Below are 72089 nucleotides of genomic sequence, written 5' to 3' on the forward strand. Positions count from 1 at the left end.
CAGGGTCCCCGCCCCCCCTACTCTTCACATGTGCAGACAACCGAAGGACCGAATTCCCTCTCTCGCATCTCCGCAATGATGTTAGAACGCCTGTAAGAGGTGGCGTAGCTTCCAAGTCAGTGTGAATGGTGGAGAGGCCAAGATCCCATAAAGAAAGGACATGCAGCAGTTAGCCTAACACCCACTGTTTGCAGCTTCTTCGAGGAGCTATAATTTGTTGTTTACAGGCTTTGATCAAAACACTAAAACAAAATGAGCAGAGCATCGGGTGGTCTCCAGGGCTGCCCTCTAGGTGGGAGGTTAAAGTGGAAATGAACCCTCTGGAACTGGAACCAGCTTCAATCTCATTTAATCCCCACTTACTAATATGCTCTCCCTCCCAGTCTAACTACCTGCTAGGAGGTAAAACAGAGAAGATCATATAATGTAGAGACTCCATTTATCTTCACAACCTGTTCGCATAGAGCAGGGGTAAGCAAGCCACTGCCTGCTGACCCAGGAACCCACCATCGGTTCTCCTATAGCCTACAAGCTGCTATGATGGACTTTACATTTTGTAATGACTGGGGAAAAAAGCTTAAAAAGGAATACTATTTTGTGACACGAAAACTGCATGAAATTCAAATTTCAGTCACCATAATTAAAGGGCTTTTTTCCCCTTTTTTTAACCATAACCCCACTCACCTGCCTACTACTGTGGCTGCTTCTGTGCTACGATGGCAGCATTTAATAGCTGCAAGAGACACTTTTGGTCTGCAAATCCTGAATCGTGTACTATCTGGCCCCCTTCGGGAAAAGTTTGAGGACTGCTGATATAAAGTGTCCAGGATACAATCAGAATGCACGAAGCATACCAGGACAAGAGACCAAGGGGCTAAGAATCAAGAAGGGGAAAAAAAAAAACACTCAATAGAAAAAGACTCATAAAACAGTCACTGTATTAAAGTTATTAATACAACTCCGAGACAGATTGTGGGGGATGCGTCCTAAGGTGACCCACAATCAGTCACATCCATGGGTAATCCTCTCCTCTAGAGCATGGGTGTAACTGTGACTTGCCCCCACCCACCAGAGTCCAGCACAGGTGAGGGGATGTCACTGCCATGCTCGCATTACGTATCCTATAAAAATCCATCTTAGCAGACAGGGGCAAGAGACCCTTTCTTGGTGATTCTAAAGAAGCAAGCTGCCAAGTTTTGAGAGGACTCCCAGGAGGTCAGGTGGCAAGGAATATGGGCACCTCAAGGAAGAGAGCAAACTCAGCTGACACCCAGTGAGAAAAGACAGCCTCCACCCTAGAACCACAAGGAATGAAACTGTCAACAACCACATGAGTTTGGAAAAGAATGCCAAGGTCCAGAAGGGAACACAGCCCAGCTGACCCTCTGATTTCAGGTTTGTGAGACCCTGAGGAGGGGACCCAGTCAAACTGTACCCAGAACACCTGACCTGTGGGAACCGTGACATAAGACGTGTGTATTATTTTAAACTATTACATTTGTGCTTGAGAAATAATATAAGAAAATGAATGTAAATATATCACATGTAAAAAAATTCTGGTGATTTGTTGTGAAGCAATAAAAAACTAATTTTCATTGTGTTGAAGAAAATAGATGACAGACTGTGGAACCACACAGAGAACTGGAAAAAAAAATTTTTTTAAATAAAGTGAAACATCAGAAATAAAAAATATTACTGAAACTAAGAACTTAATAGAATAGTTTAACGGCACATTTGAAAAAAAAAAAAAAACCTAGAGATAAAAATCAGTGAGTGAGAAGTCTGTCAAGAGAAGATATCCAAGCTGAAGCTCAGAGAGGGGGAAAATGCAGTATGTATCAAGAGTGCAAGAGCCACGCAGAACCCAGTGAAAGGTCCAGCATGTGTGTAATTGGAGTTACAGGTGCACAGGAGAGAGAGAATGCATCAGAAGCAAGAGACGAAGAAATATGGCCACAAGTTTTCCAAACCTGAAGAAAACATCAGGATACAGATTCGCCCTGAACCACATGCATGATGGCTACATATACCTCCCCAACCCGACAAAACGGGTGTAGACATATCGTGTAAAATGGCTAAAAGATAAAGACTAAAAGCAAAAGCCTTAAAGTTGCTAGAGGGAAAAAGATACATTATTTTCAAGGAATACCAATAAAACTATGAGCTGGCTTAATAGCAATAATGAGAAACAGAAATCAATGGAATGCCATCTTCAAAGTACTGAAAGGGAAGGGCTGCCAAATGAGAAGTCTGCACTCCAGGAAAATCTCCTTCACGAAGAAAACAAAATAAAAACAGCATCGGAAATGGAAAAAATGAGAGAATTCCTCATCAGCAGACTTGCACTAAAGAAATACGGAGTTCTTCAGATATAAGGAAAACCCACCCAGATGGAAACCAAAATGAAAAATAACCAAAATGAATTTTAAAATAACAGAAAGGATAAATGTATGGGCAAGTGTCAATATTATGCTTAATATTATCCAGTAAATTAATGTCATGTGGATCTCTAAGTATTTGTGGAATTAAAATACACAACAATATTTAAATAGGGATAAATCAAATTCAGGTTTCACAAAATATTTGCTTGGTCCTTGAAATGTAATCTCCAAAATAACCATTAAAATAATGTATAAGTGCCCAGTAAAAGGAAAAGGAATAATAAAAACACTTGGTTATTCCAAAATAAGAGAGAAAAGTTACATAAAAAATGGGAGAAGTAGGAAACAAATCCTAACATGGTATATTTAAACCCAAAGATATCAGTAATTTCATATATATAATGAAATGTAAAATTCATTAAATGTAAAATTAGAAATTATAAATTTCATTATATATAAAATATAAAATTCATTAAATATAAAATAATAATCCAACTAGTAAACGAAACTTGTCACACTGGAGAGGAAAACAAAATTTTGTTTATGACAGACAGACCTTAATTATCAGCATACAGAAAGATTAAATATGAAAGAATGGGGAAAATATCATGTAAACTTCATGTTTTAAAAATTGGACGCCAATTTTGTGGCCTGATATCTGGAGCCTGGAGAACGTGCCACACGAACTCTGGAAGAATGTGCGTTCTGCTCCTTCTGTGTGTAGTTTTCCATAAATGTCAGGTGTCAAGTTGACTGACAGGGCTGTAGTCTTCATCCTTAGAGAGTCTCTGTCTGGTTGTTCTAGAAATTACTAAAATTGAATTACTGAACTCTGCAACTCTACCTGCCGCACCATTTCTCCTTTCAATTCTGCCCTTTTTGCTTCATGGATTTTGGGGCTCTGTTCTTAGGTACATACACATTTATAATTTTATATCTTCCTAACACACTGACTCTTTTATCAGAAATATATATGTCTCTTGTAATATTCCTTGTCTGAAAGTCTATTTTGTCTGATATTAACGTAGCCGTTTCTGCTCTATGTCTGCATGACGTAGCTATTTACACGCTTTACTTTCAAAGTATCTGTGTCTCAGATTCTAAATGTACATCCCATAAACAGCCTACCAACTCTGTCTTGCTGGTTAAAATCCAATCTGACAATCTTTCCCCTTTTGCTCTGAGGATTCAATGCGTTCACTTTTAATGTAGTTAAGGCTGTGAACGGATTAACGCCTTTCCTTTCACTAGTTGTGTCCCAAATTTCATGTCCTTTCATTTCTCTGTTCCGCTTTTACTGCCTTTTCTGTGAAACAACTTTTTTATTGTACCCTATTGAATCTTCTGTTGATTTTAAAACTAGATGTTTTTTCGTGTTTGTCCTATGCATATTTAAATTATCACAATGTAGTTCGGGCTAACGCAGAGTTGATTTCAATGAAATACAGCAATATGGAAATAGGGCTCCATTTCCCCCTCTCACTTCTTTGCACTATTATTGTCGTATAACATCTTTTTTATAAATCCAGTTTATAATTCCATACGGTATTATAGCAATATAACTGTTTCTAAATAATGGTATTTTTTAAAAGAAATTACCATGGGAAGAAAATAAAAAGGCTGACAGAAGCCCACACTAACACTCCTCTACGATGACTTATATACGTTACGGAAGTAATGTTCCTGGTTCACTTCATTCTTACCCTCGGAAACGAGTTCTTGTCAATTGTCATTTCCTTTCAGCCTGAAGAACTTCTAGTATTTCTTGAACGGTAGGTCTGCTAGCAACAAACTCTCAGTCTTTATCTAGATACACTTTAATTTTTCTCTCATTTTTTAAGGATGTTGTTGCTAGATACAGATTATTCTGTTGTCGTTTTTTTCTCTTGGTGATTTGAATGCCATTTCACTATCCTCTGGTCTCAATTATGTTTCCTATTAAGAAGTCAGCTATTAATCATAGTTTTTTCTCTGTACATGGTGAGTCACTTTTCTTTGGTTTTTAAGATTTTTTTGTCTCTGTGTTGGCTTTCCACAGCTTGATGTCTTACATATACTTCTCTCTGCATTTACCCAACTCAGGAATTGTTGAGTTTCTTGAACCCATTAAATTTGATGTTTTTCATCAAATTTGGGAAGTTTTCAACCATTATTTATTTAAATACTTTTTTTTTTCCCGTTACACCTATGTTGCAGTGTTTACTTTGTCCCACGGGTCCGTGAGAGTCACTCTGTTTGCATTCTCGTTTCTGTTCTTCAGACCAGATGATTTTTTTATTTTTTATTTTTTAAGTAGTCTCCATACCCATTGTGGAGCCCTATGTGGGGCTCGATCTCATGACCCTGAGATCAAGACCTGAGCTGAAACCAAGAGTCAGATGCTTACTTGACTGAGCCACCCAGGTGCCCCAAGACTGGACAGTTTCTACTATCGATTTTCAGTCTCCCTGGTTGTTTCTTCAGCCTTCTCACTTCTGTTGATAGCATTTCAGTTATAGTTTTCACCTCTAGAATTCCCTTTTTTTCTATGGCCTCCATTTGAGGTTCCCCATTGAATGGCTATCATTCTATATATATAATTTTTTGAACATAGTTTCCTTTAATTCTTTGACTCTATTTATAAAATCTGCTCATCATGAGTCTGCTGTAAATGGGCCCATTCAGAACTAACTTTTATTGACGACTTTTTCCCCGAATTTGGGTCACACTTTTCAGTTTCTTTACACAACTTGTAATATTTGGTTGGTAACTGAATATATCATAGGAACTCTGGAAAATTTATGTTTTTAAATGTCAATTATTGTTCTTTTCCATTTTCTATTACTCTTTCCAACTTAAATGCAAAGACTGCTGTGTATGGATGCTGATGTCTGCTCATTTTCTCAATTGTGTTTCTCTTTGTGCCTGGCTTCCCAGGGGTTTCCCTGTGAATACATAGCTTAGCGGTTATCCGACGATTCGGGCAGGGATTGTACATAAACACCTAGAACCCATACGGTTCCACCCCGTGCTGATTAACCTGTGGGCAGCCTGTTGGATGCATTCAAAATTCCAGCCAGTTCTCAGGTCTCCCTTGTGCATTCATAGTTTCCCCGAAGCTAGAGATGTGGAACTGGTTTCAGCCTTTCTACAACTCTCTTATTTTCAGGATCTCTCAGTTAAATTTATGGCTTATTTGTTCCTCACTCAGAACCAAGACCGCAGTATCAGAGTAGCAGAGCTGTGGGTTTCTCCCCAGATGAGTCTGCATTAAGCCAGCGAAGCTGCTGGGTTTTCCTGCCAACCCCAAGCAGATAAAACTAAAGTTCCTCCCCTCTGCGCTGAGAGGGGGTGGCGGGTTGGGGGTGGGGGGATGATCATGGGACCATCCAAAAACCAAAAAACGCACGTACTCTTGCGATTTGTACCTGAAGCTCTAGCAGTATTTGGAACATTGTTTCTTAACGTGTTACCTGCCTTTGGTCAATTTCCAGTGCTCTGAAATCATTGCCTGTATCCTTCCATTTCCTTTTTTTTTTTTTTTCCCCGAACAGTGTTGGCCTCACTTGCCACCATTACTACAAGTTCTGTCTGCCTCACTTTCTCTCACTGCCTCCTAATCCATAACTAGTGACAGATTCCAGATTCATAACACTGAGAACCAGGGACGTGGGTGCAGGCATTTATTCTAACTTTGTTACAGGAGAAAGAAACATAACGTTCAGACAGGCAGCACGTACTGATGTGTGCCCTTAACTAGAGATTTTGTACTGAATATATCTGCTCAAGGAGATAGGAGTAGCTCTCAGAGTTTGCTCAGTTGCTGAGCTAAAATATGGACTCAAGAGTGGAAAACCTAACCGTGCCTGGTCCGGACAGCCTGTGAAGTCATGAGATATTACCAGTGAACGTCTCCCTGATTTCAATAGGGAGAATGAGAGCCCAATGAGTCAAAGGTCAAGTGGCATCACAAAGCCATCAGACGTAAAGACTATGTATGGTTATGGAAAGAGGTAACGTAGTAACAGGCCTTGCTCGCTTACAGAGCTCCCCGGCATACCTACCAGATCGTGGTGTTCCTAAGACTGAAATAGAGGGAAACTATGTAATAGTAATCTATATAACAGTACCAATATATCTATATAACATTTATAATATGCTATCTATATATAATAGTACCAATACATTTTAAAATTATCTAAGGCTGGGAATGTAACCCTGACCTGAGTTCTGTGAACCAGCTCCAGTCTGGAATTGGGGGAGAGACTACGGTTTTCCATTATAACGAAGTAACTCGGATTCTGTCAGGCCCCAAGAGGAGGGTCATAGGGAAGAATCCTCAGATTTTTGTAAAAAACCATACATTCTTTCCCTAGATAGGAATTCTTCTGAGAAATGCCTCGTGAATCACCTCGGAGTCCTGGAAGAGGCAGGTCACTCGCGCACATGCCCTCAGAGGCCTGCTGTGAACTGGTCTTACCTGCCCCGGCGAGCCAGTGGCTGCGCGCCTGCCGCCCTGGTCCCAGGTCCCTCATGTTTGCGCCGGACGACTGCGGCAGCCTCCCCACCTGTGCCAGACTTGCTCTTCTCCATTTTCTACTTCTCCACCAGACACTCTGAAATGCACATCTGACTGTGCTCCTCACCTCCGCAAAAGCTTTCCCGGCTCCACCTCGCCCTACAAGCTTGAAGCCCCGCAAGACCACACGCTCACATCCTCTAGCACCTTCTAAGTTCATCTCTCCCTCGGGCTCTCTGGGCAGGGTTTGGCTTGGTTTCAGTTCTTGGAATGAATTACTATCAACACTCTATCAAGTCCTTCCCTCATGTTTTTCTGTGTCTTAAATTCTCTTCCCTAACTTCACCTAGTTGACTCCCATTCATCTTAGAGACCCCAGGTCAAAATGATTGCCCGGGGAAATATTTAGACTCCCCAGACTAGCAAAACGTCACCCCCTTTATTACATGCTCTCGTGAAACCCTGTGTTCCACCTTACAGCATTTATTTTTGTTTGTAATAATCGACTGGGGAGATTATATGTGTGAAACCTGCCTGGTGTGGACACCGTACGCGACACAAAGATCCCTAATCAAGGTGCAGAGTGAGAGAGGAAGGCAGCCCACCGTCCACTTGACAAGTCATACACCCTTAGTATAGAGCTCCCTCTGCCATATGAAGGGATGCTCTTTTCCTAGCTGCAAAAATACAGTCTCCTCTCCGAGAGGTGTGCAAGTGGGCTGCGTGCACCCAGAAGAGGCTCCTTTTACTCATCTGCAGAAAGATACCCAATGGATTAGCAAGCGATCGCTCTGTATGTTCCCCTCCTTGATGAGCTCCATGAAAGCAAATACCACGAGCGTTCTTGGCACGTCTGTACGGCAATACTCAGCATAGTGCCTACAACATAAGTAGATGTGCGTTACTATTTGTTACTTCAATAAATTAAGGCATGGTCCTCAGACGTAGAACAACAGACATGTATTTTATTTTGCATGTGTCTTCTGGGTTCCTTAGATTTTTGACAAAACATATTTGCTTCTGTGATGCAAACCGCTCTTGTGAATCAGTGAACAAAGGTAGGGTTTTGCTCTAATTGCCCAAGATCCTAATCAGGCCCCTGGGACGGAGCCTGGAGCTCTTTCTCTGCTGCCCCTTGTGCCCTGGAAAGGTTCTCCAGGGGAAGTCCCTGAAGGCCTGCATCAGAGGGATTCAGGAATCAGTCTGTGAATAGGGTTTTAAGAGGCTTCGACTCTGCAGGAGGACCTGCTGAGGCCGGAGGGATCAGGGCTCCGGGCCTTACGTTGGTCCCCACAGCCTGAGCTTCCCCCAGACACTCAGGAAATGCTGCACTTCTAGGCCTGGGGTTCACGGTCTCCCTCCCAGGCTTCGTGAAGTTTCCCATTCTGAGTGCTTTTTTAAAAAAGTCCAGATCCATCTGTAAGTGAGAGAATTTCTCTCATGTCCTTTGCCAACTTTTCAAGAAGTGGTTGTTAGTAGAAAAAAAGCAGGAAAGGAGAATTGATTTTAAGTTTTCTAAGCTCCTTCCTTTATCCTGTTCCGGCTTTCTGACGATTTTCTTGAACATGAGAGTTTCGCACTTTCCCTGTGTCTCGCCTGATGGCTCCCCGAGCCCTGGTGACTTTAACGTGCCATTGAGCATTCTCATGTCCCTAAGTGAATAACGGGGGAATCTGTTTAAAGTCATAGAGGGAGGAGAGAAAATCAGACAGACTTCCTAATCCCAGAGTTGTCATCTACCACCGATGTCCCTAGAGCCTTGAGCGAATGAGGCTGAGGGTCAAGGAGTTTCCTATGGCTGTCACCTCCTTCCCCATAACCTGAACCTCGTGCCCGAACATCGCTGCAGCAGGGTTTAGAGTCCGTGCAAGTGTACGGATTTGGACGCACACTTGTGTTTCACACCTCTTCGCAATTACTGCCAACGTGAGTATGACGAGTTTACCCTTTGGAGCCTCACATTCTCCATATATAAAATGAGAATATTTTATTTCCTTGTAAGGTAATTACTAAACTTTAAACTATGTCGCCTGTCTTAATAGGCTGGCATATATTTTGGGGAGCCTGGGTGGCTCAGTGAGTTAAGAGTCCAACTCTTGATTTTGGCTCAGGTCATGACCTCAGGGTCGTGACAGCAAGTCTGGCACTGAGCTCCGCACTGGGCATGGAGTCTGCTTGAGATTATCTCACTCTCCCTCTGCCCCTCTGCCACCCTCCCCTTCTCTTTTTCTCTTGCACACGCACAGTCCCTCCCTAAAGAAAGAAACAGACTGGTATGTATTTTAAACAAATGTTAGTTTCTACATTTTGGTTTCTAATGACCTCAGACAACTTTCTATCAGCCTCTGAGTCTATACACGGCCTTGACTCCCTTTACTTTTAATGCTTAACCCTGGGTCAGGTTCTTTGCCCTGCTCTCATGTAGCAGTGTAACATGGGGGCATCCAGATCACACCTTCCAGAAAAATGCACTTGGCAGAATCTGTGTGTCTGTGTTTGTGAGAGGAAGAGACGGGGATGTGAACTGGGCTGGAGGTGGGGACTCTAGGGAGACGCTGTCCTTGCAGCAGGAGAGAGAGAGGGAGCACCAATCCCTCTGAGCCCCACCCCCCCCCCTCCAGGCATTAGTAGCTACATTAGGAACTAAAAGGAAACTGGCTAATACTGACCAAGTCCGTATTCTTTCACAGAGACATCGAAAACTCAGAACAAAATATAGCGATTTATTCTGATTTTTAATGTCTCCCTAAAGAAGGCTCACCCACTTCCTTGTGTCAGTGTTACACGTATCAGTAGCCCAGCTGGGACAGAAAGGTTCTCCTCCAGTATGAAGGGCTCTTAAGAGCAATGGACCCGGTACAGGGCAAGGAGAGCTGCGCCCCCAGGTTATCTTTGCACGAACTAAATGCGTGTTATCAGGCGTCCTTTATCCTTTTGGGATTAAGTTCCCCCTCTACTACTTCTGAGATGTATTATGACTTCGAAGACTAAAGGAAGCTGTAAAACTTAAAAGAAAACTCATATAAATTTCTACAATCTTTTTTAAGAGCTATCCACCAAAAGTCCAATTGAGGAATGGAAAACTAACCCAAGATTAATGGTCTATGTTGATGGTGATGGTTCGCCAATATTTAGCTCATCCATCCACGTTTTCCTCTTGTTCCTTCACATCTTTTTTCTCTGGAAGTCTCTCAACTTTGCCACTTACTGAGCCTGCAGACTCTATCCCTTCCTGTCTGCCTGGCTGCCACATTTCTGTCTTTTGCTTGAGTGCTTCACAAGCTCCATGTGTCTGAAATGCCCCTGACGGGAGAGCCCATGTCCTCCGCCTCTCTCCCCCTCCAGCTCGGAAATCCTTCAGTACCTTGCTCTGTTTCCACCTGTCCATGTTAGTACTGCTGGATGCATCCAGCACGGCTGTGGGGCTCCTCCATCAGACCGGAAGTACCTCCAGAGTTTTTCTTCACTTATCAGTTCCATTGACACTGTGATCAAAGGCTTGACATACGGCAGAAATTGAGCTAAATTCTGGGGATGCAGAAACGACTCAGTATGAACTGTCATCAAAAAAAGGTACAACCTAGTTGAAAAGTCAGATTATAAATCATTTCAATTGAATGTGACAAGTGTTATCATGTAAGAATGAGAGAGGCTGAGAGAACCAACATGGGAGAGATGCCTCGATGCAAAGATGGTGAGGAGAACGACCCCAAGGGACGCTTAAAAGAAACTGAGGCTCTCCTCCATCCCACTGCATAATATATATTTATCCTGGACACTGGAAAATTCAGGAGACAGCAAAAATTCACCCATAATTTTACCATGCAGAATCATGCACTACTAACATTTAGATGACTTCCCTTCAGCTTTTTACTATGCACATTGTCATGTAATTGAGGTAATTTTGTATATATCACATCCTGTTTTGTAACTTATTTTCCATTGAATTACATAATTTTCATATGCATCACTTAAAAGCTACACGAAAAGTTTAAAAAATATTGTATTAGTTTCTGTTTACAAATGTCACATATTCATTTATATACTTTCTTTTTTCAAGATTTTTATGTATTTATGTGAGGGACCGCACGTGTGCGCACACACGAGAGGGGGGAGAGGCAGAGGGACAGACTCCCCGCTGAGCAGGGAGCCCAACATGGGGCTCAATCCCAGGACCCTGAGATCATGACCTGAGCTGAAGGCAAACACTTAACTGACTGAACCACCCAAGTGCCCCCATTTATAAATTCTTAGTCTTTTTTGTATACAGACATGTTCACAAATACATGGATATAGATCTTTACTTTCTTTACAATATTGGGTTCATATGATCCTTACTGTTTTGTAGTATTTCTCCCATTTATTAATAGCAATGTTTTTTTTTTAAGATTTTATTTATTTATTTGACACAGATAGAGACAGCCAGCGAGAGAGGGAACACAAGCAGGGGGAGTGGGAGAGGAAGAAGCAGGCTCATAGCAGAAGAGCCTGATGTGGGGCTCGATCCCATAACTCCGGGATCACACCCTGAACCGAAGGCAGATGCTTAACCGCTGTGCCACCCAGGGGCCCCTTAATAATAGCAATGTTCTTGATGTATAATGTTAAGTTTTTTTTATTGTAAAATAGGGTATGCATTAAAGAGTTTCTAAAACAAACGTACATTTTAAGAAAAATAACAAAACAAACACCTGACTACCCTCTGCCCAGGCTAAGAAACAGAAGATCACTATAAATCTAGAAGCCTCGTAGGTGTTCCGTTCAAATGCTTCCATTTCTCACCAAATAGTCACGATCATGAATTTTAGGTTAAAGTACTTGCACATTTAAAAAAACCAGATTATCCCTAAATACTATATGACTAGCCCTACCTTCTTTTGCACATTAAGTAAATGGAATACACACACATCTGACTGGCTTCTATTACACAACGTTATGATTTTGAGGTTCATGCAAGTTCAAGTGTAAAAACGTAATGCGTGCCTTAGCGATCTTTAACAGGAGTCCGTAGACTTTTCCAGTAAAGGACCAGGTGGTAAACACATTAGTTTTGCGGGTCTTCCAGTCTGTTGGACTACCCAGCGTCACTGTCGCAGTGTGAACGCAATCCACACGTACACAAGTGGGTGGGACTGTGTCCCAGTAAAGCTTTATTTACAAAACAGACTGCCGGCCCGTGGTCCGTAGTTTGCCCACCGCCGCTCTATAATTAATTCATTCCATGCTCTATAATGTATTGTGAGTTTACTTCAATTTATCCTTTCTGCTTTTGAAGAACATTTGGTTCATTTCGGCGCTCCCTTCCCCCATTATAAACAAAGCTGTTTTAACTTTGTGTGTCTCTGTAGTTGTTCTGCATTAAATTCTAATGGTGGAATCACTGGCTCATAGGACCTGTGTTTTCAGCTTGAACAGGTAATGTCAAACTGTTTTCCAAAATGATCCTATCAATTTACTCTCCTCGGGAGCTTCCCCTGCTCTTTATCTGTGAGAGCTTTGATTTTTCGCAGTCTGATGGGTGTGAAATTGTGGTCTGTGGTCTTATTTCCCCCCGGCTACTAATGATGCTAAAATCTGTTCACATGCCATCTGTGCTTCCCTAATATGCAATTCCTACACATTTTTAAAATCTATCATTATATTAAGCTGATCTTTTTTTTCATGTTTAAAGCTCTAAATTTCCTAGATACTAGTGTTTTACCTGTTGTTTTTGTTGTAAATATCTTCACTTGTTCCAGCCTCTTTTTGGAATTTGTTTTGAAAACTGGAAGTTATTAGGTACCAGAATATTCTGTGTTTTTTTACTACCCCAAGCTTTATAAATATTCTCATATATTATCTTCTAAACATTCATAAAGTGTTTTGTTTCTTCTTAGGTTTTTAATACACTTGAAGCTACTGTCTTTATGGTACAATCTGATTTCCCTTTTTCCCCATACAGATAACCAGTTATTTCATCATTAATTGAGTACTCTGTGCTTCCCACCAGCCTACGATGCCAGCTCTGGTGTGAAGAGTCCCCATGTTTCAGAACTCTGTTTCCTCCCATTGGTGTGACTCTCTCTGGGCCAACACCACACCTTCTTAATTACTATACCCTAATAATAAGTACTGATGTCTGAAGGGCAAATCTTCTCTCCCTGTGTTTCCTCAGGAGTGTTCTGGCTTCTCTCAGATCTTTGTACTTTCATATAAATTTTAGTATCAGTTATCAATCTAGCAACCAACCAACCAAAAACAATCCATTGGAGATTCTGACTGAACTGTCTGGAATTCACAAATCATATATCTAGGAATTCATATTTTTTGATTAATTGGAATCTTCACAATCTCAGATCTTCCAACTTATAAGCTGGGTCTGTTGCTCCATTTCTTCAGTCTTTGGTGTCCTTCATTAAAGTTTTGTGATTTTCTTCAGAAAGATCTGTATTCCTAGGTACTTTATATTTTTAAGCTATTGTGCATGATAGTCCTTTTAAATTTATTTTGCTATCAGTTTGTTGAAGTACAGAAATTTGATAGATTTTTATACCTAAATTTTGTACCAGAAATCCAGCGAAACTCAATGTTAATAATCTATCAGCAGTTTAATTTGGATTTTCTACGTACACAATCACATCATCTATAGAGAATTTCTTCCTTCTCAATCCTTATATCTTTAATTTCTTTCTCCTGGCTTACTGGATTGGCCAGAATATTCAGTGCAATGTTGCAGAGAAGTGGATAAAGCCGTCACCCTTATCTTGTTCCTAATCTTAAAGAGAATCCTTCAGTATCTCACCACTAAGTATACGTTGGCTGCAGAATTGCTGTACACATGCTTTACCAGCTTAAAGAAAATCTTTTATTCTTAGTTTATTAAGGATTCTTATAAGTAGACACTGAATTTTAAAAATGCTTTTTTGGGGTAGCTATTGAAATAATCATATGACTTTTTCCCTTTTAACAGTTTATTGGAGGAAATAAATAATTGGATTGTTTTAATGTATAACAAATTTCACATCCTGAAATAAAACCAACTTGGTCGTGTACCCATTTTACACATTTTTGGATGAGGTTTGATGACATATGCTCAAGAATTTTACCTCTAGATCTGTGAGATTGACCTGTTAAATTTGTTGTCAAGATAATTCCAGCTTCGTCAAATGAGGTGAGAGAATTTCCTCTTTATTACCTAAAATAGAAATTTGTATCACATTGAAATCGACTTATCCTTGAATGTTTTATAGCACGTATTGGTAAATTTCTCTTGGCCTAGAGATTTATTTGTAGATTTTTCACTACTGTCTTTATGTCTTAAAATAGTTTTCAGGTTTTCTACTTTTTGATTCAATATTGATAAGTAATTTTTTTTCTAGAAATGTATCCATTTCGTACTTGAAAACCCTATTGAGGTAAAGTTGTTCATAATGTTACTTTTCATCTTTCTGATCGGAAGCTTCTCTAACTTGTCTGTCCCTGTCTGTCCCTTCATTAATTTGTAATCGAGTTTATGTCTTGTTTTTCTTGGTCAGATTTTCATGACTTTACCTAAGTTTGTAAACTTTACCTTTATGGATCTTCTATATTTTATCATTCACATCTGTTTCATTATTTTTTTTCCTTCTACTTTATGTTGTTTTTATAACTTCTTAGAATGGATTCTAATTTTCAGTTTTAGAAAACAGGCATTTCCGGTGATAAACTTCCTTCCAGTAATGATCTGAATGCATGGTACACGTCATGCAACATGATGCTTCTGTTACTGCTCAGTTCAAAGAGTTTCTAATTTCCATTATAAGCTCCTCTTTGAACCATAGGTTAGATTTTCAAACATTTCCCATTTTTCAAGTTTTTGGTGGTAGTTTCTAACTTAATCACACTGTGGCCTGAGAATGTGGGCAACATTTTAGGAAAATCTGGTTTTAGGAAATTTTTGAGACCAATTTCATGAGCCATACGTAGGGTCGGGTGTCCTTGAAAAGAATGCTTTACCTCAAACTTCCCAATAATGTTGCTCGCATTTTCAGTATCTTTACATCAGTTCTAGGACCGAGTCTACCATGTCTCTGGAAAAGGTGGTTGATTGAGGTTTTGAACCAGGTCTTTGTGATACGGAATCTTTGCTCTTGACGGTGTGCTCACCAGGGAACAGGGTGGTCTCTGGTGTGAAGGGATGGTGTTGACCTTCTCTTTTCCTTTCTGATTTGAGATCCTTGATGAAGACAGTCAACCACACAGAAGTGAGACACTTTGTTTTCCAAGGTTTTTCCAACTTCCATGAGCATCAACTCACACTCTTCACTGTGTTTCTGATCGTGTACGTCCTAACTCTGGCTGGCAATGTCATCATTGTGACTATTATCCATATTGACCACCACCTCCACACCCCCATGTACTTCTTTCTAAGTGTTCTTTCCACATCGGAGACTTTCTACTCCCTGGTCATTATCCCACGCATGCTTTCAGGCCTCGTAGGTCTGAGCCAATCCATCTCCCTGGTGGGCTGTGGGACTCAGCTCTTTTTCTTCCTTGGCTTTGCCATCACCAACTGCTTCCTGCTAGCGGTAATGGGGTTTGATCGCTACGTGGCCATCTGCAACCCACTTCGTTACTCAATCATCATGAACTGGAGGGTCTGTGCCATCCTGGCATCCTCGGTCTGTGCCTCAGGGTTCGTGCTCTCTCTGATTCAGGCTGTGGCCATTTTTGGACTGCCATTTTGCAACTCACTGATTGAGCATTTCTTCTGTGATGTTCGACCTGTGCTGGACCTGGCCTGTGCTGCTCCAATCATCAATGATATCCTGACCTTAATTATCACCCTGTTGGCCCTCACAGCCCCTTCCACCTTCCTCTTCATCTCCTACATCCTCATCATCTCCACCATCCTCAAGATCGCCTCGGCGGAGGGCCGGAAGAAGGCCTTCACCACCTGCGCCTCCCACCTCACGGTGGTCATTGTCCACTACGGCTGTGCCTCCATTGCCTACCTCAAGCCCAAGTCCGAGGACACCAGGGATCAGGATCTGTTAATCTCAGTGACCTACACAGTTATAACACCTTTACTGAACCCTGTGGTGTATAGTTTGAGAAACAAAGAAGTCCAGGATGCTCTGAGGAGACTGGTGGGTAGGAAATCCCTTCCCTGAGATGAAATCTTTACCCCATAAACAGTCATGCATGTTTTCCAGATGGAAGCCTACAGGTAAAGTTATAGAGCCAGGGTTTCAAGTGATTGGTGAAATCCCCTACGTCACCACCAGGGCCAGAGCAGAAATGAAGCGACTCTGGGGGCCAGCTTCTGATAATTGATTCTCACTTCCTCAACCTCTTTAACATAATAAAAACATAAGTCACCCTGCAGACTTGGAAACAGACACCTGGCCCTATTCCAGGAAATAATTACAGGGTCAGAGTGTGAGCTACTGTTCATCTCAAGCTTAAATTTAAAGTGACCAGTCCACTTTGCTCAAGTACAAACCACATTAAAGGCATACATGACCGAATCTTCTTTCAACACAAGTTGGATGTTTGAACAAGTGGTTACTAGAAACGATACTATGCCAAAAACTAATCGCCTTGTGTTTTAATAAGATAAGCAAAGCAGAAATAGAGATATCGGTTAGGAAATGGGTTTGGGATGAGCTAAAATTCTTCTAGAGAGAAGATTTTCTAGCAGCCCCCTGCAAGTTTCCTGTTACATGTGGGGCGACAAAGGAAAAAACTGGGGTGGAGGAGAAGGGGAGTTAAGTACAGAGGACTCCTAGCCACACGCGACAGCCGTGGAGCTCTGGCCACGTGACCAGAGCGCACAGACCCGGTCTGATCCTTTGCTTCTTCAAGTTGAATATAAGCCACACAAAGGAGTCCTTGTGGGGCTGAAAGCAATGGCTCTCCCACTGACAGGATGACCAGTGGGCTCTGAGGAAGAGCAGACAGACGGCTTGGGGAGCAGATTGCTAAAAAGAACCCTGTGAAATTGACAAAGAAAGAAATCAGAGGCGGATCCAAATGGGAGCTTCCGGTGAGAGGAGCGTAGGAGAAGGCAGAAGGACAGGGGGGCAGTGGGTGGGGCAAGAATTCGGGAAAGGTCCTTTGGATTGGGTCTTCTCCTGCCCTTCCTAAGCCAAGTCACAAATGCAAGGAAAGAGGTCGGTGAAAATATGAAAAAAGGCCAAAAAAATTCCTTTCTGAAGAATGCGGTAATATTCCTCCTGAAAAGCTAAAAAAAAAAATCAACAGTAGAGGATTTTCGACATGAAAACTTCCATGAGGTTAAAGCAACTAAGTTAGAAATGGAATAATAAAAGACTATTTACCATTCCTCACCTCAAAAATACAAAAATGAATCAGGGTGAACTTTAGACTCAATTTGTGAGACAAAATAGGTCTTGAATAACATCATGATGATAAGCCGTTGTAATTGCTGAGCAAATCAAAGTTACTATACTGAACTGTTTGTAAAAAGATAATCGATAGGTGAGTACACGGTATTCTCATTGCGGAATATTCTTGATATGCAGACATATCAAAATGTGTACAGTGATTATGAATTTTATAGGCTAAGAATGCAGATACATAAAAACCTTTCAGAAGGTTCTACAATTTAAATCATGTTGTCATTCTGAGCTCCTGGTCTGATGGATGGAGGAAGTCACCTGGTCCTTTCCATGCAAACTGGGGCAATTTAGCGAATAGGCCACTTTATGAATAACCATAATTAAATTCAAGGTCCTGCTCCTCCCCCTTCTTCCCCATTCTCCTTGGGGTGAACCAATCAAGTTCTGGTCAAGTCTTCCAGGGATGCATGGGTGGCTCAGTTGGTTAAGCATCTGCCTTTGGCTCAGGTTATGATCCCAGGGTCCTGGGATCGAGTCCCACATCAGGTTCCTTCCTCAGCGGGAAGCCTGCCACTCCCTCTGCCTGCTGCTCCCCCTGCTTGTGCACTCTTTCTCTCTGACAGATAAATAAAATCTTAAAAAAAAAAAAAGTCTTCTAGTTCTCTTGGCACAGAGAAGGAACCTACCTGGTTCATGGTAGGTTCCAACTGCCTCATGTTGGATTCTGTGGAGATACATGACCCCCAGAAGCCATCTTGCGTGGCATCCATCGAGAGGACTCTGGTGTGGTCATGCTCTTTAACCAATGCGGGCCCTGCACCTCATCTTCCTCGTGACTTTTCTAGGGCCACTGCTTACCCTCAGCCACTTCTCATTCAGCTGCACCCCTGACTGTGTAATGAATAGGACTCCGGGGGGTGTCACCATGCCACCCACCCTGATGCATCACTCGCTCAGGTCTGCCCCACCCGGATTCCAACTTTCTCTAAGAGGTTTCTCTGTGAAGTGAGAGCACACCCTTTCTGCTTTCATCAGATACTTCACCCTTCTACCCCACAGCAGGGCTTAGCTGGCAGGTGCAAGACCGGGCTTTCCCTCATATCCAGCTAATTCTAATATTGCCGACTCTACAAAGCTGGATGCTTTTGTTTTTGGCAGAATAACCTGAATTCTTTCTAACTCTACAATTTGCATCATACATTTCGCATATAAACTACCTCAGTCCTTAAGCTTTTGATATTCAAAATTATTTGTATGCCAAAAGAGGCTTTCTTCTCTGGAAAAGTTTACTAAAGTTAAAAACCATTTCAGTTTTTAAGACAAATGTTTTAGTTATGAGTTTTAAAAAATCTTTTTGAAATTCAATGGACTTTTTTTTTTCTGGGTTCTTTTAGGTTTACCCTGGGGCAAATGAAAGTCCTATGAAACAATGAGGAACGTGGAATGTGAAAACAATGTAGAATTTTTATTCTGTTGCATATATATATATTTATTCTACATATCAACATTAATTATCATGGATTTAATGTTTCATTTGCTCGAGCTAGTTATCTGCTATTATTCTTTAGAAATTTTGGGGGATGTTTTGCTTGTTTAAATATTTCACATAAATTTTAGTCGCAGCGTGTTCAATTTACAACCCTCACCCCCACCCAAAAAAAACACACAGGGCATTCTCAACACAAACAGTTATAAGCAAACCACACTCCGGTACTATTTTACTAGAATCTAACTGCATTTAGAATTTATGGAAAATTGACATCTTTAATGATCTTGAATCTCTGTATTCCAAAACAGTGTTATTTTTCCATTGGCTCACGTCTCCTTTTGAATCAGGAACTTTTACATTTTCCTATAATCGTTTTCTAAAAGTTCCATAGTTTAATGTTTTACCTTTAAGTGATCTATTTTGAGTTAGTCTGTTGAAACTGTGACGTTTAGGTCAAAGTTTAATTTTTACTTTCAGATAGCCAATTACTCCAGCCCTATCTCCTTTAAAGGAGATCATCCTCCATTGAACTGAATTTGCACATTCGTCAAAAGTCCGTTGAGCAGATCTCTGTGGATCCGTCTCTGGGTTCCTTTCTGGTCCAGTGATCTGTCTACTGCTCCAATCCCACACCCCCCTGATGAACGCAGCTACACAGCAAGCCTCAGTATTGAGTCCACTGAGCCTTCTCACTTTTTTCTTCGTCAGAATTGTTTTAGTTATTCTGAGTCCTGTGTATTTCCGTACCAATTTTAGAATAGGCTTCTCTAGGTCTACAGAAAACCTTGCTGGGATTTCATAGGAATTGCATCAAATTTATAGATCAAATTAAGGAGAACTGACATCTTTACGATGTGCAGTCTTCTAATCCATGAACACAATAGGTCTCTCCGTTTAATCTTCTTTGATTAATCAGCATTTTGTAATTTTCAGCATGCAAATCTTACATTCCATACCTAAGCATTTCATGTTTCTTTAGAGAAACTGTAAATGATATCGTGCTTTTAATTTTGGTTTCCACATGCTCAGTGTTAGTTTACAGAAATAGGATTTTCATGTGTTGATCTTGTATGTTATGACTTTAAGTCACTAGTTCTAGGAATCCGGTGTCTCTAGATAGACAATTACGTCCTCTACTAACTGGGATCAGTTTTATTTCTTCCTTTCTGATCTGTGTGCCTTTTCTTCCTCCTGCCATATCGCACTGACTCGAACTTCCATTACTCTCATCAATAAGAGTGGTGGGAGCAGATTTTTGCCTTGTTCCTGATTTTTGGGGGGGGGGGGCAAAGGGAAGGGAGCGTTCAGTCTTTTACCATTAAGGAAGATGATTTCTATAGGTTTTTTGGACACGCTCTTCATGAACTTGAGGTAACTTTCCTCTATTTTTAATTTGCAAAGAATTTTTGTCATGAGTGCTGGATTTCACCAAGCGTTTCTCCGTGTCAGTTGATATAATTACATGACCTTTCTTCTTTAGTCTGTTAATATAGTGGATACCATTGCCTGACTTGTGACTATTGGTCTAACTTTACATTCCTGAAATAAATCCAATTGGTCACGATGTGTAATGCTCTCTATACATTGCTGGATTCGGTTTGCTAATATTTTGCTGAGGATTTCTGCATCTAAGTTCATGAGCGCTGCCGATCTGTAGTTTTGTTCGTACAGCCTTTACATGGGTTAGGAACCAGGATAATAATGGCCTCATAAATTATGGACTCAAAGTGAGTTGATCAGCGTGCTACCCTACTCTGTTTTCTAGAAGAGACTGTTCATTTGATGCTAATTTTTCTTTCACAGTTTGGTAAATTCTCCAGGGAAACCATCTAGGCCTGGAGACTTCCTTCTCAGAAGTTTTAAAATCACAAATTTTTTAATAGTTATAAGGCTACTCATTTATCCAATGTTACAGGATTATCCAGATTATCTGGTTGAGGTTGAGTAGTTTGAGGACTTGACCCTTTTCAAGTTGATGGATTTATAAACAAAGTTGGTCATAGTATTTCCATATTATCCTTCTAATAACTGCAGAATCTGTGGCGATACCCTCATTCCATTACTAATAATGGTGACTTATGTCTTTTGTCAGTCTTTCTAGAGATTTATCAATCTTATTGATTTTTCAAAAACCCATTTTGTTATATTGATTTTTTTTTCTATTTCCCTATTTTTTATTTCACTGACTTCTGCTCTTTATCATTTCTTCCTGCTTGCTTTGAGATTTTCCAACTCTAGTTTCTTGAGATAGGAACTTTAGATTAGCAAGTGGAGAGGTTCCCTCCTTTCTAACGTAAGCATTTCATGCCATAAATTACCCCAACAGCACTGCTAGCCCCATCTGCATGATAAATCGTACAATCATTTCCATTCTTTCCTACATATTCTCGGGACTTTGTCTTTGACCCACGGATTTGTTAGAAGTACGACGCTTCATTTTTATGTTTCTAGAAGTTTTCCTATTCTCCTGTTAACTTTTGGTTTGTAACCTGAACATTTTGCCGATTGCGTCAGAAGACTCTAGATCCTGTTTAAAGCTTCTACTACAGCAGGTGGTTGCCCAGTTTAGGGTTGGTATGCAGGGCCTGGCCTGCTTTTGTTACATGTGGTCCCAGGGACATTTAATTTTCAGAACATGATCTGTCTTTTGGGTTTGTTCAGCTTACTTGGTGCTGTTGAGATGGTCCTGCTGGTGTTGCCTGAGGGGGTTGCCTACCGGGGGTCTCCCCAAGCTGGGCTGCTGACATGGAGGGGAGTCTCAGCCTGTGGGGATGGAGGTTTCTCTAGGCAGGTGCTTGTTAGGATCACATGCCCCTCATGTGGGGATGGAGATCCTCTCCGACTAGTACACCCCATCCCTAAACTCGAGTCTCTGAAGAATGGAGGGAAGTTGGGGGAAGGAGGGAAGTATCAGGCTCACAGTGTCAAAGTGGCTTCCAGAACTGGGTTTGTTGGTGGGGTCAGTAGCCCTAGTGTTTCGGGTCAGGGAGGGCAGCTACAGGCCCTTCTGGGAGAGAATACACTTTCCCCAGCTACTATTAGTGGGGCTCCGATCAATCCCCTTGCTAGTGGTGCCAGGCTCACCACCGCTTGTTTGATCCAGGATAGGAATGAGCCAGGTTGTTGGTCAGGAAACACTGGGGCCAAAGTAACTTTATGTTGAGATGGGGGGAGGTTAAGATTTCCTGCCACTGTGCTGTTCCTCCAGGCCTGTGGTCCAAAACAGGTCTAGCTTCCTCTCACCATCTCTTAGAGTTATCCGTTGGTTACCTCTTGGGTTATTTCCAGGGGTTATGATTGTACTTAAGGGGAGAGATGAATCTGGACCATTTTATCTGTACCAGAAATTCATTTTTCTATAAATTTTGCACATTTCTTAAGTTTATTCTTTGACATTTCTTGTAGTTTTGCAATTGAAAATGGCTTTTCTTCCATTATTAATTGGCTTTTATTTCTGTGTAGCTAGGATAATGATAAATCTGAACCCAGACTCTTTATAGAATAATTTTAATGTAATAATTTTTCAGTGAATCCTCTTGGGTTATTTTCCAAGTATTCTATCACCTGGGAAAGATTATAATTCTACATCTTTCTTTATAGTTTTTATACCTTTTAATTCTTTCTCTCACGGTAATTATGTTGTTCAGTATACACAGAGTTAAACAATAATGGTTACAGTGATCGTTTTGTTTCATTTTATTTAATGGGAGTGTTTCTCATTCCCCCTATAAAGTCTGATGCTGGATTTTTGGTTGAGATACATACATTTTTATGTTAAGGAATTATTCATCTAATCCTGTTTAATCGGATTTTTTAAATGAAGAAGAGGTTACAGTTTATCATGGATCCTTCTCAGCATCTACAAAGGCATATAATTTTTCTCTATGTATATGGTTCACTAAATTTATTAATAGATTTAAAAATTCAGAACCCTCCTTGTATTACTGGTATGATAGTTAACATGCTGAATACTTACTCTGTGTCAGGCACTTTTCTAAGGATGTATGTTAATCAAATGAATTCATCTTCAAAACAATCCTATGATGTGGATACCATTACTCCCACGTAAAGGTATGAATACTATTATATCTACTTGGCAGAAAGGGAAACGGAAGCAGCTAGAAGTTAAATAGCAGGCCGAAAAATCACATAGTTCGTAAATGGTGAAGTGTTTAAACTCTAAGAGGTTTGGATTCAAGAGTTTTCCTATTGGTCACATGCAATATTACCTTACACTTTGCCACGGTATTCTATTATTTTAATCTAGCACTGGGTTCTCTATTTACTTTAGTGAAATTTGTATTTTGTGTCTGCATGTATACAGCAGGCACCCAAAATGGGCTACTTCGGCATGAACACTATTTTGAGTTAAAGGCAATCAAAATCCAGATTCAGGACCAGCTCTTTACCTCCCCCTCAACTGCATCTCAGCACCAGGAAGAGTACTATTAACTGAGATTTCATCTTTACTTAAGAAACTTATCTGCATAATAGAGCACCTTTCTTTCCAAACATCCACTCTCACCTTCCCACTAATGGTCTTGCTCCCCTTTGTATCCACAGATCCTACCCCTCCCCTGAGCCCACATAAGTACCACGTTGCTGTCTTTGGAATTCCATGTCTATGTGGATTCCCCATACATTCGCTATTAAACTTGATTTTCTCCTGTTAATCTGTCTCATGTCAATTTCATTCTTAGTCCAGCTAGAAGAACTTTCAAGGGTGGAATAAATTCTTCCTCCCCGACACATGTGTGTCCTGTGTACCCGTGATAAATCAGGCTTTGTTTTCAATACTGTTCACTTCATAAAATCATTTGAAGGATTTCTTTTCTAGGCTTCCCACCTTTTTAAAGACCCCTGTGGTTATTTATTCTTTAAAGTTTCTCTGACTTTACATCATATGATTTTATAGCTTAGAATTCTCTGGAGCTGAGACTCTCGTGGAGGGGAAAGTTTTGACCACTTCCTTTATTACTTTTTCCAAAGAAAAGGTCGCTTTACATTGGCTCTTGTTGCTTTATGCTGACAGCTATAAAGAATAAGGGGAAGTCTCAAATTTATAATTCCAGCTGTGGTCTTTCCCAGATCCAGGCTGGTGTAACTAGCTGCCTGCTTTTGACACTTCCATTTGGAGGTCGAGGATTTTTCCAAACAAAACACCTAAGAAAAATTAGTATATGTTCCCCCAACTAGTAAATGGTACCTTCTCTACCCAGCTGCTCAATCCCAAAGCCAGTAAGCCTGTTTTGAATCCTGTCTTTTCCCCCCTCCTCCCCAGTACTGAATCTGTCAGCACATTTTTGTGCAAAAGAAGGCAAAGACGACAACATTCTACTAGCACCGCAGGGTGTTAAGCAAAACAAGGTTATAAGGAGAAAATCTTCAAGAGCGCACACAATCTTCCAAACTCTCGTTAACCTGTAGCTTTGGCTGTGCATAAGTGTGTTGGCTATACCGTGGGAATGGCATACTTATAAAAAGGGAGAAACAGGGACCATCTAAGTGATTGTTTACCAACAGGAGCTCCCAGGTGGAAACATCCCTGTTAGAAAGAAGGGCAGCAGCGAGAACTCAGCAGCTGGTGTCTGCCTCTTCTTCCACCAAAGTTTCTTAGAACTGCAGTGTCAGCTCCTTGCTACCGAAAGGAGAGAGAAAATGAGCCTTTGGGGCCACCTAGATTGGTATCTCCTGACAAGCTTTGTCAGCTCTACTTACAAAACACAACGTGAATTTATCACCCATTTCCTTCCATCTCCACTGAAACTTCTCTTATCCAGAAACAATCTCTCACTATGCACTCCCCGTGTTTACTCTCGTCCTTTTCCAATCAATTCTCTACATAATGGCAAAGTTATCTTCTACAAATAAAAACCAGATGACATCCTTCCCCTAATTACACTAGCCAATGGGTTCCCACTGCACTGGGAATAAAATCCACTTTCCTCATGGTGGCCTATAACGCCCTACCTGTCCTTGCCACCCAAGCCTTTCGGAAGGACCTGGACTCTTCCTGCTAACCCCTGCTACTCCTGCGTCTACCAACGTGGAAGGTTTAGTCCCACTTAGGATCTTTGTATTTGCCATTCCTTCAGTTGAGCGTGTTCTTTCTCCAGATTCTATTCATTCTCTATCATTCAGGCCTCAAGGGAAATGAGCAGCAGTCCTCAGGGATTCCTTCCCTGACCACTTCATTGACCATAATGTCCACCAATGGTATTCTCCATTAGCTGTTCTATGGTTTTTATAGTACGTATCACTATCCGAAACAAAATAATAAGGTTGAAAATAAGGGACGGAAAACTGTACACCAGGCAAATACTAAATGGAAGAAAGCAAAAAGCACTAATAAAACCAAACAAGCTGTGACCAAAGCTCCTGCTGCCCGAGTTCATACTCAAGAACATGGATGATCTTCAAAGTATGTAAATAAGATAGGTTATCTTGGTAAGGGATAAGCATCTGAGGATAGAGCAAAAAAGGACAAAAGGATAGTCATTCCTGGCAGCAGGGAACAGATCTTCTAGGTCACGTGGTCAGGAAAGGCCTTTCTGAGGTGACATCTGAGCAGAAAAATGAAGTGAAGGAGTGAGCGAGCCGTTGGAGAACCCAGGGGAAGAGCACTCTGGGCTGAGATCAGAGCACGGGAAGAGCCCGAGGAAGGTTAACCGTGGCATGTGTGAGGAACAGCGACAGGCCATGCAGCTGGACAGAATGAGCAGGACGACTAAAGGGAAGAGTCACATCGCGGTCTTACAAGCTATGGTCTGGACTCTGAATTGTATTCTAAGAGGAATAGACAGTCATGGTAGGAATATCTGAAACAGGGATTACTTGATTTGATTTATATGTTAAAATCTTTACTCCGGCTGCTAACTGCATAGGAAATCAACGCCCAGAGCCAAAAGGGAAACAGGGAGATGCCAGTCAGGACCTTGCTGTTGCCCACGTCATAGACGATAGCAGCTTGGAACACGGTGTGCCTTTGCGTGAAGAACTGGCCAGTTCAGTGGGGGGCACCTTCTATTTGAGATGCCAAGGGAACATCCAAGTGGAGATAATGGACTGTCGAACACATAACTTCACAGTCTGGAAAACAGTATAGATGGGAGATTTCATTGGGAAAGAGTTTAAACTCAACAGAGGAAGAGGTCACTAGGACGCAAGGATAAAGACAAGAAATGGCCTGTGGCTGAATCTTGAGGTGCTCCCTATCAAGACGCTGAGGAGAGGGAGACAGAGAAGGGGCAGCAGAAGAAAAAAACAAAACAAAATGAAAAATACAAAAACTCAGGGCATGTCCTGGAAGCTACAGGAAAACAGGTTTCCAAGAAAGAAAAATGACTCATTTGGGTCAAATGCTGCCAATATGCCAAGTGGGGTTAGAACGGACCATTAGATTTGACAAAATGGGGCGATTAGTCTCATTGAAAAAAAATCTGTATTGGTAGAATAATGGTGAAAAGGCCTATTTAGCGTGAATTTAGGAGCACAGAGAGATAAATTAAAGACCATGGAGCTCCTTCAAAGAGTTTTCATGGGAAGGGGCGCAAATAAATGGGCCTGTAGCTGGAGAAGGATGTGGGATCAAAGAAAATTGGGTTTTTGTTGTTTTTTTTTAAATTCTTTCAGCACAAGAGGAATTAGAACAAATAAGTCTGTCAATGGAAGTGATCTAGTACAAATCTGATCAATCAAACGAGACGGGGGAGAACGGCTGTAACGAGGCCCTGAGTGAGGAAGAGGCACCCAGCGAGGGGTGATGGAACGCTCCCCAGGGGAGGGTGCGCTCGGCTTGGAAGCAGAGCACAGGCCCACACAGTGTGCGAGGGCTCTTCTAATTGCTTTTAATTCTTAATGAAATAGAAAATAAAGTCAGCTGCCGAAAGCAAGGATAAGGAAGTCCCTCTGAAGTTGGAAGACAGGAGAGAAGGTGTGAAAAGATGCCAAACGGGGAGAGAGCACTTGCGGCAGGTAGGAGAGGCAGCAGGTTGCCCGGCAACACCCCTATCCTGCTTACGTTCAATGTCATGAATTTTAAGTGAGACCAGGAAAGGCGTTCTGGCCACCAGTTCTATTCGTGTTGGGGGTGGTCTTCCCATACCACTGAGCAATTTGCCAACACCAGCTGGGTGTCCTCCCATTCAACTCCGTTCTGACCCTGTCTGCCTGGGGACAGCATCGGACACCACATGTGAAGCGTTCGGTCCTACGAGAGTAACCCCACCTTCCTTCAGATGCCACTTGCAATCCCAGGTTGTCACTTGACGAGCTATAAATCAGAGGTTCCCACGACCCCTTCCTTGGGTTGGATGAATTTGCTAGAGCGGCTCTCAAAGCTCAGGAAACCAGTTTACTCACTAGAGTAACTACAAATCTATTACAAAGGACGTTAAAGGACATCAGCCAGATGAAGAGACACACAGATCAAGGTCCTGAGCAACGGAGTTTCTGTCTGGTTCCCCAAGCTGGAAGCTCTCGGAACCCCATCATTACACAGGCACAATTGATTAACTCACTGGCCACTGGCGGTTGTTTCAACCCCCAGCCCCTCTCCCTTCCCGGAGGTCGTGGGGGTGGGACTGAAAAATTCCAACTCTGTAATCACATGATTGGATCCCCGGGGCCTTGATTCAGGCCTGCTGGCCTCGCCCTTAGGTATTTTCCAAAAGCCTCCTCATTAACATAAACTCAGCTGTGGTTGAAAGGGGCTTGTGAATGATTAACAAGACACTCATTTCAGGCTTTTGGTCTCTGGCGCCTGAGGACAAGAGACCAGATGCTGCTTGGATACAGGAGAAGATGCTCCCGTTGCTCTAACTGCTCAGAGAATTCCAAGGGTTTGGGGAGCTATGAGCCCGGAAGCCGATGAGCCCGGAAGCCGGGAGGAAGACCAAATATGTTTATACGAGAAATATATTTTGGTGGCCTGAATGACCAAATATTTCTTATAAACCACAATATCACAACTGGTTATCAGTGTCACCAGCAAGACCCCAAGACCCGACCTTTACTGCACACCTGGCACGCACCCAGTGACCCCTGCCGCACATTCTCCTTAAGCTCTTCTTTCCAGCTTATCTTGTCACTCAGGCAGAAGACCCGATGCGCACAGCATCCTGTGGTGGAAACCAAACCCCCCTCAAGCAGTAACAACTGCTCTGCAGAGGAGCCCGCGGGCCCCAGACCAGTCGGAGCTCAACCCCCACTCGCCTGTGCAGATGCACCGTGGAGGGACCCAGGTACCCTCACCCCGCTATAACGCTGAGCTCTCCGCTCAAGGAAGAGCATAAGCCTCGTTAGCATAACAAAGAGGCACGGCTCCTTAAGGTGCATTTGTGACCTTATGCCCACCTCTACGTATGGTGACAACGATCCCCTTTCTAATATTCATCCTGGGGCGCCTGGTGGCTCAGCTGATTAAGCGTCTGCCTTCTATTCAGGTCATGATCCCAGTTTCCCGGGATTGAGCCCCATCTAGGGCTCCCTGCTCAGCAGGGAGTCTGCTCCTCCCTCTTCCTCTCCCCCCTCCCCCCTTGTGCTGGCTCTCTCAAAATCTAAATAAATAAATAAATATTCATCTTAACCCTAAATAAAAGGAACCCATCCAATCACCCTTGCTGGGGGGTAGGGGGTAGTCATGGTTTTGGAAGTTATTCCCCCAAGATCTCTTTATTTGCTTCAAATAAAGTTTCCTTTGTGTGACAACCACACCAGGTGTGTGTCTGTGTGTGACTCACAAGGAGCAAACTCATGCTAATTAGGTTACAACCTTTTTCACCAGTGAGGTTCCGCTGCACGGGTGCTCTGCGCAAGGAATATTTGGTTTACTCAAAGCTGGTATTATGCCAGGTACGACGGGAGCAAGAAAATTAAAGGTAAATGCAAGGCAATAATTAGCCTACGGAGTCTCAGCAGGGTAGGGAGGAAAGTGAGAACAGTGGGAGCAGTAGCCCGAGAGCCTGACGGAAACACACACGGATATAGAGTGTAGGACTTTATAAATCGAGAAATTATCTGGATTAGGGTACCAGTGAGAATGAGCTGGAAAGATAAGCAATAAATCAATAGATCTCTAGAAAATATAATGGAAGTAGCCCATTTCTAAACGAAACAAAACATAGCAAATACAGGGGAATAGGAAATGGGCATTTTCTACATGGAGAAGATTTTAAAACTCTATGAAACATTAAACGTTTCTTTTTAAATCTCTCTCTGGATGGAAAGCCTCTGTGTTGTGAAGACTAAAGATGTTTATTCTCAAATTTCTATGAATACAAATAAGAAACCAATACAAACACCATTGTTAAAAATGTGAGAATAACTGGAGAAATTCCAAAGAAGAACAATGGCTGGGGGGGGGGGTGCATACGGTAGCATCACGTGGTACCAATATAGGATGTTTCCACTATTCAATGTATGACCTAGGGGTAGAAATGTTTTTCCTCTTCTAGGTTCTTTGGTCTAATAATTGATATAAAATGGAGGTAAAACAGGTTAACAGGAGAAAACCAAAGTTTAACAGCACCTGTACCTCCTACATGCATGGGAGACACCCAGAAAAACTAAGTAACTCCCCCCAAATAAACGCATTACCTTAAATATAAGCCAAAAACAAAGGAACATGTTGGGGGGTAGAGGGGAGAATCATAGAAGGTGACGAGGAAAGCACAGTAAACCAGGGTAAGGCTACGATGCAGATTTGGTAAGACTTTCCACAGCCAGAGTCATCCCCATCTTCCCATACAGAGAGGGAGCCACCCTTACAAATGGAGATTCCCCTTATAGATGCAAATGTCTCTTACAAAACGGTCAATTCTGGGGCGCCTGGGTGGCACAGCGGTTAAGCATCTGCCTTCGGCTCAGGGCGTGATCCCGGCGATCTGGGATCAAGCCCCACATCAGGCTCCTCTACTATGAGCCTGCTTCTTCCTCTCGCACTCCCCCTGCTTGTGTTCCCTCTCTCGCTGGCTGTCTCTATCTCTGTCGAATAAATAAAAATAAAAAAATCTAAAAAAAAAAAAAAAAAAGGTCAATTCTACTCAGTTTTCAGGGCTTCACCTGTGTGTGCTGTTAAAAATAACCAGCTTAAAATAATCCCCATGCCAGATACACACATTTTGGGATAGCAAACTCTGCTCCCCTTTCAATGGTGTTGAGACAATGCCTAGTTATTGGGGATAATAAAAGGTATATCTGATTTAAGAAATATTTCTAATTTCGTTTCTTACAACCAATTAAATTCCAGATGAATCACATATTGAAACATAAAAGATACAAATGAAAATATGGGTACTTTAAAAAAGTAATCTTGTAGTTAGGAAGGCCCCAATGCACATATAATACAAACAAAATTCCAAACCCATAAACTCAGTAAAAGTGATAAATGGAAGAAAGCTATCCACAACATGTATGATGGAGGGCATATTTCTCCATTATAGAACTCATTACAAGAAAATGACAATACAATTCAAAAAATGAGCAAGATATGTAAATGGCCATTCACAGCAAAGGAAGTACAAATGACTAATAAGCATATGAAAAGATACTCAGCCTCATTCATAATTACAGAAATAAAAATTCAAAGAAAAAAAGAAGACACCATTTTTACCTATCAGCTTGCCAAACTGAAAGAACTGGTCAAAGGCCATGGTTGATGGAAATGTGGGTAAAGAAGCATTCGCAGTTACGCCACATGTATCCGTACATCCTATTCCGGCTGCAATCTAGCAATGGTTACTACGTTCTTAAATGTACATACCACCAACCAGGAATTTTACTTTCAGGAATGTATCCTATACATAAGCTCCCAGGAGTGCACAATTCTATACGAAGAGTGATTCTCTGGAATATTCCTAAAAAATCTCAAAAACCACAAACAGCTTAACTAGCCACTGATACAGGATAGGTTAAATAAATTATGCTGTATTCTCATTCTACAATACACAGTTGTTCAAATGAATGCATAAATCTTCACATACTGATTTGTCAAGACATCTCAAATGTATTGTTACATGAAAAAGTTTATAACAGTACACAGAATACATTTGTATTACAAAAACACATGTGCAGGTGTATGCCTAGAACATTCCTAAATTCTATTTAGTAGGTTGGCTTTTTGACATAGCAGGGCTTAGCAATTTAGAAACAACTTCCTATGTATATTAGATGAGCAAATGTGCAAATATATTGAGAATATGAACCAGGTTTTTAGTGCTGTAGACAGGACTTATAAATATGGAAAGGGGCAACACCGGAGTATACCATGAGATAGTTTGAATTGCAGATAACATCTACATCTTAAAATCCACAATTTCATAATGGTAATACACAGACGACGATGAGACACACACCACTTTCTAGCTTTTTCACTGCGAGAGTCTAAAAGTAATCACACAGCAATGGCAGTAAGAATACCTAGCACCCACATCGTGGTTTCTAAGTATAATCCTCCACCAAAAGGTACCAGAGCTCCCTGCAGAAATGACTGATTCCAGGGCCAGTGCCGGGGAAGGAAAGATGAGCCTGGAACATCTGAATGGGCTGGTGTATAAAACAGTTCTTGATGAATAATGGAGACAGGTCTAAAGAACAGAGCAGCCAGACTAAAGCTGTTCCCACTGACCAATTCTGGGATGATCTGTACATCACAATGTTATAGGATCTGCCGTTATCTAATAGTACCTAGGCTATCTAAATCTGGTTGTATCTAAATAGATCGCTTCCTTACGCAGAATGCCAATCTACAGCAGGACAGAGGAGTTAGAAACTCATCAGTGGATCCTAAAACTCTAGGATGAGTGTGAAGACGATCAGGGTATTAATCTCAGATCACCCTAGAGAAGAGAAAATGTTAACTTTACAACAGAGAAGTCTAGTGGATACCACCTTGAACAAGGGATTATAGTGATATGGGAAACAAAGTAAGAAGAAAAAATTACTCAGTGTTCTTACTACTTATAGCCCATTGACAAGTCCTTGAAACAGGCAGAGTGACATTCCCCTAGGGACTCACCTGCCTGGATGTTGACACTTCACTAAGGGCCAAAGGCAATCTTAGCCTGACCTCCAGGACCCTGTGAGTGTACTTTAACATATAAAAATTCCTTTGGACATTTCCTTTATCTCTACCCTGCCCCCCCCACCACCCAACCACCAAGATGCACGAAGGCAATCATCCCCCAAGTATATGACCCACCGATATCCATCCGAAGGGTCTCACTGAGTAAGGGACAGGTGGGGCTAGGAAGGGAAAGATAGGTAAGTGGCCACGGGATCAGGCTCACAGAAATCCCAGAAATGCTGAGGTATAAAGAAACCAGAAATAAAGGAACCAGCCCACCCTGAACTGGGCATCAGAGGTGGGATCTTTTCATGGCAGTCACACTGTGAGCAACAAAGAACGACCAGATCCCAAAGAAGTAAGCCCTTAAAGATGTTATCACCAGTCCTTACTCAAACCAAGACGTCACAAGAATAAGGCCACAAGCTCCCCGATCAGTTCTAAATGAGACAGTCGGTGGAGGCCCACGTTGGCTGTCGGGACCCCTCCCACTCCTGAGGGCTTTTCTGTACCCTTGCTTAATAAAACTCTACCACTTTGCTCACTCTCCTTCGTCTGCGAGATTCATGGACTCTGTGCGACAAAAACCTCACTCTCCCGCTTCAGTAGGTTACATCACTAACATTGGGACAAACTGACATCATGGGACTCCCAGTAGCACACACTGAGAATGTTATGGCATCACTTTTGTGACATTCTTGTTACAAACTCAATCTGAATTTAATCATGAAGGAGATTAAACCAAAGGATAAAAACAGAAGAGAAAGAATTGAAAAAGAATTGGAGATGAATGTGAGGGAAAAACTAGAATTTCTAGCACTCCTCAGGTCAACCCGACCTAAGAGATGTTTTACAAACTCACTTGGCCTGTCATTTTCAAAAGTATCAAGTTGAGAAACACAAAGAAAACTACAGCACGGTTTCAGATGAAAATATACTAAAGAAACAGGACGAGAAACAGCAACGGGTAATCTTGGCTGGGACCCGAGGCTGCAAAGCAGCTTAGCTACAAAGGACGTTATTGAGTCAGCCGGGACACCTTACCGTGAGTTGTGGGTTAGACAATAGTTTTCCCACGTTGGATACTAACTAATCTACATACGGATCTCTATATACACACGCTGATTCTCAACTGTGCCGCGGTTATGTAAGAGAATACTCCCCTTAGGAAGAACACGCTGAAATATTTAAGGTACAGTGAGACAGTGGCCTCAACTTACTCTCAAGTGCTCTGGAAGAAAATTAGAGAAGCAGAGGAGGAGGGAGGAAGGAAAACCTGATGAAGCAAGCAGGACAAAACATAAATAATCGGTATCTGGGTAAAAGAGGTTTGTAAAGCAATTTTTGTACTATTCTTACAAGTTTTCTCTAAGTCTGAAATTGTGTCTTTAAAAAGTATTTCAAAAAAAAAACATGACAAAATTATTTTCTTTAAAGACATCTATGCAGAAAAGGGTTAGCTCAGGAGAGCTTGCATTGCTCAGATCCTGCACACTCCTGAAGGCTTATCCTTCAGACTGGCCCTTGGCCAGCTCCTGGGAGAGGAGTCCCAAGCCCCTGAATTATTCTGTTCGATATAAGTTTTATAGGTCGAGGCCTTGAGCCAAATGATACCTGTCTGATCAGATAATATATATGAACCATGCGATTTATGGTGAAGCCATTTTTACTCCAGAAGGCTGGAGCCTGAGTACCTGAGGTCAGTAATGCAGTGTTGTAGGACCATGTGGCTGACCCCTAACAAAAACCCCAACACCAAGGCTCAGGTGAGAGTCCCTGGGTGACACCACTTTGCACTTACTGGCACACGCTGGTGCCAGGAAATTCACACACGTCCCTGTGACGACACTGGGAAAGGACACTGAGGCTGAAGTCGAGTTTCTCCTGGACTTTTTGCCCCCACTCTTTCCCCTTTGCTGATTCTAATCAGCACCTTGCCACTAATAAACCGTAACCATGACTACAACAGTTCTTCTGCATGGGGCGGGTGGGGGGGGGGAGGTGCTTCCAAGAGAATCATCTAGCTCAGTGGTGATCTTAAGGACCTCCAATAAAAGATTAAAGACCCTTCAATATATGGAGAGATAGCCTAGATCATCAATTTATCCCCCTAATGATGTTTGAATTTAATCCAGTTCCAAACCTGACCTAAAATTTGTATGGAAAAGCAAGGGTCTAACTACTTAATAATAAGGAAGAGTTGATCTCTCTGATAACAAAGATTTACTATAAAGTTATCACTGTTAAGACAGTGTAATCTTGTCACAGGGAGTCAAACAGACCAGGGGAGCAGAAGAGAGGGTCCCTAAACTAACCCATGTGTGTGCACAATTGTGAGATACGGCAGACAGAATTGTAGGCCAGTGGAGGAAGGCAGCTCTTCACACACATCCGTGTAAAAAACGAAAGATGCATTTAGACATCTATCTTACCACATATACAAAAGTCAACGGATTTTAATATGAACAGCACGTTCATATGCTTGGAAGAAAATAAGATCATTGCAACGTGAAGGTACCACCACCAGGAAGACGCAAAGAGAGCTAACTATGAAAGACAAGAACGATACATTCGACTACATTACAATAATTCCGTTCAACAAAAAGCACCGTAAAGAAAATGAAAACAACAAGCCACCAAATGGTAGCAAATACTCCTGTAACATCTTAAGGACAAGAGGGTGGCATCCAGAGTATTAAAAATCTGTTACAAGTGAACAAGGAAAACACAACCCAGAAGGGGGGGGCAGTGACAGTGGGGGTATTCTGTGGGAAACGAATATTCACGGCCAATAAACTTTGAGAAGACGGTCACCTCATTAGGACTCAGGAAACTAAGTTAAAACCACCATTTCGCACCCACGTGTGTGACGGAAATTAGGAAGTCTGCTAAGCATGTGCAAGGATGTCGATGAGCTGGGATTGCCCGTACCCTTTGCCTGTCACAGGGTAGACTGGTACAACCACTTCAAAATGCAATTCGGTAAAATCTTGTAAAATCCAACATATCTGAAATATATCTGAATATTCTTAAGGACGGAAAGTCCGAAACCACAGCTCCCTCTGGATCTTGGAAATGTAACACTGGAGTTTTTAAAAAGCAAATCCCTGAAAACGATATACGGTATATCATTTTTATAAAGCTCCGAAATAGAAATAAACAACATATTGCTTAAACACATATGTCATAAAGGTATGAAATAAGACAAAAATCAACACAAAATTAGAAAGTAGTCACTGCTGGGCGTTGGGGGAGGGGGAGGATGAGAAATGCGTGAGTGCAGCTAGATGGGGTGAGGAGCTCCCAGATGTTTATTTCCTTATGCTTCACAACTTACATCATTTTAAACATAGTGTTAGGCATAAAGTGTGTTAAAAATGATAAATATCTTTAAATGAAGATCACAGCGTGCCAAGTCTCCACGTGGTCACAAAAACCTATACTACAGGCACGTCGTAACAGCCGGCTGCAGAGGCTTGTCGGCCGAGCCGGAGCGTTCTTTGCGAAGCGGCTTAGAACTTCTGTCTGCCTTTCGTGGTCATCACCAAACACCTCCATGGATCTTACACTTTCTAACACCGATGTCATCCCAAGTTGCTAATGTTAGATTAGGCGGAGATATAAAATCTCCCTTTGGGGGAGGGGCTCACGTTTTCCCTTTGTATTCCAAGAATCCCTAGAACTTCAGCATTTCAAAAAGAACCATCAGGTTTATGTAGGTACCTAAGCAGGAAAGTCTGAAATTATTAGTCTGATTTTTATGTTCTCTCCTGTTTCCCTTTGAGGGCAACTCACCTCCACTGGTCGCCGAGGGTACTGGTCATCTGCTCACTTGCCAGGACCACCTGTGTTTCTTAGAAACGGACACAGCAGCGCCCATTCCACAGGCTCTCCTTACAGCGTGCTGTGCCCCACATGGGGGTGAAGTTTGCACCCTGCCCCTGAGACCAGGCCAGCCTTTGTCTGGACCAACACCACGTGGTGAAGTCTGAGGCAAGGTCACAACGGATCCCTCTGCTTTGGGTGGACTCTCTCTCAGGGGGCTTGCCTTTGGAATCCAGAGCACCAGGCTGGGAGGAAGCCCGGGCCACCTGCAGGGGCCACGTGGAGGCATCTCGGGTGACAGCCTGGGATCCACGGATGAGCATGGGAGCAGGTCCCAGCCTGGCCACAAGCACAGGACACCAGCCACCAGGGAGATGGATCTTGGCTGCCCTACAGCCTAAGTCCCGGTACTCGGTGATGCTGCAGACTAGAATGTCCAAGTTTCAGTACCAGCCCCCGCAGAGGTGGCCAAGCGCACCTGCCCGAGGCCAGGCTGCAGCAAAGACACCTCGCGTGTTCCCAGGACTCCCTGGTGCTTACACGGCCACATCGTGAGAAACCTGCGGCCGTCAGCAGAGCCCTAACCACGGTCCTCCTTCCTTTTCAGGTTATTCAGAAACTCAGGATTCGGCTGGATTTCCTTTTTCACCCCTCAAAACATAAAGGGACACCTTCTCTACCGGGGAATTAGGTCACCAGGTCGCCCTGCTCTAACGTGGCCTAATTTGGACCAGAGAGCTCCGACTGTAACAGCAGGACGTTCTCCCTGCCCTGGTGGTGTGTGGACACAGGTGTCCTGCTGGTCACTGGCACTAGAGGCTTATGATTGCTTCCCATCTGGGGGAGGAGGCTCTGTATGCCTCTAATCGGATACGGGTCCCCAGGGACAACCGGGGTGACAATTTGGCGGTTCTCACTAGAGCAGAGGGAAACACCAGCAAGGTGATGCAGAAGTGAGGGACAAGCCAACCCCACTTTGACCCCAAAGCAGCAAAGGCTGTAACACATATGACGATACCACGTGGTTGTAAATAACAAGGGGAGAGGTTGAGATGCCAACTGTATCAGTGACAATTGAATGAAAAATTTTTGAGTCTCCTACGAAACTCCAGTTTGGCTAGTCTTTCCTCTTAGGTCTCTAAAGTGGATAGGGAGAAGGGCCCGTAGCAATCACCATGTTTGTATTTGCTGTAAACTCTCCATGTTATAATTCTCTAAATTTAAAATGACCAAAAATTCAGTAGAGAAGGAAGTGGGAATAGGGGGGAAAAAAACGGAACAGGGAAGTTTCTTAGGTTTACCAAGATATGAATATAGGCACTTCATTTCTGTGCCCTGCAGAAGGGAGCGGTCAGGAGAGGTGGCTGATAAGGGTACAGACGTTAGATGAATCAAACACCGAGGCCGCAGGGCTGCGCGGCTCGAACGGTACCGTGCCTACTAAAGGAACCCAAATATAAGCCCGTAAATACCTCAAGGCTGCAAAATCAAAATTCTAAGGACGACCAATCACAGAGAGCCAAGGAGGCTTCAGGCTACCACCAATTGGGTCACCCCCTCGCGTTGTGTCCACCTTGTCTCCAGACAAGTCTCCCCAAGTTCCTGCTGGGAGAGCACTTCCAACCCCTGCCCATTCGATGCTGCGGGACGTGATTTCTGCCCAAATAAACTTAACATTTTTAATATTTCTCCATTCATCTTTGAACAATATAAAAGAAAAACTAGTGAGACTAAGATACTCTCGGGAAAAGAAGCGTGTGGGGTTGGGGCAGGGCAGCCAGCCTGGTGACGGGCTCTGGAAGCCCAGCCTGATGGCCCCTGAGGAGGAAATCCCAGCTCAGGTTTGTTTGGACCCTCGCAGGGGTCTCCTGGCCTTCTAGAGAGGTCTACTGAGGTTTGCTCTCCCGCTTCAGAATCCCACAGGACAAAAACTAGAGCCAGATTTGACTGTTTCAGTCCAAGGGGGGAAAAAAAACAGCTTCTAATACTGAGCAGGGTTCTTGACTACAGGGAAAACTGCATGGTTTCCTGGAATCCAAGCAGTGGCTCTTAGCGAGAGCTCACTTGGGCTTTGTAACCATGGTTTTCCAAGGCCCAACTGTATAAAAATAGAATATTTATTTAAAAAATAAAACCTGACAAATAAGCCACTGCTGTTTCTACTTGCAGTGAAAGTGCTGCAAGATTCCCAAATCACAGGCCCAGGCAACGTGGGAGATGTGTCCCACACATAACGAGGTCCCCTGGCACTGGCTGTTGGCTTCCTTCCAGGCTCTTCAGGTGCTCAGGGAAGGGCTCCCAAAAACCTTGAGAGATGGTCCTCAGAGAGCCCTTTGTGGGCATTAAAAAGCTCCTCCTCCAACTGGAGAGAGTATCTAGTATTCAAGGAGTCCCCTGTGACTTTCCTTCTAGCTCTGTCCCTGGACTGGCCCAAGGGCAGGTGGAAGGATGGCATTCAGGGGCCTTTTCTTCATGACTATGATTTGTGAATACTTGTGACCAATGGGCCACATTTCTGATCTCTACTTCCATTTCTCTGTTGAACCACAGATTTGCAGGAAGAAAAGTAAGTGAGATTTCAAAAAAGACCTTAGTGATTTACAAAGGGTCACAGGAGGAATAACACGAATAATTGGGTTTTATGGTTGTTAAAGCGTTAAACTGAAAAGGGTGCTGGTGTCTAGAAATATTTGTTTTCCTCCTGGATATGCCACTTTCAAAGACGCCCTGCTGACCCTAAGGAATCCTGACTTCCCAGAATTGAAAAGTATCTTGACTAATAAAGAACGGAGCTCTGGCGCTCATCAGCCAGGATTCCTGGCCCACGTTCTATGAACAAGTCATAATCCAGACACTGCGGACACAGCTTCGCGGAGCAGATCGACGGTTATTTACTTACCATGGTGCACACCTCAATGCCAAACCACCTTCCTGGTCAAGAAACGGTCCCTGAAACTACACATTAGTTGCTTTTGGTTTTTTTTTTTTTTTTTTTTTTTTGCAACATCTCATTTTCCCATAACACGTTCTAAAGAGCCGAAGCATAACTATGCCACTCCCCTATACCTTTTGTAGATTCCCTTTATTAAAAGTGGTGTGTTTCTGAAAAGCAGATTGATTTTAAAAGCACTCAAAAAGCTTACCTTTGCTGTTTACCCACTAGTAAATCATTCTGCAATGTGGGTGATTTGCTTTACTTCTAGCAAAAGGTACTTTTTAGTCAATGCCATTGTTTCTATTATTGAATTTTTTTTTGTAGCTAACCTGTTCCATAATTATATGTTGGCTGGTAATTGGTAAAGTCTGTGAGAAGAGCTGCACTATGGTGTGTTTTCCAATGAGACGTTAATAGTGTCATGCTTTCTTCTAGGGTTATAATTTCAATGTTAAAATTCAGCCTGGTTCTGTAGCTGTTGGCTGCTGTCACACGCACAGACAGCAGGGATAAGGACATGGGGTTTAAAAATACCATGCCTCCTCTTTGAAGGAAACCTCACTGTGGTGCCCAGCACTCTGCTTCCTAACGGGCAGTTCGTATGGTGGAGCGCTGACCGGTAAGGACTCTCCAGCAGAGGTTTGTGCCCTACTCTGCTGTGGGCACACTGGGGTCCCTGTTCTCAGAGACCGTATAATCTAGCCCTGGTGGGGGCAGCTCTCCAATGCAGTTTTGGGTAGAGGGACGGACAACGGGCCCAGGATCAGAAGACTTGGGTTCAAGCCAATTTTTGCCCCCAGGCAATTCCCAAAACAGTTTCTATAGTGGAAGACAAGCAGTACTCCTGGTTCTTCCTGCTCCACTGGGTGGTAATGACATTAAGTGGGTAGGAATGTGTTTTGTAACCACAAGTACTGTGTAAGGTGCTATCAACACAAAAGAGCCAGCAAGCAGTTCTGTGCTAGCTACCTGTGCGAGGAGGAGGACGCCAGGGGCAGGAGGAGGAGGACGCTATAGGGCATCATGGGCTCTGGGTGGCTCTGAGGACTGACCGCTATCTAGGAAGAGGCCTGAAGGGTGGGGGTGGAGAGGAACAGGACTGACGGAGCTGGAGAAGCGCAGTGGGGATGCGGGGGGTAGAGCCCCACGGCAGGCACTCCACCCAAACCCTAGCCACCCAGGAATGAGCCGATGGCTGCAGACCCTGGAGCCCTGCGGGACACAACCCAAATGTATTCAATAATTTGAATTCTGATAGAAACGTCTTAAGCTTAAGTGCGCCTATGAACAACTCTACGACGTCATCATCACAACGTTCACACATAGACAAGGTGACTGGTCTGAGAGCTGTTCATTCCTTACTCAAGACGAGTCAGCACCCTTCGACTCTAAAAGCCACATTCTTTCGCTTAGTGAGAAAACATGTCTCTACTCTATTCCCAAAAGAAACAAACATGAATGTGAATATAGAGAAGCAGAGACCCAAGGCAGACTAACCGCAAGAACTTGCCCAGCCTAGTTGACAGAAACCACCCGTCTAGGCTCCTTACAGGATTTTTCTTCTTTCTTAGATACAGCCTGTGATTTAATGGAGAGAGACAATCACACTTGGGTGAGTGAGTTCACTTTCCAGGGTTTCTCCAGCTTCCGTGAGCACCAGATCATCCTGTTTGTCATGTTCCTTGCACTGTACGTCTTCACCCTGGCCGGCAACGTCGTCATCGTGACCATCATTAGTGTTGACCGTCACCTCCACACGCCCATGTACTTCTTCCTGAGCATGCTGTCCGCTTCAGAGACCGCGTACACACTGGTCATTATACCCAAGATGCTCTGTAACCTCCTGGGCCTGAGCCGGCCCATCTCCTTGGCTGGCTGCGCCACCCAGATGTTCTTCTTCCTCACCTTGGCCATCAACAACTGCTTCCTGCTCACGGCCATGGGCTACGACCGCTATGTGGCCATCTGCAACCCCTTGAGGTACACAGTCCTCATGAACAAGACGGCGTGCATCCAGTTGGTGGGGGGGGCCTGCAGCATTGGCCTAATCGTAGCCACGACACAGGTGCTGGCCGTGTTCAGGCTGCCTTTCTGTGCCACAAAGGTGGCCCACTTCTTCTGTGACATCCGACCCGTGATGAAGCTCTCCTGCGTCGACACCACGGCCAATGAGATCCTGACTGTCATCATCAGTGTGCTGTTGATTCTGGTGCCCATGGGGCTGGTCTTCATCTCCTACGTTCTCATCATCTCCACCATCCTCAAGATCCCCTCTGCCCAGGGCCGGAAGAAGGCCTTCGCCACCTGCGCCTCCCACCTCACGGTGGTCGTCGTCCACTACGGTTGTGCCTCCATTGCCTACCTCAAGCCCAAGTCCGAGAACAGCAGGGATCAGGATCAGCTGATCTCGGTGACCTACACGGTCATCACCCCCCTGCTGAACCCTGTGGTATACACGCTGAGGAACAAGGAGGTCAAGGAGGCCCTGCTCCGGGCCACTGGCAGGAAGCTCTCCTGACGGGACGGGCCCACTCAATGAGGATCCTGTAAGATTCTCTGGAGCAGGAAAGCAGAGCAGGGTCCACAGTCCCTACAGCTCAAACTCTGGAGCCAACTAAGCCGTGGGTGGGTGAGAAGAGAACAAAAGCACTACGGATTCGGCCACTGGAGAAAGGGACGCATTTGCCCAGGGCACAGGCAAGCCTGCACCTCACACGCCAACACGGACGCTGGGGGACTTCCCCCAGAAGGGACTGCTGGGAGGGGGTGGGCTGTGTGGGTGGAATGACATCAGGACAGAAGGGAGGATGAACCGGGGATGGCTACTGTGGGACAGGGCTAACATTTTAAATATGTTCTCTAACACTTGTTCTGGACACGGGTTTCCCTGTACCCATTTGCACGGGTTTAAGTCCTAGCTGAAGTAATTCCTTCACAGACAATTCAAGCTCCCTGCATCCCAGATACCATAAGTAAACGGACAGCAGAGATCAGAGCATCTGTAAAATTCACTAGGTTTGAATGCTGGATCTTTTTCACTTAAGTTCCAGGTTGGCTACAGGGAAAAATAGAACCTGCTTCCGTGATCATGTCAGAGAAACACTTTCAGAAAGTGATTCAAATCCTTTGACTATCTAGTTAAAGCTGTAGTACCAGGTAAATCATATTGGCGTTCCTATTATGAGACTATACGAGATTGGCGGGGATCCAATCTCTGAGTGACTCGTCCGTTAAGGAGACATGGGCTTGCCTGGGGAGAGGCTTTCATGGAGTGGAAAGAAGTAACAAGGGCAGGGGAGTCAAGGAGAGAGTCCGCAGCAGGGATGGGTGGGAGAGGGTTAGGAGGTCGTGCACGGTAAGGACAACGCAGCCAGCCATCTGATGACTTAGAAACGACCAAAGACAGACTCCAATCGTCCATCCAACCTACAACCGCTTAAGACCCACCAGTCCCTGAATTAACAGCACATGGGTCACTGGCCACCTCCACTCCCAGGACTCCTGCCCTCTGCATGTCCTCCACTTCACACAGCCTTCCACCCCAACTGCATCAAGGGGCTGGTGGCTTCTCCTTTCCTGTCCTCAGGCCATTCTACCACTTACCACCCCTGGACAGAAACTGCCCACCGCCACTCCGCAGGGTATTCATCTTGAAACCCAAACCAAAGCCGCTCTCCCACGAACCTTCCGATGAAGGCGTCACTCCACGTACTTCCTCACGCCCCACCACGCCACACTCAGGCATTCACACGTCACTTCGGCGACCTTCCGTGTGGTGGCTTCATGGATGCACCTGTGAAAGGGGCAGGGATGTGGTGGCCAGGTGCCCAGCTCCAGCCTCGGATGCGGTCTTCACGGGCGGGGCTCTGTATGCCCATCTTAGAAGGCAGGGCTGTGTCCAGATGGTTCATAACTAGCTCATTAGAGTTCATGCTTACAGATTCAACTATGGGTTTTGGTTTTTGGTTTTGTTTTTTAAAGAAATTCATGGTGAAAGCCAAGAGAACTCAAAAGTACCCTGCATTTGTCAATAGCCACTTTTACTAAGCAAATAAAAATTTTACTTTAGACCAGTTTCAAAAATGCTGCCCTGTTCAACCTTCTCAACAGACAATCTGTATCAGCCAACTTAACTGCTTCAAATGTCAGGTAGCAGTTTTGTAGGTCACCGAGTGAAGGAACTGGAACATAAGCACCGGAAGAAAAAGACTCCAGTTTGAGCCCTGCCGAACTTACGATCTACATTTGAATGAATGATTTAGCTTCCCTAAGACTCAGTTTCCTCATCCAGAACACATACCCAGAGTGTATGACCAACACATGAGACAGGAAGTATGAAAATCCTTTGTAAATGATGAAACAAATACTCATTTTTATTAGAGTAAGAAAACAGCAAAACCACCTCTGTAAACTTTCAATCATATCTACCAAACCCCAAGTTCAACCTCATCCCCTGAGGCGGCCGCTGCCTCTGAGATCTCGGGGATGCCACTCGTCTGCCTTCCTGTTTTTTTGTTTTTTTTTTTTTTAAAGATTTTTATTTATTCGACAGAGATAGAGACAGCCAGCGAGAGAGGGAACACAAGCAGGGGTAGTGGGAGAGGAAGAAGCAGGCTCATAGCGGAGGAGCCTGATGTGGGGCTCGATCCCAGAACTCCGGGATCACACCCTGAGCCGAAGGCAGACGCTTAACCGCTGTGCCACCCAGGCGCCCCTGTTCCTCTTCTTTCTGCACCTGACCTTGGGCTCGCTTTCCCCAGGATGAGGGGAGAGGGAGGAGGAGTGGGAGGGGGAGGAGAGGGAAGGGGGGTAACGTTTGCTTGTGAAGGGTCCTCCCGACACACTGGTCAGGATCTGAAACAGCGCCTCGGGGAGCACCAAGCACCAGAAAGCGTGTGTTAAGCTTGGTTTCCCCAGACCCAGGGCACCACTCTTCTCTTCTCAACTGGTCTCTCTTGCTAAGACCATGAAATCCTAAGATGTCTGAATTTACGACACACCTTTGTTTCCTCCCAGCTGCGGATCCCCAAGGAAGTAACTGAATCCTTCCTTCTCTACAAAATGGGGTTATCCATGCCTGCTCTGCCTTTCCAGCGCGGCCGTCGTGAGAATCACCTACACTGGAATACACGATAGACAGAAGCTGCTAGGAGGACCACCGCAAGGTGTGAAGAAGGGTAGCGTATTATCGTCATGATCCCTATGTTCTTACCTGTCCAATTTCTCCCGGCCATTTCGTATTATTTCACCAGTTGTTGACTCTTGCCTTTCTCCCACATACGCTGAAGCTCTAACGCTACTGCAGAAGCTCATGTACATGCAGTTCCTTGCAAAAAACAAAAAACATCCCCGAACTTGGCACCACTATCTTTTGTTAGCAATTCCAGCGCTTGCTGCCCACCCACCTGCTCTACACCAAGCACCTTCCCTCCTCCTCGTTCCGTGGATTTCAGATTCTTCACATGACCCACGGCCCTCAGTAAGAAACGCATGTTCTGACATGACCCAGTGTGCATGCATCCATCTACAAACCGAAACAAAGAATTCACAGAACAGCATTTATTCTTACTACTTGCAATGCATTCTGATATTTTTCATTCCAGGCTGGTTTTTTTTAATTTTACCAAAGAGAGAGAGAATATGCACCTGCATAGAGGGAGAGGGAGAGGATGCCATCCAGACTCCACACCGAGCACCTGACCCAGGGCTCGATCCCAGGACCCCGAGATCTTGACCGGAGCCAAAACCGAGAGTCGGACACTCAACCAACTGCGCCACCCAGGCTCCCTGAGTCTCTTCTAATTCATTTTAGTCAAATAACGTTAATGAACAGGGGTGCAGATACAACACACTTTGACCAAACACTCAATACTTGAAAGTTGAAATACTCCACCGAAGTTCACGCTGGAGCCCAGTAACATCAGACTGTGTTTCTGGGCTACTGACATTAAAATCTTACTTAAGAACAACACTAGAATTTCATTACTGACATTCGGTATTCATATTTAAACACGGGACATCTCAGAGGAGGGATGCTTACTCTTCCCCGTGGTCACAGGTCCGGGATGCCAGGCGGGCGGCTCACTTCTCACGCGAGAACCAGACTGGCAGAGAAGCAAAATTATCTTGAGGGAAACACCTTATTTTTCTCTAACACGTTCTTTTATTCATCTTCTTCATTTAACATAGATTAAAAATAGTTTATCCTGAAGACTGTCATATACGACTGTGGTGGCAAAATTAAAATCATGCTGTAAATTCAGGCCTTAAGAATTAAAAAGCTAAAAATACAGTGCTTCACAATTGTTTTATTTAAAGTTATGAATAGAGAACACCAGACAATTTTGCAAAGATTAGAATTCTGATATTTGTTATTCTGCTTTGTATATTTAAATTTTATAAGTATTTATTGGCTTTACAACATATAACGTTCTAAAAGTAAAAACCAACACACTCTCTTGATATTTATACGAAATATGATTTTCCTTTTTAAAACTCTTAAATTTGTCCCCCAAATTCACAGCTTTCAATCATCGATTGTTCTTGCACTTTACTTTTGCAGTAATATAAGGTATACCTCAACTGATTGAATTTTAACATGTAAAGCATATAAAGCTATTTCAGTCTAAAGCCACAGAATGATTACCTGTATTTGAAAATGCGTATTTGAATATTTGTAAAAAGCCGGTGGCTAGCTTTGTCCAGATTCCTGATGCCGTCAGCCTGATCGCAGGTCACACTATCGTGTGGTCACTGTTCCCCTACAAGCTTGAGTTGCCCCCAAAAACGACATACAAGATTTTCGGTTATAAACTTTGCAAAGACTAAGGACCAAAGCAGCAACGAAACAGCGGATTCTGACTAAATACCAAGAGGTCCAACTTCAACGTGCTCCTGGGGTGGCCCTCTAAGTTAGGGTAACCCGGGCAGATCTGGACACCGGAAGGGGACCCTGCACGTGTGAGCACCTCCATGCTGGCCAGAATCTGCATCTGCAAAGGAGGCCACCTGTTTTTGTCTTCTTTTATTCTGAAACAGTGGTATGTTAACTGGCATTTTTCTGATTACAAAACAATACTCTTTGACGCTTCAGAAAATTATAAAGAAGAAAATGGAACCTCTGTTTCTCTGAGGGTCACTATGGCCCAATGAGTGCATAGGGCATCTCTCCTCTCCACACGCCCCAGCCCCACCCCTTCTCGAACACTAGCAGGGAAACATTTTTAAAGTAGGATCGTATAGCCAGTGCTTAAACACAGAAAGGGAATTTTGAGTGGGCTACAAATTACACGCATGACCTAGAGACTCAGAACAAATGAGGTCGCCCAGAACGCCAAAAGCACTCAGCAAAGGGAGACAGCAAGTCTTTCTGGACCCAGCATGTGATTGGTTTAGTAAAACACCACTGAAAACGTCTGGGAGACGTTATACAGCCAGAGCCTCTCCCCTACCTGCACAGAAGGCTGGAGGGCGACTTTCTGGGGACACTTACAGAGAGGAGGTAGAGTGGGGGGTGTGCTACGGTAATTTTGTAAAAGCTGAGGAAGAGGTAAAGGAATGTCAGCAACCCTTCCAGGAGACTGACGATAAGGCTTACAGCTCCCACTCAGGAAACTGAAGGACCTTCCCTGGGGAACTTAGCATTCCATGAACAAAGACCAACAGATATGGGAAGTTCCACGTCCTATGTTGAAAAAGTAAGGTTCCTTTAAGAAAGCCAGCTTCAACCACATCACTCAGCTTTATCACCCTGGTAAGTAAAGCCCACCACTGAACATACCCCAGCCCTTCACACGCACACAGTTTCCAAAGAGCTTGTTAGTGCATTAGTCCTATTACAAATGGACTGACAAGGGTCACCAAACACTTGGGAATAACATGGAAACAGACACCATCTAATAAACAGGTAACAACAGAGCATGGAAGAATCCGATACAGTGCAGGGAGGCGATTGAAGTCTTTCTAAAGATACGTACTCAACATTTTCAGAAGGACATGACAAGACACGGTATTGGTGAAATAAAAGCAGTTCTATATAAAAGGCGTGCACTGAGAAGCAGAAAGAACTTTAGATTAAAAATACATTACCTGAAATAAAAAATTAAATAGGAGAGTTGCAGGAGAAATTTAATGAAATGTCTTGAATACCAGAACAAAATGACAAATAGGAGTGCACTAAGGGGCCGACAAACGAATACTGAAAATAAATAGAGGATGTTTAATATTTGACTAGATAGACTTCAAAAATAAGTAGGAAGGGTTAAATTTTCAAAGAAATAGTAAAAGAGAATTTCAAAGAGGAAAAGGACATGAGCTTCCAGACCAACGGTCTCCCACAACCAAAGCAGTCACGACACATGCAAAAGGCATCTTCATGAAGTTCCTAAAAACCACGTGAACAAGATGACCTTACCAACTTCAAGATAAAAAACCAGATGTAGTAGCGAGCAGTGAATGGATCAAGAATCAAAATGGCCTTCACTTTACACGAGACAAGGAAGTAATGGCTTAAAATTTTTAAGGGAAAATTAGTCCCGTTCACCTTAAAAATAGAAACTGCCTATTATTTTACCAGTGAAAGATGGGTTTATCTGGGATTAAAAGAGAATCGCGATCGGGGACAAAGAAGCTACAGCACAATCATAGGCAAGTCTGGGAACAAAGGAGAAAGGGGGGGTGGGGGGTTGTTCTGAGCTAAGAAGTTCTTTGGAGGAAACCGGGAGTTCCGAGTGGGGTGGCTTCTCACTGGCTGAGCCGTTGCCCGGGGGACGAGCAGCGTCTCCTCTTCCTCCTGGAGTAGTGGCGTGGTATCCAGGCTCAAGGTTAAGTCTCTCTCTTCCTGCTGGGCCTGAAGTCAATGAGGAGTGGTAGGGCTGACCACACCGCTGCCCAAACCTCTTGAATCCATTTTCATGAGGTTTCCCATTACTAAATTTCAGAGTCACAAACCAGAATTGCAAACTCAGCAAATCATCAATCAAGTGTGAGAGTAAAATAACATTTTCTAACACGTAAGATCACAACATTTTGCTCCATCCTCTTTCTCGGGAAGCCATTAAAATGAGGGTGTACGCCATGAAGAAAGACAAAGGATCCAGGAGATAGTGGATCCAGAAGAGGAAAGAAAGAAGGGGATCCCCAGGCTGGAACTGAAGTGTGACATCTACAGCCCTCGCATCAGTTAAGAAGAAACTGAATAAAACTGGAGAAAGGCAGAGGGCTCTTGGACAACTGGCTCCGTGAAAAGCAAAAGGCAGGAAAATTAACAGATGCCTGACATTATGGACCATAGAGAGGAAAAATAAAAACAAAAACGTTTAGCCTTCTTGTTCAAGAAGTACGTAATTATAGTGTATGACATGGCTCAGCTGTGAATATTCATGTAATCATTATTATTGAAACCGGAAATAATGACGACCAAAGTTAGAATATACACATTTTGAGAAAGAGTTAAGAGGGAAGTGTGTGAGTTAGGAACTGAAGATGAGAACAGGTAAAATTATTGAATAGTGTGATGGTTAATGTTATGTGTCAACTTGGCTGGGCCACATTGCCCACATATTTGGTCAAGTATCAATCTAGATGTTCCTGTGCGAGTGTTTTTAATGGAGACTGACATTTAAATCGGTGGGCTTTGAAAATACGGAAAGAACCCAGATGTCCATCAACAGATGAATAAAGAAGATGTGGTGTGTGTGTGTACACACATATACATATAATAGAATATTACTCGGCCATCAAAAAGAATGAAATCTTGCTATTTTCAATGACGTGGATGGAACTGGTGGTATTATGCCAAGCAAAATAGGTCAATCAGAAAAAGACAAATATGATTTCACTCACATGTGGAATTTAAGAAACAAAACAGATGAACACAGAAGGAGGGAAGAAAAAAAATAAGATGAAATCAGAGAGGGAGACAAACCACGAGAGACTCAACTCTAGGAAACAAACTGAGGGTTGCAGAGGTGGGGTAAGCGGGGGATGCGGTAAGTGGGTGATGGGCATTAAGGAGGGCACATGATGTAATGAGCACTGGGTGTTATATACAACTGACGAATCACTAAACTCTACCTCTGAAGCTAATAATATACTATATGTTAATTAATGGATTTTAAATAAATTAAAAAAAAAACTAAAACAATCAATTGCTTTGAGTAGAGATTTCCTCTGTAATGTGAGTGGGCCAGCTGAAGGTATACATAGAACAAAAGACTGACCTAGCATGAACAGGAAGGAACTTGGCAGCTGATGGTCTTGAGACTTGAGTTACAGTCCCTGCTCTGCCCTGGGCCTCCAGCCTATTGGGCCACCTTGTAGACTTGGGATTTGGCAACTTTCATAATCATGGGAGTCAGCCTGTGAACATAACCCTTCATCTCCTCTCTCCCTCCCTCTCACACAAACATATATATAATTATGTAATTATACTAATTATATATATAAGTATATAGTATAAATATATATTTATATATAATAATATATATTTATATATAACACAGGTATACACATTCAATTAGTTCAGTTTTTCTGAAGACCCCAAATACAGGTAGCCTCTAGAGAAAAGAAAAGGGTAGGGAGGGATGGAGTAGAGAATCACTTCCTTTTATATACACATATACCCTCCCCACACATATATGTATATATCCACACACAACAAACATATGTATACATATATTTAGAAATATTTGCATTTTTATACTGTACCTGCACTATTTCTAAAAAATAAAAATGTTAAAAGTTAAGGGAAATCATTAGGTAAATAGCTAGAGAATGTAGAACTTTCAAACCAGTATAGACCATAGAAAATAGACCATAGAAAAACTGATGAAGTTCTGAGAAAAGGGGGAAATAAGGAGAAACGTGGTAAAAGGAAAACCCAAAATAAGAAAGAATAAGCTTCCTATAATAACTATATAAATATCAGTTGGACTAAAATTTATAGAGGAAAAAAAGACACCAAAAGGAAAAACAAGGCAAACGTAGTTCTGATAAACAGAGCAATTCACTGATAACGTGTAACCACCATCACTGGTATGGACCTAACAGCCAAGCTGCAAAATACGTCAAGCAAACACTAACAAAATCACGAGGCGAAACCAGGGTTGTCAAGACACTGAGGAGACATTAAACATTTTCAAAACACTAGTAAAGCAGACAGAATGTGAGAAAATACAAAAGTTTACAAAGTTTGAGAAAAACACAAACTCAATTTCAAATTATTTTCATACAATTTTTGACAAAAATCCGACCACACTCTTCCCCGCCAAAGAGATCTCCGTGAGTTTCAACACGTCTAAGGCTTTCACAATCCATGCAGGAAATTTTAAAAAGCAGCCACAAAAGTTGGCCACCTTCCCTTGCCAGCCCCTTCCCGAAACCATCCCTACATCTGCAAATATAAAAATATACTTTGAAAAAAAAAAAGCATAAGTGAAAGAGGAAATAAAAGTGTTAAAAAGTATAAATTATTTGAAATTAAAAAAAAGCAGACTAGCAAAATCAGAACAGTGAATTAAAAGCAGTCCTAGGGATAAATTCATAATCATAAATCCACTGCTTAGAAAAACAAAAGTGTTTAATTCAAGAATGCAGATAAATACAAAGAAAATTTTTAACATATTTGTAATATATAAATTAATGCAAAGATAAATAAAAATTAATTAGAACTTAAAGAGTTAAGTAAAAAATCACAATATAAATGAGGTCTTGAAAATATTGAAGTTTTGGTAGCTACCATCGAGAACAGATGGGAGAAGGACCACCTAAATAAAATCACAAACAGAATGAGGACATAACTAGGGATACAAATAAAACTGTTACAATTATAACAGCATGAAACACTTTAGATCAATTTGAACAGATCAAATGTACAATTTTAATAAAAATAGTAATTTATAATAATGTCCTGAGAACAATTAGAAAATGAACAGAGCAAAAATGAAAATGACAGTCTAAATGTAGTTATCATCCCTATTCAAGATAAAGATATGAGACCAAACCTTTAAGATATGCACAGTCTTTCAGGTTTTATAAAAATTGGAGAATCTCCCCAACTCAAATCATGAGGCTACTAGCCTCAAAAACTTTGTCAAACCAGAAACAGGCAGTTAAAAATACAAAATTAAATACCAACGTCATGGGGGCAATTATTCAAAATGAAAAAATTTTTTAAAAGAATTCATAGTTAAAAAAAACCAGCATGTCCAAGTTGGGTTTAGATAAGGAACACAAGGATGATTCAACATTAAAAGAATCAACATAATTTACTGTATTAACAAATGAAACAAAAAAATTATGATTTCAAAAGATGAGAAACATAAAACATGATATAAAGCCAATATCCACTGATCATAAACATTCTTACCAAGCTAAGACTAAAAAGGAATTCCCTTTCCTTATGAGCGTCTATCGGAAATCTACAAACATCGTTTCATGACAAGACATTTGAGCATTCTAAAGTCAGGAAAAAAAATGAAACTATATATATATATCAGCAAATACAGAAGACAATACACATGTGTTTTGTTTGCAACTCTCTTCTCCCCCTGACCTAAACTACCTAAAGCGATCGCTACAAAAACGAGTAGCTGGACTTGTGCAAAGCGGTAATTTAACAAGAACAGCACAAGGAGAGAGGAGGGACTAATCTACACTGGAGCGAAGTTTTTGCTTCTATGCAAATTAAGTTGATATTACTAAGAACTAGGTTTTTCTAAGGGAAAAAAATGTAATCCTCCTCAGGGCAACCACGAAGAAACTGACTCTAAAAAAATCCAGGAAGGAAGAAGCACTAGGTACACTAGGACATATCTGTTCAACAGAAAAGGCAGCAGTGATGGATGGCCACAGGAACGAGAAACGCGGGACAGACAGAAAACCACAGTAAAACGGCAGACGTAGCTCCCAGCTGCGCAGTAACTACAGTAAACACAAATAACTTAACCAATCCAATCCAGAGACTGAGATTGGTAGAACGGATTAGAAAATATAATCCAGGGGCGCCTGGGTGGCACAGCGGTTAAGCGTCTGCCTTCAGCTCAGGGCGTGATCCCGGCGTTCTGGGATCGAGCCCCACATCAGGCTCCTCTGCTGGGAGCCTGCTTCTTCCTCTCCCAATCCCCCTGCTTGTGTTCCCTCTCTCTCTGGCTGTCTGTCAAATAAATAAATAAAATCTTTAAAAAAAAAAAAAAGAACAGAAAAAGAAAATACAATCCAAGTATACAGCGTCTACAAAGACTACAGATTCAAACACACGAAGAGGGTAAAATTCAAAAGATGGAGTAAGATACACCAGGCAAACAGTCACCAAAAAGTATGTGGAATGGCTATGTTAATATTAGACAAAATTAACTTTAAGACCAAAATTGTTACAAAAGTGGGACATTTTATTAAATAAAATGATAGAAGTTCAATCCATCAGGAAGAAATGACAATTATCAATTGTACATGTACCTCACAGAGCCCCAAAATACACGAAGAAAAACTGACAGATTTGAAGAGAAAAATACACAATTCAATAATAATAGTTGGAGCCTTTAATACTCTGTTTTCAATAATGGGTAAAACAATGAGGCATAAGATCAACACGGGAGCAGGTGTGAACACTATGAACAGATATCCATAAAACATACACCCAAACTACCAACATATACATTCCTGTCCAGTCCACAAGGAACATTCTTCAGGACAGACCGTTAAGAAAGTCAGACCATTAAGAAATCTCAGTAAATTTAGGGGTATTGAAATCAAAGTATGCTCCCTGACAGCAGTGGAATTAGAAATCACTAACAAGGAAATTTGGGAAATTCACAAATATGTGGATATTAACACACTTCTAAATAATTACGGTATCAAAGAATAAATTTTTAAAAAATAGAAAGTACTTTAAGATGAATAAAAATGAAAACACATCCCCAAACTTACGGAATAGAGCAAAAGCAATGCTTAGAGAGAGATTTATAGATGTCAATGTGTATATTAAAAAAAAGTTCTCAAGTCATTAACCCAAGAATCACCTTGAAAACTTAGAAAAAGAGCAAACCAAATTCAAAGCAAACAGAAGGGGAAAAAATTTAAAATTAAAATTAAAAATTGGAGATGAAATATAAATAGGAAAATTAAAAAACCAAAAGTTGGTTCTTTAACATGATCAACAGTTGATAAGTCTTTAGCTACACGGACCAAGAGAAAAAGAGGACACAATTCGCTAAAAGTGAGAATTAAAGAGAAGATATTGCCCTTGACCTTACGGAAATAACCAACCATAAAGGAATAGTATGAACAGCTGTGTGCCAACAAGGTAGGTGACGTACATGAGGTGGCCCAATTCCCAGAAAGTCACAAACTAGCAAAACCGACTTACGGAGAACATCTATCTGAACAGACTTACAATAAGCACACGTTGCCTCAGTGATGGACAGAAGTCCCACCAAGAATAGCCCAGAACCATGTGGCTTCCCTGAGGAAGTCTACAAAACATTAAAGAACACCAATCCTTCACAGACTCTTCTAGAACATAAAAGAGGAGGAAATGCTTTTCAACTCATTCTATGAGTTATTATCTGATACAAAAACCAGACAATGGCATCACAAAAAGGAAAAAAAAAAAAAAGGAAAATCTATAGACCAATATTCCTGATGTATTGGGTACAAAAATCCTCAAGATGGAATCTAGCAACAATTCCACTTTGAGGCATATGTTCAAAAGAAATGAAAATGTGTCCACACAAAAATTTATAGATTAATGTTCATAATTGCATTATATTCCTGAGAGCTAAAAAGTAGAAACAGCCCAAATTTCCATCAACTGGTGAAGGGATACATAAATACAGTATATCAATATATTAGAATATTATTCAGCCATAAAAAGGAATAAAATATTGATATATGCTACAACATGGATGAAACACGTACTAAGTCAAAGAAGCTAATCACAAGTCACATAATGTATGATCCTGTTTATAGAAGATGGGCAGAAGAGGCCAACGCACGGATAGAAACTCCGTCAGTGTTTGAGAGTGGTTGGGGGAGGGGAGAAAGGAGGAGCGAACGCTAAGGGCTACAGGGTGTCGATGGGGGTGATGAAAATGTGTTGAAATTAGTGGTGATAGTTGCACAACTCTGATTTTGGCAAAAACCTCTGAGTTGCATACTTTAAAAGGGTGCATTTTACATTCTGAATGCCCTCTCAGTGAAGCCGTTACATATTTTTGTTATGTTTTTGTAAGGTGTTATTACTGTAAATGGATATTTCTATACGCGATCCTTCTGGAGGATATTATGTCCCTTTACTGAAGAACATCAAGGAAGCACCGCATAAATGGGGCCACATTCATCGGTGGGAAGATTCAAGGATGCAAAGACGTCAATTCTTCCCAGATCGATCTACAAATTCAATGCAATCCCAATAAAAAAGCCCCCTGAGATGCTGCGTACACACGGACGGATTCTAAACTTAGTCCAGAAGTGTGAGTTCCTTCCTTTATTTAACAAATATTTATTGAGTGCTTACACTATGTCACTTTTATTAAAGCTACTGGGGTACAACAATCAAAATGATAAACCGCCTCACTGCTTCCGTGGGGCTTATATTTCGTAACGTGCTAAAACAGACAAGGCTATTTCAGAAAAAAAATTACAATGGGTTTTTACTTGATCTAGCAGATACCAAGACACATCATAAATCTATATTAATTAAAGCAGCACAAAATTGGCACAGAGTAGCCAAAACAGATCCACAGAACAGAATCCCAAAACAGAGGCGTACACGTAGACCAGTTTGGCACATGACCAAGAAGGACTATGATGGAATGGATATCGCTTAGAAACATGCAAACATGAAGTTCTCATTAGGTTTTTGTTTTTTTTTTTTTTGAATTGCACTTCCTGGCTCTGAACTTCAATGCGTTCAGAGCCAACTACCCAAAAAAGAAAAAAAAAAAAAATCCGTCAGTTGTTTCTCTCCTGGTTTGATGTTAGCAATCCAAAGACACGGTTGCACTTGAGTTTCAGCGGGTGCTATGAAGCACAACAGACTCTAATTTGCTGGTCAGGGTCAGGAATCAGAGAAAATCAACAGGAAAACAAGTTTTGGGAAGCCCGCCTTTCACCCACATACTGAGCACCAAGGGTGCCGAGCCTCCAGACCTCGGCTCTACATCTCATTTCTCCCCTCTCGTGCCCAGGCACCCCCCCTTTTTTTTTTTAATTTTCATTTATCTGACAGAGAGATTGAGAGCCAGGGTGCACAAGTAGGGGGAGCTGCAGGCAGAGGGAGAGGGAGAAGCAGGCTCCCCACTGAGCAGGGAGCCCGAGGCAGGGCTCGATCCCAGGACCCCAGGAATCATGACCTGAGCTGAAGGAAGAGGCTTCACCAACTGAGCACCCCAGGAGCCCCCTAAGCACGCTTTCTGATGCCCCTTCTAATGGACCAAAAAATGCTCCAAGAGAAGAGAGGCTGGGACCTCCTCAACGGTTCCTTTGCTAACCACCCCCAAGGAGTGGTGCTTCCCCATGCCCATTTCTGGTTCGTTCTTTGATTCTAAAACCAGCGTCATCCGTGAGAGGACAGGTAAGGCTGGCAGATGTCTGCAGGTGAGGGCCCATGCACGGCTCACGTGCGCCCAGGGTACTCGGGGATCCCTTTCCAAGGGTCTCCCAGGTCAGAACCGTTTTCATGACAAACCTGATGTTCTTTACCTTTCTCACTCACTCTCTCCCGAGACACACGTTTTCCAGAGGCTACATGACCTGTGATACGGTGTCAGATCATATACAGAAGCACACACGAAAACGCAGCTTTCTTTCTATTAAAGCCAGACACTAAAAACAGCAAAAACGTAAGTTAAGTGTCACTCTCCTGAACCTCTTTTGTCTTGGGTGTGGTTATTTTTCATAAGGTTATTGACATTATCATGTGGATTGTCATTTTTAAATGAGTAAGAAGGGTTTTTCAAAAATTTTCAGTTTTAATTTCTATTATTGGTAAAATAACACAAACAAAGCTCTTGGGTCTTCGATTTTTTTTTTTTAAAGATTTTATTTATTTGACAGAGATAGAGACAGCCAGCAAGAGAGGGAACACAAGCAGGGGGGAGTGGGAGAGGAAGAAGCAGCCTCATAACGGAGGAGCCTAATGTGGGACTCAATCCCAGAACGCCGGGATCACGCCCTGAGCCGAAGGCAGACGCTTAACCGCTGTGCCACCCAGGCGCCCCCCGATTTTTTTTTTAAGCATTTAAAGGACTCTTTGGTCGCCAAGTGTGGGATGGCCCCGCCTTCTCAGAGCCAGCTCTACAGCCTCAGGCAGGTAGTGCAACCCTCAGTAAACACAACTTGGATACATGAGGGAACAAAAGTATCCATATTTTACATTTTGAAGGATACAGCAGGGTTTGAATTGGACAATAAGCATGCAATTTCTAACGCGGTGTTTGTTACCCAGTAGATACTTAACGCATCAGTGTGTTCTCCCTTGACACTGGGCAGGCAGCACTGGGCTGGGAGTTTAACATCACAGCTCCTGTCCACGTAGGAAGATGTCCGTGGACGCTGGCAGGGGGAGTAACCATGGCCTCCACTCCATGCACGTACACTCCTGCCTCTAGCTCCCTTCTCCCCAGTGCGGGCAGGGATCATGCAATCTGTTGAGTGCAAACGGCAGAGGAAGGGCCAGTTCTTTGTGGCTGAGGTGAGCTGTGTCTTCCCTGCCCGCAGACATCAGGGTTCCCGGGTCTTGGGCCGTCAGACTCAGACTGGGATTTACACCATCAGCTTTCCTGGCTCTTCAGCTTGCAGCTGTGAGATCATGGGACCTCTCGGCCTCCCTAAGCACATGAAGCAATTCCTACGGTAAATGTCTTGCGCACACCAGTAACACCTACTGGTTCTGTTCCTCGGGACAACTTCCGTAAGTACAGGACTGAACCCCACAGGAGTTGCGGGGGTCACACGGTGATCACACTGCATGGCCATGAATGGGAAAAACATGGCTGGCTGTACAGGTGAGACAGAAGTGTGGGTGGCATGGCCTTGAATGGCACTGGTCTGGGGAGGACTCGGGGGCCAGAAAGAATGCTGGGAATGCCAGCCATGCTGGAGCAGTTCATGGATAGCACGCTCAGGAACAAATACAAGGGAGGATAGAGGTGACGGTCCAGACCATCATGACGATGACGATGCCAGGAAGAGTCAGCAGGTACAAAGTTAGAAGGAAAAAAAAAAAAAAAAAAGGACAAGCCTACGCTTCCACCCGAAGCTGGAGAAATCTGCAAGGAGGAGCTTTGTTGCATCAGGAGGTCACCCTCAGGGGCGCCTGGGTGGCACAGTGGTTAAGCATCTGCCTTCGGCTCAGGGCGTGATCCCGGCGATCTGGGATCGAGCCCCACATCAGGCTCTTCTGCTATGAGCCTGCTTCTTCCTCTCCCACTCCCCCTGCTTGTGTTCCCTCTCTCACTGGCTGTCTCTATCTCTGTCGAATAAATAAACAAAATCTTTAAAAAAAAGGTTACCCTCAGCTGAGGAAGGTCTGGATCTGAATGAGCTGGACAAAGGGAAGGAAGGGTAAGGCTCTCACTGCCCAACAGGTTACACTGTGCTCTGAGCTGTATTTTTTAAAATTTTATTTGGTAGAGAGCACGCACACACACATACAGAGTGAGCACAAGCAGGGGGAGCGGCAGGGGGAGCGGCAGGCAGAGGCAGATGGAGAAGCAGACTCCCCGCTGAGTAGGGAGCCCAACATGGGGCTCGATCCCAGGACCCTGAGATCATGACCTGAGCTGAAGGCAGATGCTTCACCGACTGAGCCCCCCAGGCGCCCCATCCAAGCTGCACTCTTGAGCAATGCCTCAGCCTGGGGCATCACCAGTGCTCTTCCACTGGCTAGGAACTCAGCAGTCTTGAGAAGAAATCAAGAAGATTCTCATGATTTGCTTCATTTCCAGCAGGGATGAGAGGGAGGAAAAGTTTCAGTGTAACTGAACAGCAGAATTATGAAAACAACTACTATGCTTGGTCATTAAAGAGGGGGGTCCAGGTCAAAGAGGTGGCAGGTGTTGAGTGACTCTGGCACTTCAGCTCCCTCTGTACCACCTGGTACTGATCCAGTCATCTCTACCAACATGCACTGCCACACCAAGTGCCCCGGGAATGTCCCAGAACAGGTGTTCTTCCCAAATATTCTGAGTCCTAAGCTCTCCTCTCCCTAGCCCAGCTCCTTCACGTACAGAAGATGACGAGCACGAGGTCAGGTGGTAGAAGGGCATTCGAGCTACAGTACTCGTCATGTTTCCAGTAATGGAGACCAATGCTCTTTTGAACTAAGTTCTGTCATGCTTCTTACTTTATACAGAATCCTCTCTAGAGAAAAAAGCAATATCCAGTGTTAATAAATGATGTTGACTTTTTCTAAATCTCTTTGTGATGTGAAATTTCTCAGTGAAAAGAAAAAAAGAGAGGGGAGTTATTTTTCAAAGATTTTGTTCTGCCCCTATACCTACACTTCGTAACAGTGGCAAATAATGGCATCACTGTGACTATCCCTTCCACTCTCCTCCTGTGTTTCTTAATGAGCAGTTTCTTCCAAAAACAGACTACATGGACTTCATCTCACTTTGGCTTTCAAGTCTTGTAGAAGCAAGAATCAGCCCATTTCTCTGTGCATGGATCATCTTTGCTTTCCTGTCACCAACCCATGGCAGTAACAGGGTAATACCTTGATATGGGCAACCCAGTCTTATTGAATTCAAGAACTAGAAGACCTGTGTCCTGCTGGCATGCACAGTGTATACCACAGATTGCTCCTATCACTAAGTTCAGGTCAGGGCCAGAGGTGTTAAAAAAAAAAATCATCTATAGAGTAACAAAGAAACATTACATATCACTTCTCCTCAGCAATCATGCAAGCAGGAAAAGTAGAGTGAAATATTTAGTGGCCAGAAAATAATGGCCATCCTAGAATTCTATACCCGGCAAAATGAACCTTCGAAAGTGAAAGACTTTCTCAGACTAAAACAGAGATTTTACACTGGGTGTTATATGCAAGTAATGAATCATGGAATTTTACATCAAAAACTAGGGATGTACTGTATGGTGACTAATAACAAAAAATATTTTTTAAAAAATGAGTAAACTGATCAACCTTAAAAAAAAAAAGATTTTGTTGCCAGATTTGTCTTCCAAGAAATGTAAAATAAATTCTTTAGAAAGGAAAATAATATAAAATCAGAAAAATACCAGGCCCGAATGGGTTCACTAGTAAATTCTTACCAAGCATTTAAGGAAGAAATTATACCAATTCTTTTCCATCTCAGAGAACAGAAGCACAAGGAATACTTCCTAATTCATTCTAAGAGGCCACAATTATCCTAATACCCAAACCAAAGACATTTTAAAGAAAAACACTAAAAGCTAACATGTCTCATGAACATAAATGCAAAAGCCCTCAACAAAATATTAGCAAATTGAACCCCATAATGTGTAAAAAGGATTACACATCTCAACCAAGTGGGATTTATCCCAGGTATGCAATTCTGGTTCAACGTCTGAAAATCAATTAACATAATCCATCACATCAACAGCCTAAAAAAGAAAAATTACATGAGCATATCAATAAATAGAGAAATAATATTTGACAAAGTCGACACCTACTCATGATAAAAACTCTCAGTGAACTAGGAATAAGGGGAAAGTTCCTCAACTCGAACAAGAATATACATAAACAAACTAAAAGAACCCCATATAGGTAACATAATAAAATCTAGAAGCTTTCCCACTAAGAGCAGGCACAGATAAGGATGTTGTGTCTCACCAAGCCTTTTCAACATGGTACTGGAAGTCCTAACTAATGCAGTAAGACAATAAAAGGAAATAAAATGTATATAGATTGGGGAAGAAGAAATAAATCTGTCTATATCAAAATTTTGTTGAAATTTTGTCACAACTGTCAGAATCAATTCCTGGAACCAGCAAGCAATAGCAAGATGGTAGGACACAAGGCTAATACCCAAAAGTAAATTGCTTTCTTATATGCCAGTAATGAACTAGTACAATTTGAAATTAAAAAGAATATCATTTATATTAGCACCCCACAAAAATGCAATATTTAGGTATAAATCTACCAAAATATAGATAAGAACTGTGTGAGGAAAACTACAAGAACTCTGATAAATGAAAATAAAGAGCTAAACAAATAGAGAGCTATTATGTGCTCACAGGTGGGGAGACTCAATATTGTCATGATGTCAGTTCTTCCCAAATGTATTTGTATATACAATGCAATCCCAGACAAAATCCCAGAACACTCCTTTGTGGATATCAACAGACTTATTCTAAATTCATTTGGAGAGGTGAAAGATCAACAATATCTAAAGAGAAGTACAAAGTCAGAGAAGTGATATTACCCAACTCCAGGACTTAACAGTAATTGAGACAGTATGGTGCTGGCAAAAGAAGGTGCACATGGATCAGTGGGAAAGAAAAGAAAGCCCAGAAACAGACCCACATAGAAACTGTCAAGTGATCGTTGATGAAGGAGCAAAGACAATACAATAGAGCAAAGACTGTCTTCAACAAATGGTGCTGGAACAACTGAATATCCCCATGCTAAAAATAAATCTAGACACAGACCTTACACCCTTCCAAAAATGAGCTCAAAATGGATCACAGAACTAAGTGAAAAATGCAAAACTCAAACTCCTAAAAGACAACAGAGAAGAAAACTTCGATGATCTTGGGTATGGGGATGATTGTTCAGATACAACATCAAGGGCACCATCCACAAAAAATAAACATTTCTGCTCTGTGAGAGGTGGCAAGAGAAGAAAAAGAAAAGCCACAGACTGGGAGAAAATATTTGCCCTGAGACACATCTGATATACCCAAAATATACAAACAAGTTTCCCCACTCAACAATGAGAAAACAATCTGATTTTGGAAAGTGGCTCTAAGACCTTAACGGACCTCACTGAAGTCGATACACAGGTGGCAAAATAAGCATATGAAAAGATGTTCCACATAAATTACCAGGGAAATGCAAATTAAAACCACTACATACCTATCAGAATGCCCAAAATCCAGGCCACTGATGACACCGAAGGCTGGTGAGGACGTGGAGCAACAGGAACGCTCTCTCGCTGCCGCTGGAAACGCAGAACGGCGCAGCCATGTTGGAAGACGGTTTAGCAGATTCTTACAAAACGAAGCACGCTGATGTGACCCAGCAATTGTGCTCCTTGGTATTTACCCAAAGAATCTGGAAGCTTATGTTCACACGAACACCTGCGTGCCGATGTTTATAGCAGCTTTATTGACCATTGCCAAAGTGGGAGATGCAGCCAAGATGCCGTCACTAGGGGAAGGGTGAAAGAAACTACGGCATATTCAGAGAATGGAATATTGTCCAACACTAAAAACAAGCTATCGAGCCATGAAAAGACAGAGGAGAAACTTAAAATGCATATCATGAAGTGAAAGGAGCGAATCTGTAAGGGCTACGTATTGCATGATTCCGAGTAAGTAATATTCTGGAAACAGCAAATCTACAGAAGACAGTAAGAAGATCGGTGTTGACTGAGGGCTGAGGAGAAGGGAAGGAAGAGCAGGCAGACAGGGTTTTCAGGGCAGGGACAATACTCCCTATACTATATCAGATACGCATCATTTTACATTCGTCCAAACCTATACAACACACTTTCTTTCATAATCCAGATACCAATGGTAAGGAGGAAAACTCAAAATTCTTAAGAGTCCCCATGCTACTTTTGTGATCTATTAGTGTGTAATCTCTCCGTCACTGGAAAAGCAGAAATAGATGATCACTGTTGGTATCAAAATGCTTCTGAACGAAACCATATTTGTACAGCATTTCCTGTAATTCGTAGTATCAGTATCGGTGCCCTTCATTCCAGCACAGCCCCGAGTTGCCGTCCAGCGTCCCTTCCTTTCAGCCTGGAGGACCCCCTTCCGCACTCTTGTAAGGCAGGCTTGCCGGCAGCAATTACTCTCAGGGCTTTGATTACCTGGGACTGTGTCTCCTTCACCGCCATTTTTGAACGGTAGTTTGCCAAATCTGGAATTCTTGATCTCGAGCCCTTGGGCATTCCTCTCTGAAAGCTTCAGGCTGTACTGAAGAGGCAGCTGGGATCCCCCTTCCTACAGACGACCTGGGGCTCCCATTTATTTGCATCTCTTTCCCCGAAGCCACGTTTTCTGTTTGGGTACTTAAACATCTCTTTTAAAGCAAAGCTTGCGAACAAAGGTTGATAACATTCTCTTTTCCCCCAGCCATTTAAATGTGTCCTGCATTGACTGCGGACTCCAGTGTCCCACAAGTCAGCTGTTAATTTGATTTCAGATCCCTGGTACGTGAGGAGTCATTTATTTCTTGCTGAGTTCATGATTTTTCTTTGTCTTTATCTGTCAATAGTGGCTGTCTTTGTGTTTACCTTTTCTTTGGAGTGGGGGTGGGGGTCTCTTGGATGCATAGATTAATGTTTCTCATCACTGTTTGGGAGGGAGATTGGTCACAGCAGACACCGGAGGAGGAAGATACAACCAAATGTCTTTGGAGAAGGCAACGTGTGTTGGATTTCCAGCTTCATCTCCGGCTCTCCTCTGCGCCTTCTCTCTCTCCAGATGGGGTCCCGACCCCTGGATTTATCGAGGCGGCAGTGGCATGCCAGTGTGGCAAGGTGGCTGTACCCCGTCATGCTGGACTGGTACAGCCGGAACCTCTCCTCCCTCCAAAGACGGACTCTGGTTTTCTAGGAACAATGAGCTCAATATAGGGGCATTAAAGTTTGCTTACATCTTGCTCCCAGCTGTTCTAGATTCGTGGAACTGAATCACACGTGCAAACATAGAAAGGCACCCTTCCTCTACCCCTTTCTTCCACAAATGACCCTGCTTCTGAGAAATTTTAAGAATTGTTTCTTCCGAACCTATTTTATCACAGAAGCCCTTTCTCAGCTGGTTGCTCCTTCTGACTCTACAAACTGAAATGACAAAGGACTTACACCGGGGTTCTTTACGTTCTTTCCTGAAGTCTTCTACTGAGCACTTCAGGTTCTCCCATTCAGCCCGCCTCCCAGTGGTTTTTGTGGAATAGGTAATACACAACACGCACAAAAACTAAAACAGGCTCTACTAGTCTGCCTTCAACTTCCTTCCTGTCCCTTTTAGAATGCCGACTCTGGAAATACCACCAAAATAACCTGTTTATCAACAAAGCTGAGTTTATTCCTATCTTGATGAAGGAGAGTAGGGCCTTGACAGCCGGGAGTGAAAAGGCTATTCCTGAGGTTTTGGGCTGAGCTATATGATCAGTTTTCCAACTCGGGGGCTTCATCAGGACTGGGGGAGAACCGTGATGTAATACTTCAGGATCTGTGGGCGCAACAAAGTGAGACTTTGGACGTAAGGGTTTCTAGCGCCTTAGGGAGTTAAGTCATTTGATGCCATTAAAAAGCTAAAGAATTCGACAGGCATTGACCTGAGTTTTTCTTGTGAAGTTTCATAAGAACAATAAAGCTCACAACGTTCGTCTTTCTGGGCAAGGATTGCCTGGAACAGTAATGCCATGCTGATGAAAAATAGGAAAGTTGCACTACTGAAAACAGATGAAGAGCAGAGTCATGTTAATATCGCCAGGAAGCACGCGCCCTCCTTTCCGCCTTCCGCCCCGTGTCCAGGAAAGACATAGTATATGATTATGCAGCTATGCCTTCAGTACAGGCTAATACACAAGCATTCATGTGCTCACATACACGTTCATACTCTCCCCACTATATTTAATATTATCATGGGTGCCCTTCCACAGACTGCTTAGAGATTCGTCTGAATTTTTCTTAATGGTGACATAATTTTCCATTTTATAGACAGGTCATTATTAGCTCAGCTGACTGCTGATTTTCCCCCAGCTGTTGCATTATAAACAATTCTATAACAGACAACTATAAACTTTTCATTTCATACGAAAGTGAACACAGGAAAGTGAAATGCAAAGTCAAAGGCTAGGAGCATACTCAACTTTCATAGAGCCTCGCGTTTCTCTCTGTACGATTTCTTACCAAGTGATTTCTCACAAAGAAGGTGTCAAGATGCAATTTCCCGTCATTAGGTCTTGAAGAGGAAAGAGTGCAGTGAGAGGCAAGAGGGCTCAGCAATGGGAAGCGTGGGTCTGGGGCTACGCGCCTGGGACTGAATTCTGTTTCCTTCTAGTGATGTCCCCACAGGCAAGTCACTTCTGTCTCAGTGTATCTCTGGCTGCAGTAGGCCTGACGACAGCGGCGTCCTCAGAGTTGTGAGGATCAGAGTAGTTAATACGTGCAGTGTTTAAAAAGGATCCGGTACCTGGTAAACGCTATCTAAGTAAACGAAGTCCATATAAGGCTTGAGGCCTCCTGCCTACCGGTGCAGACGCTAAGGGCCCAGTGCTTAACCAGGAAACTGCCGGTGATTTCAGAGTGGGGACTGGAAGCTAAAGACAAAAGCCGATATTCACAGGAAGCTCGTATGAATACGATCAATTCTATAACTTATACAATGGAGCTATGCATTCAACCTTGGTCTTTCTCTGTGAGATTAGCAACGAAATTCGCAGTGGATCTTAAGGGGAGAGGAATCCCCCAAAAGAGCATTTATTTGTTCATTTTCTAGTCCCTGACCATGAGACGGGATCTAGGGTTGCAATGGCTAGTCCATACTAGTTTCTCAATAAACATTTATTGAATGAATAATGAATGAGTGTCTCTGATGTTAAGGAACTCAAAACACCATTAGGGGAAAAAAGTAAATGGGAATGACAGTGCAGAATCACGGGTACTATGATGGGGGTGAGTACAGGATGCTGTAGAAGCGTGGGACAAGGGCACCCAACTCCGACCACGGGTCACAACCCACTAGAAAAGAGGTTATGCAAACTAGTAAGGAAAAGGTGACCAATGCATGGGTCGCAGGGGGCATCTAGTTAGAGGGATCAGCATTTAGAAAGATTTCAGATGAAGCAGCAAGAGAATCACTACAGGTCAGTGGCTAAGGAAAGTTTCCAGAACCAGAAGGTACTACCACTAAATCGTATTTCACCTTGGGCAGGGTCTAATCCTCTTCGTAACACACTGTCCTCATCTATACCATGGGTAACTTTAATATGAGCTCAGAATATTGTAAGGCTCAAAGAGGTTAAAGCATAAGCCATTAAGCAAAGTGACACACACAGTAAGATCTCAACAAAATTTCGGCCATAATTATCATCACTCTTAGGGATAATCTTGTCACGTTTAGGAAATGAAGAGTGGTTCTGAATGGGTCTAGGGCCATGTGGTTTGTAGAAGCTTTAAAGAGGCTGAGTCTTTGGGGTCTACCGTAAGGAAGAGAAACCCAGCTGAGACTTTGGGGTTGAACGGTGCCTCAGTGTGTGGGATTTTCCAAAGTACAAAGGTTGAATTTGAACCGAAAACGTCACTATGCATTTCTACCATTGTGTGAGCTGAAGGAGGCTGCATTAGCTCCGTTCATGCCATCCCTAACAGACTGACATGAATCACATCCCTTCTCTGCTTCTGCCACTGCGGCCCTCAGAGTCTCTGCCTTATTGGGCTACCTGCACCCGGGAGGCCCTGCCACTCTCCTGAGGGCATTTCCCGGCTCTTCTCCGGTGGCGTGGATGGGCTCCCCCACCTTCCTGAAAGAGAACCATAGCTTTGTGAGGGGTCTTTTGTTTTCCCTGCTCCCTGATGAAACCCAGTTTTGTGGGTTTATATACTTTTATATACTTAGAAATTGCCCACAGTGATTTCAAATTCTACTTTCTTTTAAATTAATAGCTCAGAGGACTTTATGCTTTAATCATACTCTCTGCTCTGTTTTTAAATGTATTATTTTACATTTTCTCACTCCCTCTTCCTGCCAGCTGCAAAGAAATTCCTGCCATCTATTTTCATTGACTTCTTATCTTCATATCTTCGAGTATATACATTTCTATTAAGATAGATAACCATTTATCTTGACCTTTATTACCTGCCTCTAATCTGAACATAATAAAGATTCTTTGTTATTTTAATGGCTCAAATATTAGAGAGCCTTTCCAAATTTTGAAACCCAAAATAGATTATTGTTTTTATTTATACAGCAGATGGTTCATCTAGCCTCTTAAGGATACTTTCCCCGTGTAAAAGCCATGCTGCTTTTCCCTCACAGGTGAGGCTCCGTGCGTCTGCACTTCATTCCAGAAGCCAATATTTACCCCACCTGCCATCACACACATCTTCCCCCTTCCCTTCTAGATGCTCCTGCAGCCCCCTGGAGCACAGGGCTGGCCGGTTGACTGCACATTAAAGCAGATCCAGGCTCTGCAAGCTCAGAGTTCCACTTTTCTAATGCAACTAACTCATCGCATGTTCAAGTACTTCCTGGCCCTCTTTCTGTTCCTGTGTGACAACCGGAGCTCACGGAACCAGGGCCCATGTCAACAGTACAGCTGTGAGGAACGAGGTCTTCTGTCTCAGACCCAGCAGTCTGTGTCTTCTGCCTGCCTCCGTGACAGGGTGTCAGGATAACTTGCCAGCTTGCAACTAAGATAAATCTCAGATCCTTCAGAGCTCTTGACAGAGGCTTTATTCCCATTTTCTTAATTCTCTAAATATGGTTCTTCCAGAATATGCACAGTGGGTGTTCTGTAGGGAGATATCTGCACTCCTGTGTTCACCACTGCATTACCCCCAACAGCCAAGACACGAAACAACCTGAGTGTCCAGCAGCAGATGAATAGATACAGAGGGCGTGGGAGACGAAAGGTGTGCATGCACGTACGCGTGCACACACACTCATATTACCGCCATATAAAGGAGGAAATACTAACCTTTGCAACATGAATGACCCAGAGAACATTACTGTAAGTGAAATAAGCCAAACACAGATAAATACTGTGTGATCTCTGCACGAGCTCACTTCTAGGTGGAATTTAAAAATGTTAAGGTGACAGGAGCAGAGTAGAATGGTGGTTGCCAGGGGATGGGGGAGCTGGGCAGATCTTGGTCAAAAGGTAAAAACTTTCAGTTATAAGTTCTAGGGATCGACTGTGCAGCATGGTGACTACAGTGAATACTGCTGTACCGTGTACCTGAAATTTGCTAGGGGAGATATTCAGTGTTTTCACCACATACACACACACACACACACTCACGGTGGTGGATGTGTTAACTAGCTTGATTGTGGTAATCCTTTCACAGGTATGTATCGAATCATCCCATCAAATACCTTAGACATACATAGTAACTATTTGTTAATTTTGCTGTAATAAAGCTGGGGGTCAGGGTGGCGGAGAGAATGCTGGTGAAGGAAAGCTCCAGGGTTAGAGCCCTAGAGCAGTCCCACAAACACCCCAAGCTAGACTGGAGCTGGAGGAAAGGCCTGCAGAACAGTGGTCTTAAGACAAAAAGCAGCAAAGAAGCAAGCTAGACAGATGGACATCCATCCATCCATCCAGACAGAAATGACTAGATACGTCTGACCACATGTAACTAGTTTTGGGAAAAGATTTTACTGTTCTGGTTAAAAAAAAAAAAAAAGGTTGGATTATAGATACTTCAAAGCTGACCACTAAAAGGGTTCAATTACTGAAATTTAGGGAGAAAACAGATGTTGCACTGGAAGAGACAGACTCACAGTACAGCTACACGGCTCAGGATAATATTTGCATATCACAATGACGTATGTTCTGAAAACAGATTTAATTTTTAGTGGGAGGATGACAAGAGAGGTATGTGGGTATGTTTGTGTTCATGTGTGCATAGTGTTGTCAGTGAGCTGGGAAGGCAAGAGAGGATGCCTAAAGTCTAGGAATTAAGAAATATCACTATAGGCATTTTACATAAAATAGAAGCAGCAGAAATGAGGTGGACACCATGAGGAGACAGGAGAGCTGACTTTAAGAACCAAGAATCATGGGTGGATAGAGAACTGTTTTAATAATAAAGTGTCATTTTGTATTTTTAATTCTGCACTTGGATTATTTATAAAAACTAAATTGTAAAAATTCAGTTTGACTTTTGGATGACTAGACATGGTGCATATATAACCAGAAAATGAATCAGTCAAACAAAAGCCTGGCAAAGAAACAAACAGAGTAAGAAAGCGTCATAAATGGAAAATAGAGGATAACAGTAATACCCAGCAATTTCTCTAATCATCAAAGATGTGAGCGGATGAAGTTAATCAATTGAAACAAAAAGGCTCTCAGACTGAATTTTAATAATCTGATGGTACGCTATTAAAATAAAATGACACAGGTTGAAAATGAAGAGGTTGAAATGGGATCCAGGAAAATGCTGAAAAAAAAAAAAAAACATGGAGGTAATATTACTGACATCAGACAAAATCTTACACCGAGTGAAAACCAGTAAGGGACCTAGACTGTTGGTAAGCAAAATAATTCACCAGGAAATCATTCCATTCATGAATTTATAAGATCCTAACAGCCTCGCTTCAAATTGTATTATGCAAAAATTGGTAAAACTACTGGAAGAAATTTAATACCCAATCATAGGAGATAGTCACACAGTTCTCTCAGAAACTAATAAAACAATCAATGGGTCAATAGGGCTAAAAAGGGTAGAAGGACAGTTAATAAGCCTGATCTAAAAGCCTAACCTTACCGAAAATGGTCACAATTCTGACCCCAAAGGATGCCTCAACAAATGCTGAAATACTGATGTTATATAACTAATTTTCATCGACCACAATGCATTAAGAAATCAAGCCCCACGCCAAAAAGGCAGCCATACCCTTGATTACCCCTCCTCATAGATGGGAGTATTTACTTCATAAACACTTCCATGCCAGCCATTATGCTAACCACTTCCAAATATTTACTCATTCAATCTTTACAACAGCTGCTTGAGGAAGTACTATCATCCCCCACATCTTACAAACGAGGCAATGGAGACGCGGAGAGAAGGAACAACTCACCCAAAGTCACGGAGAGACAGAAACCTAGCTCCGTGACTCCAGGGTCTGACCTCTTGACTCTTGCCTCACCCCTTATTCTGTTCATAAACATCTAAGTAAACGGAATTAAAATGATATAAAAACAAAAATTGTTTAAATACACAGTACTACAACTTAAAACAGAAGCACTACACATCATCAAAATAAATGAGGAATATCCAGAGCAGTTCTCAGAAATTTATAGCTTTATATATATTTACTGTGGGAGGGAAGATAAATAAAAGATTCTAATCCAAAAAGCTTGGAAAAGAATATAAACCCAAGAGAAGTAGAAACAAATAATAATGAAGTAGAATTTAAAATACCAAAGTAAACATGAAACAACAGAAATGTTATTTTTTAAAATTTGGAATCTTTGGAAGGATCAATCTAAAACAACCTGCAACAAATAAGATAAATCAGACAGAGTAGAAGTCAGGAGAAAAGGCCACGAGGGCAGGCGCACATAAAATTATTGTAAAAACCGAACTGCAACAACTTTAAATATTTGAAAAAGTATATAAAATGGGTAAACTCAGAGGAAGATATATATTACCATAATTATATCAAGAATAAAAAATTTATTAGAATAATAACCCTACAAAAATGGAAAAGCAGTGGGAAAAAAAAATCTACCCTTTCAAAAAAACAACCAAGAAAAAGTACCAGGTTCAGAGCTTAGAGAAGGCATGAAATTTCCCCAGCATTTAAAAACATTGCTAATTGCAAACGTTTGGTACCAAAAATAGGCAAAGGAGAGAAAGATATTTAAGAGATAATTATTGGCAAATAACGGGTAGGTGAAAAAATAGCTAATTGAATTCAATAGTGTATATTGGTCTTGGTCTTTTGACTAAGGGTTTTCCTTAAAAATGAATGAGTCAACATTAGAAAAATCTATTAATGTAATTCAGCACCCTAAGCAATTAAAGAGTAAAAAGCATACAATTGTATCCACAGATATAGAAAAGGTACCAGCTGAAAATTCAGTAGACTACTTGTGATAAACTTGCAGACGGACCAGGAATAGAAGGGAACTTCCTTCATCTGATAGAGGGCAGGTGCCAGGTATGTTCGGCAAGCATCATGGGGACTGAAGCATGAGCAGCACTTTATAGACTTGGGGGGGGGGACGGGGAGGGAGAGAGCGAGCGCACACACGAGCGAGCTCAGGAGCGTGGGAGGAAAGGGCAGAGGCGGAGACAGAATCTGGAGCTGACTTCCAGCAGTGGACCACCGAGCCTGATGTGGGGCTTGATCTCAGGACTCCGAGGTCACAACTGAGCCACCCAGGTACCCCATGAGAAGCATTTTAATTAAACTTTGGGAAAAGGCACAACTGCCCCGATAATGGCTAGCATTTGATCCTGTATTTTAGCTCACCACTGGATGCAAGAGGAGATATAAAAAGTCAGAACGGAAAAGACAAAACTGCCAAAATAGACAGATGATGTAATCAATGTATTTTCTCCCTTCTCAGAAAAAAACCTCCATGCACTCCAGATTTTTCACAGTCTTTTTACATCTAAACTCATCTTATGTCAGATAAACATACACTAAGAATCATACATTTTCTAAAAATGTACTCGTTTTCCAGTTCATAATTTCAATATATCAGGGTTTCCTTTTCTTTCTGATGGGTTTCAAATCCCTTGTATTTCTAATTCCAAAGAGCCGCATCAATATTTAAATGGTGCTACTGGGAAAACTGCAAAGAAGGGACACGGACAAATAAGGCCCAAGATTAACTGATTATTTGCAGGTCTTGGTAAAACCTGCCGCACCCCCCCCCCGGCCCCCACCCGTAAGCTTTCCTGTAGCTGCTCTGCGGTTGGTTTCAACGATTCAACAAGGCTGTGGTGGGGGGGGGCGGCAGCGGTGGTAAATACACTTCGTACTTCTTGCTCTCAGCTGTGGGGCTCTCTGATCTTAATGGCTTATGAGGCCAAGTGGCTCCGGGTTCTCTCGAATCAACACTTCAAGGCCGCGAGAGATTAATAAACTGCCCTACTTTCAAGTATTCATGCCTCGGTCTGCCGGTTCTTGGAAAGGGAGCCTCTCCTACTTTGACAGGTGTCTAAGACAAAGGCATAAACTGGGCGCCAGAATAGGAAACACCCAGGAGCCAAAGTCCCAGGGAAGCTGGCAGACCTGGGGTCTGATCGGCCTTCAGCCTGTAGGAAGGCCTGGCTTGGGCTCACAGCAGGAAATGCAAACAAGGCTGGGTCTGCTGCCTGCACCAATGCAGGGGGAGACGGGGGAGAGGCAGGAATGGCTCCAGGCAGGCCTCCCTTCTCTGCCTCAGGAGGAGGTTTTCTGCTTTCCCTGGCAACACGCGGTGATGCTCTGGAAGGGGACGGGCGATCAGCGCAGCCGGCACGCGGTACGGACGCCGTGGCCCCGGTTTCCGCTCTGTTCCCTGCACCTGGCACGTGGTATGTGGCACGTGCTCCGTGAGTACTTGCTGGGAGCATCTAGGAGTGAATGAGTCACAGCTCCAGAACATTCCCATTGGAAGACCCGAGGGTGACTGGCTTCCCTAATTAAGCTGCACCCTTAAACACAGCTGCGCGCTGAGGCGCGGGCCCCTCTCCATCTACAGAGCAGAGCAGGACCTCGTCCTGACGCAGAGGCTTTGCTCCCGTGGGAAACCCCAGGCTGCCTACAAACTATCCGTGTGATTGGGCTGATGGGCTCCCAGTCTAACGAGATCCCCAGACATCAGGAGATGTGGATCTTGCTACTGTGCCTTGGGGGTAGTCACTGTGGCTTCGGGGAGAGAGCCCCCAGAGTCCAGGAGCAAGGAACACCGTCCTGACAGCTGACAATCCACACCTAAGGGTCAGGGCTACAGGAAGGCCCAGGGGAGCCTGGTGCTTTCTGCGTCTCCCACATCAGACCAATCAGGAGAGGAATTAACCGACAGACCCCAGTGGGTTCTAAGATCTCCTGGGCCTCCCTTCAGAAGACTGTGCGAGCTGCGTCTGCCCCAGCAGAGTGGGAGCACTGCAACCGCGGCTCTACGCTCTCCAGCCTTACTCCCCGAAGCCGGAGCGAGCCTCGGCCCTGCCTGGGAGAGGTAAGTCACCCCCCACGACTCAGTAAAGCAGGGATTCTTGTCTGACTGGGCGGGGCCTCACCAGCGCTGCTCATGGGATGCCACCGTTTCTCTTCTGTCCTGGGAATTCTGTCAAGTAGAAATATGAATGTACAGCTGTGCTATAAAACTTCGGGAATAGAAAGCATTAAAAATACATACACGCAAAAAAACCCAACAAAACCACTCCGAAAGGGTTATCTGGACATTAACCTAAGAAAATCTCACGCAGAACTTCCAAAAGGCTTAACCGGTCCATTTAGCCCAACATATAGCGCTCAGGCATCACACAGGGTGACCCAGGGGCACTGCAACCGTGCAGTCCCAGCCCTCACCCTCCATCACACTCATGGCATACAGGCCTCGCAGTGAGCCACAGAACATCGGACTCTGATGGAGTGAACTTAATAGTCCCCTTTACACCAGAAAAAGCCTATTTCCTGAACATAGCAGTCCCCACCCTTTCATCCTGCTTCCTGCCCCAGATATCACCC

The 72089-nt window shown here is 42.9% G+C and overlaps 3 protein-coding genes across 3 annotated transcripts in view; all 3 read left to right on the forward strand.

The window, feature by feature from the left end:
* Positions 1-15077: 15077 nt before the first annotated feature.
* Positions 15078-16010, forward strand: LOC148110568 (olfactory receptor 10J1-like). Its single transcript, XM_087866341.1, has one exon. It carries the CDS (start codon positions 15078-15080, stop codon positions 16008-16010), a length of 933 nt encoding a protein of 310 aa, XP_087722467.1.
* Positions 16011-40101: 24091 nt separating this feature from the next.
* Positions 40102-41031, forward strand: LOC123783268 (olfactory receptor 10J1-like). Its single transcript, XM_045783904.2, has one exon. It carries the CDS (start codon positions 40102-40104, stop codon positions 41029-41031), a length of 930 nt encoding a protein of 309 aa, XP_045639860.2.
* A 29844-nt stretch (positions 41032-70875) lies between these two features.
* LOC123783304 (olfactory receptor 10J4) overlaps positions 70876-72089 on the forward strand; it is a 3942-nt gene continuing 2728 nt past the window's right edge. Inside the window, exon 1 of the mRNA XM_045783970.2 lies at positions 70876-70901. The gene's annotated coding sequence lies outside the window, so the exon portion shown is untranslated. The remainder of the gene's footprint in view (positions 70902-72089) is intronic.

The sequence above is a fragment of the Ursus americanus genome, chromosome 2 (assembly GCF_024610735.1).
Source record: "Ursus americanus isolate L20-20 chromosome 2, mUrsAme1.1.p, whole genome shotgun sequence".
Lineage (NCBI taxonomy): Eukaryota > Metazoa > Chordata > Mammalia > Carnivora > Ursidae > Ursus > Ursus americanus.

What these genes read in the sequence shown, in the direction of transcription:
- LOC148110568 (XM_087866341.1), top strand. Translation starts at nt 15,078, where the DNA reads ATGAAGACAGTCAACCACACAGAAGTGAGACACTTTGTTTTCCAAGGT.
- LOC123783268 (XM_045783904.2), top strand. Translation starts at nt 40,102, where the DNA reads ATGGAGAGAGACAATCACACTTGGGTGAGTGAGTTCACTTTCCAGGGT.